The sequence below is a fragment of the Theropithecus gelada genome, chromosome 3 (assembly GCF_003255815.1).
Source record: "Theropithecus gelada isolate Dixy chromosome 3, Tgel_1.0, whole genome shotgun sequence".
Classification (NCBI taxonomy): domain Eukaryota; kingdom Metazoa; phylum Chordata; class Mammalia; order Primates; family Cercopithecidae; genus Theropithecus; species Theropithecus gelada.
Window position 1 is genome coordinate 158,955,713 of NC_037670.1, and position 71,733 is coordinate 159,027,445.

Sequence of the window (71,733 nt, forward strand, 5' to 3'; positions counted from 1 at the left end):
CTCTAATTTTCTCTAGGAAATTAAGCTCAACTTATTTATAAAAACGTGCTTACACTGACTAAAGCTTGTTAGACTCTGAAATTCAATGATAATAGTTATGATGCTGATGGCAACGTATACTAGTGATGAGTAACCAACCATCCCTGATGTTGTATCAATAATTCAATGTCAATAGCATCAGTTGTTTTCTATTTCTATATATACCCAAGAACTTACTGTCACCGTCACAGCTATAGTTTTGATGACACTATAAATTCCAACTTATTTTTTATTTGAAATATTGATTGTCTATCCTAGGTCCAGCACTTTTTCAGGTGGGAAAATTCAAAAGAAAATGACAGGAAGAGGAAAATACCCTTTGGATGGGACATATTTAATATCATCTCCCCATATACTCTACCTTGGGATGGAGACGTCTCTGTAATTGGAATAACAGAACCTCTTCCCCCACTCTCTACCATTTCACCTTCTCTACCAATTCACTCTCAAGATTTCAGTTCAGGTTCCAAGCTTTGAAATGGAAATGTCCTGAGGGAGGTAGCTGTTGGGTCTGGGTCATCAGGGACTCATGGATCATTTAGCTCCAAATGAATACGTTTTCAATGGGCTTAATTATAAAGAAGGGAGCAGAGAACCCCCCTCATGGGGACTGGGTCTGGGCTTGGGAGACCTGAAACAGCAAGGTGGGTAGTGGAGCAAGGAAGGATTGGGGGAAGCTATAGGTTGAGGCAGGTCCTGTGAATATAGTGAGTGTGTGTGCGTGTCTGTGTGTGTGTGTGTGTGTATATATATATATATATGAATGAGATGGAGCCTCACTCTGTCACCCAGGCTGGAGTGAAGTGGTGCGATGTTAGCTCACTGCAACCTCCACCTCTGGGGTTCAAGTGATTCTCCTGCCTCAGTCTCCCAAGTAGCTGGGATTACAGGTATGTGTCACCATGCCCAGCTAATTTTTTAGTAGAGACAGGGTTTCCCCATGTTGGCCAGGTCGAGTGGGTGGTGATGCACCCGCCTCCGCATCCCAAAGTGCTGGGATTACAGGCGTGAGCCACAGTGCCTGGCCATGAGTTTATATCATAATTGCTTCTTAGCACAGAGGAAACAAGAGAGTGCGCAGTATGCATGAACAAGGATGCAGAAAGGAAGGCAGGTGCTAGAGCGAGAGCAACAGAGAGACAGAGGAGCTAGAGAATGCACTTATTTTAGAGATACCTCCAGGGCTAGATCTAGGGCAGGCCCTGGTATCAGTTCCTCCCCTTCTCCTCCTGCTTGTGGGTCCCTAAGGAAATTCACAAGAAATTCACATGTGAATTTCTTCCTGTCCTATGCTCTGTTTTCTTTCACCTGTGAAAAAGGGAGAGGGAAAGTAAGGTAGAGAATAAACGCAGGGCCAAGGGTAATGAGGGAAAAAAAGAAAGCCTGGGGAGGCATCAGCAGGCCTTGGCCTCTGTTATCTGTTTCCTGAGAGCACAGAACGTCTCATTCCCATGGGTGCTCATTCCGTTCTCTGTGGCCTTTATAAAGGCCGTGCAGTTTTTCAGGTCAGTGCAGTAGATTCCTACATCATTATCACAAGCTCCCACAGTGACGGCTGTTCTTCCCGAAGGGCATCTCACCTGGCCCTGGGCCCAGAGCCACCTTCAAAGACCCATCTGTGGGGCCTGGGAAGCCTTCTCTTCTCTCTCTCCTTTTTTTTTTTTTTTTTTTTTTTGAGACGGAGTCTTGCTCTGTCACTCAGGCTGGAGTGCAGTGGCGTGATCTCCGCTCACTGCAAGCTCCACCTCCTGGGTTCACGCCATTCTCCTGCCTCAGCCTCCAGAGTAGCTGGGACTACAGGTGCCTGCCACCTCACCCAGCTAATTTTTTGTACTTTTAGTAGAGACGGGGTTTCACCATGTTAGCCAGGATGGTCTCGATCTCCTGACCTCGTGATCTGTCCATCTCGGCCTCCCAAAGTGCTGGGATTACAGGCATGAGCCACCGGTCCGGCTGCCTTCTCTTCTCTTACCAAAGCAACTCTGAGACTACTACTCAAAATGTCTTATTCTGCAGAAAGACAAATATCCTCAGATATGTGTCCCTCAAATATCCCTCAAATATTCTGCAGAAAGACAACTATCCCTCAGAGGCTTTGAGCACCAAGGAAGAGCATGGCTTCTCAGCCTTGGAACATGAGTGCACAGCTTCTCAGCTGACCTCAGTGTGTATTTGTCACAGGCGACACATAAGACTTTCTTTCAGAGCCAGGACGTAGGCACACAGCTTCTCGGTCAGCCTCTCAAGTTTCTCAAACCCTGATTGTGGGTGTGGGGACTTTGTGCAAGCCAGGGGTATGTTCATGGAGCAGGTAGTGTTGAAGGCCTGTTTTTCAGACCCTGGACATCTGCACATAGCTGCTCCACTGGCCTAGGGGCATGTCAGGTGCTTGGTGGGTTGAGGACCTGTTCTCCTTGGGGGAGAACACACAGTCATTTGGCTGGCACAAGAGCAGGTTGTTCCTGGGTGAGATTGCTAGATTATTCTTCCAGCTGTATTGCAGATAGCATGGGTTTGTTTCACTGTTGTGCAGGACAAGAGTCATAGCCCATCCTGGGACCAGCCTCTGTGCAGCTGGGTGCCATGTGGGCTTGGTGGAATGAAGATAGAGCCCTAGTGCTAGAGAGGCACAATGACTATGACCCCAGAGCAGCGCACACTCCAGCAGTAGCTCTGTTCTCAGGATGGTGCCATGCTGCAGCAGTGTGGCTCAGTGAGGTAAGGGGGAGTGCACACCTTATGCTCCTTGCCTGGAGTGACACAGCTGAGTGAATTCTCAGCAGCTCTCCAAACTGGACTCAGGGCTTATGAGGATGTGGGATTCTTCCACAGTAAGGATTGGATGTGTTTGCAGTGGCAAGGGGTGACAGGGATTCTACTGTTTACCTTTTTCCACTAAGAGGTAGTCCTCTTATCTCAGGGCTGGTCTGATCCAGGTGGGTGAGATGGGGCTGCAGAGGCCAGGTGCCTCCATCCTGTCCTCCTGGGCCTCCAACCACCTCAGAAGCATCTCCACTCCCCTGCTTCACTCCATCGCTCTCCTTTTGGCACTCCAGTCAAATTTCAGCTGTCTATTTATTGCCTCGGTCCTTTCTTGTAGGGAAGATAAGGGTCAGGTGTCTCCAGTCAGCCATCTTGCTAATGTCACTCTTCTATTCAATCAAAGTTGTATATGAAACAGGAGCCTTCAGAAATAAAACCTCCAAAACCTAGGGAAAACTGTTTTTTTGCTTAGGTTTGATGAAGAACAAACAGCTGTTTAGAAATGTGATTGCACAAAAGGATGTGCTCTAATGGCAGTATACTAAGAGCGGGTAAGAAGCCCAGCAAAGCCAGTCTGTTCAGATTCTTCTTGGTCACTCTGTTGAGCATTCCTTCCTCCTGGCCATATGGCAGGACCCCTACGGAATGAGTCTTATGGCCTACTATCTGATAAGGCAGATCAGCTCCTACACAGAAAGGCGGGAGAAAGGTTAGAGTAATATTTTTAGGTTTTATGACTCACCTTGGGGAGAGGAAATTCTGGTTTCTATGACTCACTTCAGGGGAGAATGAGAGGCAAGAGACAGGAGGGTAGGAGAAGATCAGAGAGAACTTGTTTCTGAGCCTGCTTTCAGCCCTTCCAATTTTCTTTTGTTCAAAGTGCTAAACTTGAGATATGGCTTTCTGAGCCCCAACAATCTTTTTGCGGCACGTCACCCCAATGTTCCCTTGCTCAGCTGTCATGTGAAGACAAATATAGCAGGGTGGTTAAAAACACACTATGTGGTCCCTAATCACCTGAAGAAGAAATCTCAGGTCTGCGCAGCTAAGACCACACAAAGTGCTTCCCCTTTGTGAAGGCTGAAATCAGCAGGAACCTTCCCCTGTGAGGAGCGAGGCTGGCACAGGGAACAGGGTAGGTTTCCAGGCAGCATGTGTGGGTAGGGATGGGGTGCTGACATCGCTGCTTCTCAAACATCAACATGAACAGGTATCACAAGGGAATCTTGTGAAAATGTAGAGTCTGACTCAGAGGGTCTGGGGTAGGGTCTGAAATTCTGCTTTTCTGCCAAGTTCCTAGGTGATGCCAATGGTGCCAGTCCTCTAAACATACTTTGAGAAGCCAAAGAGGGACATGGAATGGGAAATGATGAGGAGTCAAAGACTAAGTTTTCCTGCACTGGGAGATTGGCTTGGTCCACCTCTGCACCTGGGCTTGAGTTCCAGATTGTGTTCTAAATGGATTTTAATTTTTGATGCCCATGTAGACTTTGTTAAACCTTATTCCCTTTCTCCAGAAAGCATGATCTCAGGGCAAGTTTTGGGACTTTCCTGGAAAGCCCAGGACATAGGTATGTGCTACCCTCTGCTGGTTGTAGTCTGACATGCACACAATCCACCGTAGCTCTGGATTTGATATTGAATGGGGTTTCCCCATCACACCTGAAATTGTTAAGGCAGTTCTAGGCCAGGAAAGGGATTAGATTCACTCCTTTAATCTTGTAGGTTTGCTCTGTAACAAATCTTTATTTTGTTTTTTTGTCGTTGTTGTTTTGTTTTTTTTGTTTTGTTTTGTTTTGAGATGGAGTATCGCTCTGTTGTCCAGGCTGGAGGGCAGTGGCGAGATCTTGGCTCACTGCAACCTCTGCCTCCGGAATTCAAGCAATTTTCCCTGCCTCAGCCTCCTGAGTAGCTGGGATTATAGGCACCTGCCACCACGCCCAGCTAATTTTTGTATTTTTAGTAAAGATGAGGTTTCACCATGTTGGCCAGGCTGGTCTCGAACTCCTGACCTTGAGTGATCCACCCGCTTCGCCCTCCCAAAAGTGCTGGGGTTACAGGCGTGAGCCGCCATGCCCGGCCTTGCAACAAACCTTAAGATATACACCTTTTCTGAGTTTCACCACAGTGGTGAGAACTTGCTTCTATTGTGAGCAATGGGTCTAGGGTGAATTGATCTAACGCAAAGGTCTAACACATCTTCAAACGATGTGTTAGATCTGTTAGGGCACTCGCAATCATCTAGTACTGGGTGTTTCAGAAATACTTTGAAGGTTTTTTTCGCCAAAGAGAAAAGAAATAATATGTATGCTGAAAAAGCATTTCACATTATTCTGGTATGCCACCCCTTTTCTCTGCTGAGAACCACCACAGTATCATTTTACAGATGAAGAAACTGAGGCTCCAAGCGGCTAATCAATAGGTCACATTGATAGCAGAAAAGCTGGCACTAGGACCTAAGTCCTGGCACATGCTGCCTCCCTGGGATTCCCAGGTCACTTCCAATGCTGCCTCGCTCTGTGTGAGATGGTGATGACACTCCTTCAAGACCAGAATGGGTGACTCTCCAGAGCTTTACAACGCTCTCCTGCCCAGTAAGTCAACTTGGCAAAAGTAGCTTCTCTGGTCAGAAGGAGAAGAAAGAGGTGACAGCAGGGAAGACTACACCAATTATTTTTAATAGAAGTTCTGTAGGAATAGACCCAATCGTGGCTCTTTCCAGGCCTAGTTTGACAAGGATGATGCCGGTATATATATACATATATATATATACAGCTCCCGAGAGACCCTAGAACTGGGAATTTAAGCCCAGTTCTTCTAAAAGAAGATCACTATGGAAGATAGGGATAAATGAGATGGTGGGTAGTGCCACCTCCATCCCCTTAGTAAATAATAAAACAATATCCTTCCAGTTTCCATCTTAAAACAGAGAGGGACTCCAGTTGTGACCTTAATACAGCAGGTTTCTTTACATAACCTAGTTAGTAGAGATTCATCAGCAGACCACTAGGGGGAGTGTGGTCTGATTATGGGGAAAAGCGCCAAGAAGAAAGCAAAAAACAACATGGCTACAAGTAGCCACCAGGAAAAGAGGGTGGAGAGTGATAAATAGATAGATAGGGGGAAAAATCTAAGTGGACAATTCTGCCTGTCTGTTCTTTACTGCCTGCCCTCCTCTGAAACAATTTTATATCTTCTTCAACTCCTTCAAGTTCAGCTGAGGATTTCTTTGCATATCTCAAGATGTCAGACCCATCGTGAAAATAGACAAGTGCCACCTACTCCTCCAACTGTCAATTCCACCACTTCCTTCCATCCTCTGCTGTTCTATACACAAAAGAAGTTTTCCTCCGGTTACAGAAGGAGGCATGACCGTGGTCCTACCCAGGACTTTCTAAGGGATGGGGGAACAAGAATAGGTTCGGTGCATCTATTCTCAGATGCTCATGGAGTCTAAGCTGGTGCCTCTTATACCCTGCTGGTCATATAGACATATTCTTGCCATATAATCAGCCCCAGGGCCAGACTTCTCGGGGGAGGGGCGGCGGGTCTTGTCCATGCCAGGTGCAAGTCATGCATCTCATCCGGGAGTTACATTTCTGATTTCAGTTAGACAGTTCAGGTGATTTCCAGGCCTGCCAGAAAGAACCCTAACAGTACAATCCACCCTAGACCCATGGTCAGCCTTTTTACAACAAAACAGTTACTCTTAGTTTGACAGCAATGTCAAACTCTGCCTCTCTCCTCCACTTTATAAGGACCCATCTGATTACATTGGGCCCACCTCAATAATCTGGGATAATCCCCTCATCTCAAAGTCAGCAGATTGGCAGGCTTAATTCCATCTGCAACCTTAATTCTCCTTTGCCATGTAACCTAATATGTTCACAGGTTCTGGGGATTAGGGCATGAACATCTTTGTGGCGGTGGCATTATTTTGTCTACCACACCCTGTGTTATTTCTCATAAGAGTATAAACTTCACTTTGAGAGGCCAAGGTGGGTGGATCATGAGGTCAGGAGATCTAGACCATCCTAGCTAACATGGTGAAACCCTGTCTCTACTAAAAATACAAAAAATTAGCCAGACGTCGTGGCAGGAGTCTGTAGTCCCAGCTACTTGGGAGGCTGAGGCAGGAGAATGTTGTGAACCCGGGAGGCGGAGCTTGCAGTGAGCCGAGATCATGTCACTGCACTCCAGTCTGGGCGACAGAGCGAGACTCTGTCTCAAAAAAAAAAAAAAAAAAAAAAAAAAAGTGTAAACTTGAGGCTATATCTCTGTTATGTCTGGAGTACACAGGATTCAAAATGTTTGGAGTACAAGTCAAACTCCTTTCCTCTGGGTATATGGCTTTAACAAATATTGCTTCCCACGGAAAGAGGCTCTACAACAGGGCCCATCTATTCCCCATGGGAAACACTCTAATCCTTTTCCAAATTTGTCAAATCACCATGAGTCACACTATAAAAAGAATGGTTTGCACTGAGTTATGGTGCTTAAGCCATGGAAGAACATGTTGGTAGGTTGCTTTCTCTAATTAAACATTTTCATTGACTGGGTGGCTTATAAGTCTTCCACAAGTATGTAACTTGAAATTCTGCTGTGAGATGCCCTAGTCATTGTGTTGGGGATACATCAAACTCCGTTTGAATTAAGACATCTAATAATCCAGATGTGTTGGCATGCAGGCTCATTCCCATTTCTGGATTTGGGCATGTCATCTTAATAGCTGCTATAATTGTCAGTCCTGTACTGTCATGCCAGGTAACTTGCCATCTTTGTCCTTCATCCTGAAATAGGATGCTTCTAGTTTCTCTATTTATATTAGAAGGTCTTTTTCTTCAACAGTCTTTCCTTATTAAAAATGAATTCTGCCTGGTCAACGATTTCTAGCCCAGTTCACAATCCTCCTAAAGCTCTCTTTCTTTGGGTGGGCTGATGCTGTTTGAGCCACCAGACACATTGTTGCCATTGATTACTCATTGCTTTAGTGCAATTTGGAAATAAAGTGGAGATCCAAAAATGTTGAATTCTTCAGGGTGAGGACGTATAAGTAGTAGTGACCCTAGGTGAATTTTGGTTTGTATATATTGTAATGCTTCTCAGAACCATGCATGTCTAATTGCTGGCTTTTCATTCTCAGGAATGCAGGATCACCAAGTTGTATATCATTACTGTCTCTGTCAGTGATCCAAGTATTTTAATTGTGCCTTCACCTCTTCATGGATTTTCTTTTTCTACTCACAACAGCTTTTTTAAAAACATAATTTTATAACAGATGGAGCATTCAATGGATAATTTATATCCTAATACCTTTCTTAAACCTTCACTAATCACAATTAATGGTCATGCAATGTTCATTCAAAAGATTATTGATCAGTGTTCTCTGAATTTGACAGGGGAAATATTCTGCTGCTTTCTAACACAAGTCCTTAGTAGGCTCATTAGTTTGACCTTGAAGCAGCTCACGTCTTGGTTTTTTAAAAAAGGAGGAGTTCTCAGCAGGCAGAGTTCTCCCTCTCAAAAGGAATCTGGATCAAAACTTATGAGAAAATATTATTCTCTTGCTCTAGCCTCTGCAAGGCACCAAATTGCAGGTAGATACCACAATCATTTGTTGACTTTTTTCTCTCAATGACAATCTTACCTTTCTTTCATTTATCATTAATTTTCATCTAAACATTTTCCCACAAATGAAGTCCCTGTCTTCAGCCACTGGACAATTCCTATTGTTGGTAGCAGTGTGGGACATGCCAGGGCTTCCCTTTACATTCATTTGCAATCACTGAGGGTCAGACTAAATAAGTACGGAGACAGAGGGCCATCTTGTCCACTAAGCAACAAAACAATTGCAATAGCCCCACTTTAGTGAGGTGTAGGAAAAGAATAATCCTTTTTGGTAATTCACACAAGAATAATTGTATCAATCCCTAGGGAATTCTTGCAATTAGGTTCTATTTTATAGGTATAGTGTCTTGTTTTGGAGTATTACATGCCTGTGGGACCCTTTGCTGTATGAATAGCTCTGGTTCAGGGACTAGCAGGTTTGACATTCAACAAAGGAATTGTGGTGAAGAAAGGAAGAGTTGGCTTCAAGTTTCTGTATTGTCTCCTATTTCCTAATCCACCACAAAAGTGTAGCAATTTATCTAATGGAAACTCGCCTTTAAATATTCTCATGTCAACTTGCAAAACATATCGCTGAAGATTGTAGACCAGCTTTCCAATCCTTTTGAAAGCAGATGCTTTAGTTGTTCATTCGAACTTTCTATAAACCTATTGACTTGATAGTGATAAGAAATACAATAAATTCATTGAATGTGATGCTTCTTGGGCCCTTGTTGTACTGTGTGGGTAGTGAAATGTTTGCTTTAATTTGATGAAATATAACTAGGTGGGCAAAACTGATGTAGAATGCTTTTTTGTTGTTGTTAGTGTTCTTTTTTAAAATTGTAGGTCCTAAGGGAAAAGAGGCTACTTGCTGGTAAATAAAATGTATCCCTCCTGTGGTTTGCCTGATAGCATGTTCCTGTATGTATCATTTCCCTTTCAAGATGGAACTTCTTTGAGCTTTGCACTCCTGTTGGAGTGCTTTGCTTTTCTTCTCTTCTCTCTTCTCTCTTCTTCCTTTCCTTTCCTTTCATTTCCTTTCTCCTTTCCTTTCTTCTTTCCTTTTTCCTTTCCTTTCCTTTGCCCCAAGTCAGACTCTTGCACTGTTACCTTGGCTGGAGTGTAATGGCATGATCTCAGCTCACTGCAACCTTTCCACCTCTCACCTTCAAGTGATTCTCCTGCTTCAGCCTCCCATGTAGTTGGGATTACAGGTGCCCGCCACCATGTCCGGATAATTTTTTGAATTTTAGTAGAGACGGGGTTTCACTACGTTGGTCAGGCTGGTCTCAAACTCCTGACCCCGTGATCTGCCCGCCTCAGCCTCCCAAAGTGCTGGGATAACAGGCGTGAGCTACCGCGCCTGGCCAGATTGCTTTTCTGACATCACCCATGGCATGATGGGTATTTCCAGTCTTTATGTTCTTCAGTTATTTGGGTTATCTCAATGCCCAATAACAAACAAGTAACTGTTTTCCAGGAGTACAGTAGAGAGCAGCATTTGGTAATGCTCTAGTCCCCCAGTTCAAAGTTGGTGAGTAGCAGTCATGGACTTCTCCTGGAGAGTTCACACAGCTTGAATATGGGGAGCCAATAGTCATATCATTTTAGCATGATGATTGTGTGTTCCCAGTGGAACCACTGCCTCCTGCAGTCATAAGAAGGCTGTTGTTTGGGTTCCCAATCAAATACATCCTTTTCCTCGGTGATTTGATGTATTGGGACCAGCAGTGTTCATAACTCAGGGATATGATTTCTCCAAAAGTCAAATAGACCCTCTGGGCACTAAGCCTCTTAGTTAGTCTGAGGGTTAGTAATTTGTTTTTGGTGGTCTGTGGTATGTTATGGGTTATTCCAGCACATATTATCTCCCCAAAACTTCCGCAGTCTGTGCATGGCCCCTCGATTTTAGCAATCATCTCCAATTAGAGATACGCTTTATAAGCTTAATTACTTTTTTCTTAGCTTGATCTTCAGTTTCAGAAATAATCATGTCATCAATATAATCTATAATTAGTATATTGTCCAATTGTATTAGATTTGGAACTCACCTTAACAGTTAGTGAAAATACATGGGAGAGGCTGGGCATGGTGGCTCATACCTGTAATCTCAGCACTTTGGGAGGCTAAGGTAGGTTGATCACGTGAGGTCAGGAGTTCGAGACCAGCCGAACCAATGTAGTGAAACCCCGTCTCTACTAAAAATACAAAAAATTTAGCCAGGTGTGGTGGCATGTGCCTGTAGTCCCAGCTACTAGGGAGGCTGAGACAGGAGAACAGCTTGAACCCAGGAGGCAGAGGTTGCACTGAGTCGAGATCATGCCACTGCATTCCAGCTTGGGTGACAGAGCGAGACTCTGTCTCAAAAAAAAAGAAAAAAGGAAAGAAAGAAAAGAAAGAAAGAAAGAAAGAGAAAGAAAGAAAGAAAGAAAGAAAGAAAGAAAGAAAGAAAGAAAGAAAGAAAGAAAGAAAGAAAAAGAAAGAGAGAAAGAAAATACATGGGAGAGTTGAAATATTTTTGAGGTAGTACAGTAAACACATGAGGGTGATCATTCTACATCAGAGAAAATTGTTGGCTCACCTTGGTGACTGATATGGAGAGAGGCGAATTAGCCAGATTAATTACAGATCAATTACCAGTTGTCTTTACTTTGTTGTATCAGTAGAAGAGTCTGGACCAGGTAGGGCATTGGTAAGGCTGTTGGGGACACAGTTTTGCTTTTCCTCTACTCTATTGTGCAGTGAACTGCCATGCCATGAACAGGTCAGCCTTTCTTACTGAGCACACCAGGCTATTGTACATGGTGTTTGTGTACACTAACACATGTGCATCTAGTATTTCCCTAGTTAGGGCTGTCGTCTCTTATTGTTTGTTGATATTGTTTCAGATTTACTATTTGAGTTGGCTTAGGCAACTCTCAAGGCTCCCAGTTTCCATGTCCAGTTAATACTGAACAAAACCAAATCTACAAGTTATTTTTTTAATCTTACCCAGTAGGGGGAGGAATTTCCTTTTAGAGATTATATCCATACCAGTTATATTTTCCGATAACAGAAATACCAGTATTCCATGCATTTTATCATATATTCTGATATTAATCAGAGTTTAATTTGCATTCTTTCCACAGTCACATCCCCATGTCTCCCTAAATGAATTCTATTACCCCAAACAGCTCTTTACCAGGGCTAGACAGTAATATACAGTGTGCCCTTGCATCAAATAGAAGTAAAAGAAGTTGAACAATAAGAACACAAAGACACAGAGAGGGGAACATCACACACTGGGACCTGTCGGGGGTTGGGGGGTAGGGGAGGTGTGGTATTAGGAGAAATACCTAATGTAGATGATGGGTTGATGGACGCAACAAACCATCATGGCACATGCATACCTATGTAACAAACCTGCACGTTCTGCACATGTATCCCAGAACTCAGAGTATATATATTGTTTTAATTTAAATTAATTTAGCACTAACTGTTTTGATTTCATTTAATGTAACTTAATTTGGGAGAGCTAAGTAATTAAACATGAGGCCAAAGTACATAAGAAAGTGGCAGTCTTTTATTGCAAATATGCATACACTCTCGGACGAGGTTCTCTGGTCGTCAGGTGTGGGGGGCCAGGGAAGTCGCACCGGCGCTCTCGGGTGATGTTCTCCGGTCCACAAATGCGGGGGCCGAAGAAGTCACGCTGGCTCCTGCCAGTGGCAGACTTTTATGCATTGGTACTGGAAGGGGGAGGGCAGTGGGCAGGATAAGGGCGTGATAGGGGCGTCTCCATAGGCGTGGCCGGGTAAGTTTTGATCTCTTCGGATTGACATCACCTGGAGCATGCTCGGTTGATCTGCATCTTCCCGCGCGCGGGAAAGTTGGTGAGGAAGAACCCGGAAGCAACATGGATTATGCCTTCTTGTTCACCTTCCTCCATCTTGTCCTTTCTCCTTCACCCAAACATATATATGTGTGTGTGTGTGTGTGTGTGTGTGTGTGTGTAAACAAGTAAAAGAAGAGTTTCTTCTCCATCCCAGGCCACTTTCACATTTGTAAAAGGCCTTGGGTTCCACAGCTAGATGGGATTCAAACACTAAGCAAGGCTCTCATGATCCAAACTGGCAAGGCTTACAAATCTACAGGTGACTATAGGAAAAGAAAACAATAGAGAAACAGTCTAGAAGTGAGACTGTTTGTAATAGTCAAAGGCTGTCTCCAGCAAGGGGTCTGGAGGAGCTGGTTTGGGCTCCAAGTTTTCTTCCTTTCTCCAAGGGTTGTACCAGGACATTCTTGAATCAGAACCACAAATATATGTACAGAATCCATTGGAACTAAAGAGTCAAAAATGGAATCTAATCTTTCTGCCTACATCAGAATTTTCTTGTTACATAACTAGAAAGAAGGACAGAGCCCTGTAAGAGTTTATACTGAGATGCACATCACCAATTTCAATGTTATCAACAACAAAACTGACACAAACTGCAACTTCTCAGACCCAAAGTCACAAAGAAACACCACTAATCATTACGGTTCACAGCGTATGCCAGGGAGATGCCTTTATTATTTTAATAAAATGTATCAGGCTAATTCAGCCCTGATGAAGTTAACTCTTACAGCACTTACAGATATAAATTAATGTTTAAAAAAATCTCCATTTATGTTACATAGAGATAAAGTTCCAGTGGAATTTTATATTAGATGTTTAATGGTTTATCAAAAATTTAAGTATTTATGCTTAAAAATTACTTTTGTATAAATACTAATTTTAATAACTTGATTCAGAAGAAAATATTTCTAACCCCTAGAACCTTATGATCACAGGAAATAAAGCATAAACATTTTAATGATTGTAAGTCATTGTGGGATAAATTTTCAGAGGCTTTCATGTGTATGAATATTGTTATAGTCTCCCATTTAAATGGCAGTTTGGCTGGATAGAAAATTCTGAGTTTAAAGTTCTTTTTCATGGCCGGGCGCGGTGGCTCAAGCCTGTAATCCCAGCACTTTGGGAGGCCGAGACGGGCGGATCACGAGGTCAGGAGATCGAGACCATCCTGGCTAACACGGTGAAACCCCGTCTCTACTAAAAAAATACAAAAAACTAGCCAGGCGAAGTGGCGGGCGCCTGTGGTCCCAGCTACTCGGGAGGCTGAGGCAGGAGAATGGCGTGAACCCGGGAGGCGGAGCTTGCAGTGAGCTGAGATCCGGCCACTGCACTCCAGCCTGGGCGACAGAGCCAGACTCCGTCTCAAAAAAAAATAAATAAAAAATAAAAAAATAAAAAAATAAAGTTCTTTTTCTTCACGACTTAAGAAAAATATTTCTCCATTGCTTTTTGCATTCAGTATTCTGACAGGGGTAAGAAGCAGACTGCTCTGAAAATAACCTGATTTGTATATTTGAATTTGAAACTATGCATATTTGGCTTTGGAACATAATTCTAAAACAAAACATTTGAAAAGGAACCCCTGGAATTTAAAACCAAAATAGAATTGTCAAAAAAATACACCTTAGGCTCCTGAAATCACTAGGCTAAAGGGAAATGCCAAGCTGGGAACTGCTAAGACAAACCTGCCTCCCATTCTATTCAAAGTCACCCCTCTGGGCCCGGTGTGGTGGCTCACATCTGTAATCCTGGCACTATGGGAGGCCAAGGCAGGTGGATTACCTGAGGTCAGGAGTTCGAGACCAGCCTGACCAACATGGCGAAACCCCATTTCTACTAAATACAAAACATTAGCCAGGCGTGGTGGCACATGCCTGTAATCCCAGCAACTTGGGAGGTTGAGGCAGGAGAATCACTTGAACCCGGGAGGCAGAGGTTGCAGTAAGCTGAGATCGCAACATTGCACTCCAGCTTGGGCAACAAGAGCGAAACTTCATTTCAAATAAACAAAGCCACCCCTCTGCTCACTGAGATAAATGCATATGTGATTTCCTCTTTTGGAGAGGCTAATCAGAAACTCAAAATAATGCAGCCATTTGTCTCTTATCTACCTATGATCTGGAAGCCCCCTCCCTTTCTGGATGGAACCAGTGTTCATCTTACATACGTTAATTGATGCCTCATGTCTCCCTAAAATGTATAAAACCAGGCTGTGCTCTGACTATCTTGGGCACAGGTCATCATGACCTTCTGAGGCTGTGTCGTGGGTATGTGTCCTCAACCTCGGCAAAATAAACTTTCTAAATTAACTGAGACCTGTCTCAAATTTTCAGGGTTCACAGAATAAATAAGCCTAAAGACTCTTAAACTGTTTTCAATACTTTAAAATTGTTTTCAGTAATTATAGTGTGTAGGTTGTGTTGTGTTTTTAGCACTATTGCATGTACATTGTGAAATCAAGCAAATTAGCAATTATGTTTGTATCTTTGGGAAGTGAGATAGTCAGTGTGAGAGAATGAAGAAACATAAGACAGGTGAGATTAAGCCTTGCAGTTCTTAACTTGAATCAGAAATGTCCATTTGAAGTCATGATGTTTTTTTTTGAGATGGAGTTTCACTCTTGTTGCCCAGGCTGGAGTGCAATGGTGCAATTTCGGCTTACTGCAACCTCCACCTCCCGAGTTCAAGTGATTCTCCTGCCTCAGCCTACCGAGTAACTGGGATTACAGGCGTGCACCACCACACCTGGCTAATTGTTTCTTGTATTACTAAACATACATGGTAGGTTTTTAAAAAGTTATTTCCTACCTCTTTCTACTGAAAAGGCCTGGAAGCAAGATTCAATTCAATTGCAAAGAATGGTTCTGGTTCCCAAATTGTGGTTTCTAAATATCAGTTTCCACTAAAAGGAACCAAGTCTCTTTGGATAAATGTAGGTCTGGAACAGGAAAGCAATGAAGTTACCAAAGACTATAAAGAGTACATGAAAACAATGCAAAAGCCAATTTGAAGTGCTCTTAGTGGCAAAGAGGATAATTTGAGCATCAATAAGAACAGCAATAGATTATAACATTCAATATATTTAAATTCATGAATTCAAAGAACACTAAATGACAACTAATTGGTCATCTTGGAAGGTGCTTGGAAACCTCATTTTAAAAACTAAAATAAAAGAATGAATCAATCATTATTCAGTATTCCTATACAAACTATACCTCAGGGTAGCCAAATAAATTTCTCCTTAAAGAAGTATGCCAGCTAATACATGAAGAAAGAATGGTGGAATTAGTATTTCGCTGTTTTGTAATGTAATGAAATAATGGATTTAAGGAATGATCATCAATGACTACTATAAATAATACAAATAAATAAATACAAACAAAGAGGCAGCCAATCATTCCACCAGAACAGAAGAACACAGCATATAGGAAGTAGTCAAAAAACGAAACAAAACAAAAATTGGATCTGAATTTTATCAAGCCTCTAGGTCTTATTAAGTGTTGCCAAGACATTCGGGGGATAGAGTGACATGATAAATACATTTCTGGGAATGAAATAATCAGCAGAATCCAGAGGGTGGGAAACTAGAGAGAGAAAGTGATTTTTTTTTTTTTTTTTTTTTCAGACAGTGTCTTACTCTGTTATCCAGGCTCCCGGGCTCAAGCAATCATCTGGCCTCAGCCTCCTGAGTGGCTGAGACTACAGGCATGTGCCACTATGCCTGGCTAATTGTTTATTGTATTTTTTATAGAGACAGGGTCTCACTATGTTACTCCTGGCCTCAAGTAGTCCTCCTGCCTCAGACTCCCAAAGAGCTGAGATTACAGGTGGTGTGAGCCACCACACCCAGCTATGATACGATTTTTAAAACAAATAGAGCACAAGGAGAGAAAGTGAGGACCTTGCATATTTTCAAAATATTTCATAATAAAAAGATTTTTGAAAAATAAAAAACAAAACTTTGGTGCTCTCAAATAAAGACAAAAAATGTTAACATACAGGTGGATTCAGATTTTGTGATCCTGACGTTGTACAATTAGGGTTTTCTTTTAAAGAAAAATAATACAAAATTAAGAATTCAATGTTAGTTACAAAGTCTAAGATGGTACTCAGGCAAGTGAGGGAGACTGAAGGTCAAGTTTTGTTAGTTTCATGGTAAATTCACCTCCGTGATCACAGCTTTGCCGCTCCTGACCCTCTGGTACCTGCATACCACTCTAGCTTTAACTCTGCTGGGCATCCCGTAAGTCTACTCTCTGATCGTCCCCACACTGGCTTCCTCCCGTTCTTCCAATGTATCTTAGTCTCTTCCACCCCTTGGTTCACACTGTTCTGCCCAGAAACTTCTCTTTACTCCCACAATTCTTGGAATTGTTCTTTTCCTCCCTGTTTCAGATATATTCGTTGCTGTTTCCTCTGTTTCTTAGAGAAATGGATGTGAGAATGAAAAGTGGCACTACTCCTCATTCATTTTCCTTCTACAAAATAATTGTCTCTCAATTTGTATATATTTCTTTTTAACAAAGTAAAACTTCTTATGCACATAGATTCATCGGATTGAAAAAAGGAGAGTTTCTTAAAGGTAGAAAACCAGGAATACATTGGTAAATTCATGAAGCTAGAAAGTAGCTAATCAAAACTCTTATGACAACTTCTGGGGTTGATTAAGAATAGCCATAATTCTTTGTAACAAATCCCCTCAAGAGGTGGAATCTATGTCCATACTCCTTGGCCCTGTTCTGGCCTTGAGACTTACTTTGATCAATAGAAGGTGACAGAAGTGACTCTGCACACATTCCAAGAGTAGGCCTCCTACGATGCTGCTACCTATGAACAAGTCCAAGTTAGCCTCATGGAAAACGAAAAACATGTGAAGAGGGGTCCCTGCCTTCCTGACATCCCGGTCCACCCCAGTGAAGCCCACAGAGGTGAGGAAATCCAGCTGATACCATGTGGTTCTGAGACCAGCTTATCAGCTGATTCCTGCCCAAACTGCCAGCCCACAAAATCAAGAGCAAATAAATGGTTGCTGTTATAACTAGTTGGTTTGTTACACAGAAACAGATAATCAATATGCCTTCTTAACCTCAATTATCTAAAAAAGATCTCCTTCCTCACTGATTCATAGCTAAGTGGTTCTCCAAGGAATATTATTATGAATAATACAAATTTCCTTTTTTTGTGCATCACGTGAAAATGGTCAGAATCAAAATGGAGTCACTAATATTAAAAAACAAACAAAAGACTCTAACAAATACAGCTGGGAAGGCCATGAAAGGAGGGTTCTAATGTTGTACACCTGAAAGCCAAAACTACCAAGACTGCAAAAACCACAACCTTGAACAAAGCCCACTGCAACTGAACACAAAACATACTCTGCAAGGACCTCTGAACAACTGCCTGTGCAACCTCAGACTAACACTTTCATGACCGATCTTTGTAGCCAAGGCTATTTATTTCAAAGCAATTAGATAATCCTCATTTTTTCCTTGAAAAATTTTTGTCTTCCTTTATTTCCCCAAATATACACATACTTTCCTCTGGCATGCGTATTCCCACTGCAGTGCTCTATTCCCAGAGAAATATTTTTCTTTTAGAGACCTCTCTCTGTTATTTAGCTTGACGGTCACTAAGGATTTACTATTTCAACAATACTAGCCCTGCATGTCATCCAGTATCCACTGGGAAAATAAGGTGCCCCATGTGCACATCCAGGAGACTTTGTGGCCACCAGATGATGAGGCATGCATGTATTTATGTATCTATTTCTGGGACAGAGTCTCTCTCTGTGGCCCAGGCTGGAGTGCAGTGGCACGATCTTGGCTCACTGCAATCTCTCCCTCCCAGATTCAAGCGATTCTCAGGCCTCCCAAGCAGCTGGGACTACAGTTATGTGCCAGCATGCCTGGCTAACTTTTGGATTTTTAGCAGAGACAGGGTTTCACCATGTTGGCCAGGCTGGTCTCAAACCCTGGAGCTCTAGTGATCCACCTTCCTCGGCCTCCCAAAGTGCTGAGATTACAGGTGTGAGCCACCATGCCCGGCCCATGCATGTATTATTAATGTCGAAGTAGATAATTTAACAAACATCAATGAAGTGTAAGATCTTTCACTCATAGGTGCAAAATGTCATGCCAATGACCCTCTATGAGCTGTCATAAGCCACAGCCTAGAGGTTCAAGTCCATTTCAATTTTCAAGCCAACCCACCTCATACACAAGAACGCAAAGAAGACAGAAAAACCCACTACCCGCAAGCCGAAGCTGATGCTGTGACGTGGCCCTGGCCTGTCACAGCGTGTTACAGCATCGCCCAGGCCTGTATCATGTTCCCTAGATTGCTGACTACCAACTAGTTACAGCTGACTCTAATCAGCCCAGGATTTGACCATCTCTGCATTGAACCTGGAATTGCTACTTTTAAAATGGAAACACTGCTTCTTACCTCTCCTCCCTAGACTCCATTTCACAGAGGAAAGCATCACCGGGAAAGAAAGTCGCTGTTTCTTCTTCCTTCTTTGCTTTTGTCTCTTTCTTTTCTCTCTCTCTTCTCTCTTTTACGTTCTTTCTCTTTTTTTGAGATAGGGTCTCACTCTCTCGCCCAGGCTGGAGTGCAGTGGCACAATCTCGGCTCACTGCAACCTCCGCCTCCCAGGTTCAAACAATTCTCCTGTCTCAGTCTCCCAAGTAGCTGGGATGACAGACATGTGCCACCGTGCCTGACTGATTTTTGTAGTTTTAGTAGAGAGGGTTTCACTGTAGTGACCAGTCTTCTTTCCCTCCCTCCCCCAACTCTTCTTTCCTTCCTTTCTCTCTCCCTGCCTACTTTCCAACTTTTGGGGGTGTTGAATTTGTTGAGTCATGGTGAACAAGCAGAAACTCCAATGATACTGTTACTGAACAGAGAACTTTGCACAATGTTGCGGTGATTAATAATTCATTCATACAATCCTTAATCTCACAAAAACCTGGAATGGATTTCCTGTTTGCTTATGGCAGGAAAGCTACTGTGGCCAGGCTCCAACTCCTTCCACTGTAGATAACACCAGCCTTCATAAGCAGCACGTAGCCCGGCCAGTAGCTCACGCCTGTAATCCCAGCACTTTGGAAGGCCGAGGTGGGCAGATCACCTGAGGTCAGGGGTTTGAGACCAGCCTGTCTCTACTAACAATATAAAAATTACCTAGAAGTCGCAGTGGGCGCCTGTAATCCCAGCTACTCGGGAGGCTGACGCAGGAGAATTGCTTGAACCCAGGAGACGGAGGCTGCAGTGAGCCGAGATCGCACCACTGCACTCTACCCTCGGCGACACAGCAAGACTGTCTCAAAAACAACAACAAAAAGCAGGACGTGAGACTTCTACCTGCTCACTCAGAATCATTTCTGCACCAACCATGGCCACCTTTGTGGAGCTCAGTACCAAAGCCAAGATGCCCATTGTGGGCCTGGGCACTTGGAAGGTAAATATGCAAATCTTTGCACAGCCTTCTTCCCTGGAGGGGCCTTTGGGTGTTTTCTCTTTCTGCATTCAGCCAGGAAAGCCTGGAGGTCGGGCAGGGGTTTGGAGAGGTGAGATTCAGTCCTGGAGCCGAGACTCAGCTTGCTTTCTTTTCTCAGAGCTCATTCAGGCTGCAAAGCTCCAAGGCTGGCTTTCCCAGCAGTGCTGAGAGCTTCTCTAGCAAGTATCAAAGTTCAAGCAGCTGTTGGACCTAAAATTGTTTTCCAGGGCAGTTTCTCTCTCTGGCTCTAGGAGACAATTGGGCTCAACATTTCCCCAGAGTCTTGGCTGTGGCTTTGTTGTGGGCCGGGTGGTTGCAGAGATGATGCAGACCCCCAAGTCCTTGGCATCCCTTTGCAGCTCAGGGTGTGGGACTTGGGCTAGCAGAATCCATATGACCTGGGAGCTTGTTAGAAATGCAGAACTGGCCGGGTGTGGTGGCTCATGCCTGTAATCCCAGCACTTTGGGAGACCCAGACAGGAGGATTGCTTGAGCCCAGGAGTTGGAGACCAGTCTGGGCAGCATGGTAAGACCCCATTTCTACAAAAAATAAATAAATTAGCTGGGCATGGTGGGACACACCTGTAGTCCCAGCCACTTGGGAGGCTGAGGTGGAGATTGAGTGTTGAGCCTGAGAGGTCAAGGCTGCAGTGAGCAGTGATTGTGCCACTGTCCTCCAGTTTCGGCAACAGAGTGAGATCCAAGAAAGAAAGAGAGAAAGAGAGAGAGAGAAAACGCAGAGTCTCAGGCTCCACACCAGGCTACTGATGGGCGTCTGCACTTTTACAAGATCCCCAGGTGGTTCCTGTACACACTGAAATCTGCAACGTGCTGGGGCTGCCGAGAGCCTGGGCTGAGAGTCCTGAGCTACACTTGGCTGTGTTAATGTCAGCTGGCAAAACGGCGTAAGGCACATCCAGGACTCAGTGAGGCAGGTTCCTGAGCCTCTCTTAGGCTAAGTTTGAAGTTGTTCCATCACCACCTCACTCTGCCTTCTTTGCCATTTCCATCCATGATGGCACTACCCTAACTAGCGACCAGAAGCAGTCTTTGGAATTCCTCTTCTCTCCTATCCCTCATGGCTAATGCCTGTGCTGAGTCTTCTGCCTCTGGCTCTTTCCTTCTGTGCACCCTGATGTTTCCCCTCTCTTGTGCCGAGCTGGAGGGTAGGACACTCTGTTGCCACACTGGGTCATTCTCAGGATACATTCTAGGTGTATCTGGACGAACAGATCACTTCCAGCTTGATTCATGCACAGCGTCTCTTGTTCAATAGCAAGATTTGCCCAAAATCAGAGCTTCAATCCTATATAAATGGAACACAAAATCACTTCCAGAACTCTAGGGAATCTGCTCACCCTGGGTAAGTTTACCAGACAGTTTCACAATTTTGGAATTGAATGTAAGAATTACGAAACAAGCCATCTTCAACACGTGGAGACGATAGACTAAAGGATTATGAACTTGGCAGTGGAGGTGAAGGATGGTGTAGTGTAGCGGTGGGGGACACAGGGGTGTTTCTGGATGCCTGGCAGCAGCCTGTTTCTTGTTCAGGTGGTAGGGCAGCTGTGCATCTATATATTGTGTTCTTTTCAATGTTTGTTATCTCACAGTAGAAGATGTTTTAAAGACTATTTTGTGAGAGATCTAGTTTTAAGTGCTTTTTGCCCCCATCATGGCTTGGTTAGGTTAGAACAAATATGTGATAATTCTATTTCCTTTCTTTTCTTTCCTTCCCTTCTTTCTCTCCCTCTCTCTTGTTCTCCCTCCCTCCCTCTTTCTTCTTATAGGAATGGAAAACAAACTCTATTCCTATAAGGTTTTCTATTTCTCCTTTCTTTCTGAAAGGATCCTTGTATAATGAATGGCCTCTACTGAGACTTACTGTGTGTCAGGTGATGTGCTTAACTTAACATTCATTGCAGCGTGTCATCACCACAAAGGCCTCATGAGGCTGGTGCTATGTTTTTTTTTTTTTTTTTCCATTTTGCAGACAAGGTTTAGAGAGATGGAATCAACTACTTAGACCTACACACCCAGTAAGTGTTGGAATCCGGATTGATGCTGTAATGACCATTATCCAGATCCTTATCACCATTTGGGGATATTGTCTGAAAATTCCTCTGGGTTTTTTATAGTCAAGCTTTCATCTGGGTCTTCAGGAAGTTGCAGTGGAGCCATCTGCACTCCCCGACACACCTGAAGACATTTCAGGACTAACCTGGTTGAAAGGGAACTGACTTTAACTAGGACAGGACATAGGACATAATCATAATAAAGTGTGTATCCTCCCGGATATCCTCCCGGATATCGCCTGGCAAAGGAGACCCCAGTGAGGCCTTGGTTTGGAGAAACTGGGCCATGTGGGGCAGCTTGTTGAAGGTGGTCTGGGGACAAGACAACATGTTGGTTGCTGAATGTGGTATATTTCCAGCTACTGGGGAGGTGGGAGGATTGCTTGAACCTGGGAGTGTGAGGCCAGCCTGGGCAACATGGCAACTCCCCATCGCTTAAAAAAAAAAAAACATGTGTGATGGGCTTTTCTTTTGCTTTTCAGTCTCCTCTCGGCAAAGTGAAAGAAGCGGTGAAGGTGGCCATTGATGCAGGATATCGCCACATTGACTGTGCCTATGCCTATGAGAATGAACATGAGGTGGGGGAAGCCATCCAAGAGAAGATCCAAGAGCAGGCTGTGAAGCGGGAGGACCTGTTCATCGTCAGCAAGGTGTACATGGCGCATTGGGTGGGAGGCCTTCACTTGAAGGCAGGCAGAAGTATCTGGGTCGGGTCGGCAGCGAGATCTCTGTCAGCCTTTTCTATATGTAGCCCTTTTCATCCCTGCCTTGATAACATCCGTGGATACAATTCTATCCATACTCCAAGCCGCTATTGATCATTGAACATGTCGTTGCTGCGCCACCTGCCTGCGGGTTGGTTTTCCCACAGTGGGCTTGTCTCCATGGAGCCCTGCACTGCCCTGGGCCTCCGTGTTCCCCATCAGAGGGATCCACCATCTGCCCAGAGGCAGTCAGAGGCCAAGGGTACAGGCAGGGCTTGATGTGTGGTCTCCCTGTCAGCACTGTGGACATGCGACTATGTCCCTGAGGCTGTCAGCCAGAGGGCATTTTGGAAACAGTAGGAGCATTTTTCTATTGTCACATATGATTTTCTTCATTAAATCTATCGAAAGGTGAGGTACACAATGTTTTAAAAAAGAAGGGGGTGTTGGGTGTGAGGGGGTTGAGAATCACTGGATTTACATTATACACAACTTGCGAGAAAACACTAGTTCTAGGTACTTGGATATTGCATACATCTGGTGGGACATATAGACCCCACTGTGTAGCAGCCAAGTGTGGATAAAGCCCTTATAAAGTTATCATTTGGGGCCTGACAGGCTTGATAAGGGACCTATCAGATAGGTCAGATAAAGGACCATCTTTCTCGAAGGCCTAAGAATGCTTGACATTTAAAAGTTACACACAAGTCCTACTCTCAGAGAGCCCACAGTTGAGGAAGAGACTGAGACAGGTAAACATTTCAAATCTGTGGCCACATTTACTTAAATGATCTGAGAGACATATAGAGTACTAGGAGAGTTGAAAAAGTAAATTGGTTTTAACACTTAAGACATGTCATTGACGTGCTGAGCCCTGGTGATCTTCCACACTGTGTCGTAGATCTTAATCAGCTTTGTTATAAATGGCCTGTGCCAGGTTAGATCAGGGTGCAAATCAAAAGGCAAAGACAATGGGTATAATGTGGCCCTTCCTTTTCTCAGTATTAACAGCTCACTGTTGCACTCTTTGCAGTTGGGGCCCACTTTCTTTGAGAGACCGCTTGTGAGGAAAGCCTTTGAGAAGACCCTCAAGGACCTGAAGCTGAGCTATCTGGACGTCTATCTTATTCACTGGCCACAGGGATTCAAGGTTTGAGTGACTCCCTTTCTCAGCCTCTAGTTTCTGAGCAGGTGTCAGAAAATACTAGCTGCACTAGGGCTGGGGGGTGGTATGGACTGGAGCAAGAGACCTTGTAGTTCATAATTGGGAGTGTCAGGTGGTCAGGAAGAGACCTTGGAGCAGAAAGACGCTGGCATGGAAGGGAGGCTGAGGCCATGTGTGCTGCTGAGGTGGCCACATGCCTGCGTTTTCTTGCAGTTATGTCTGAGAGAAGCCATGATTTCTGGCAGCCCAGACAAGTTGCAACTGCCCTATCACCTTTGTCTTGATTTCGTGCCCCACAGTTGCCCTCCCAGGAAATCCCTTGGATTACACTTTCATAACTATATTCCAGGGCCTAATTATCTTATTAAGCAAAGCACACCCCGGGAGTGGCATCTTGGAGAAAAGCCCAAGTGCGGTGATGTTGGAAGGAAGCCAATAGTCATCGCGGCTCCCATTGCCTGGGGCTCTGCTCTAGCTGCTCCTGAGGGGTGGGAGAGACAAATTTCCAGCTCTCTCCCCTCCTGACCAGCGGGAGTGCTGATGGCCTGCCATCCCTCATTCCATGTCTCTTCTAGAAGCTGCAAGGATGGAAGCTGGCCAATATCTTCCCCAGAAAACCACACCCTGGAGATCTAATCCTTATCCAGTGATACTGAAATGAAAGTTTGCCTTTGGGTGTACACAGGATCTAGGTGTATGAGGTGAATGTCTATGGTGATAAAGGTGGCTTCTGGAATGTACTAACTGCAGATCTTAACGTCAATCCAGTGGTTTCTAAAATATATGGATTAATATGCTATAGTAGATATAGAGATTTTATTTAAACTCACATACTTGTAGCATGTACTGCAGAGTCTGAAAAACTGGTGTGCACATGTGGTATTTAGCAAGAGTCAGGACCCTGAAACCTTGTTTAACAGAACCAAGTGCCGTGATGCAGATTCCAGTAAACTTTTCATTCTGTATTTACAGTCTGGGGATAACATTTTTCCCAAAGATGATAAAGGTAATATCATCGGTGGAAAAGCAACGTTCTTGGATGCCTGGGAGGTAGGTTCCAGCTTCCTCTACGTGTGCTGGGAGAGAAATCTTCAGTTATCCATGAGACTTCCCGTTGATATGAAAGAGGCCGTGTGCCTGATGCTTTCTAATTTCATCATTGTGATTCTCTAGCTCTTCTAATATCTTCCTCATCACCTTTGGCTTTTGGGTGCATCTGATACTATTTAGATTTCAAGTCTAGAACTGAGTCTTCCAATAAGACTGGAAATACAATGTACCCCACTTTGGGGAACACACATGCTGTTCACAAACCAGGGCGAGCCATTTGAAACAGGAGGTTTGGGCCTGGGTTTGCTCATAGCAGCTGAGTAACCTAGGGTCAGTTTTGTAACTCTTTTAGTGCTGAGTTTTCTTTTCTTAAAAAAGAAGTCTTATAACACATACTACTAATATATATTTTTGAGGGTACAATAAAGATTAAGATGGTTTACATGCCAGAAACATTAGTCACAGTAGCCATTTAATCATCTAAACCTATAAGACAGGGTTAACATCCACCTTTATAAATAATGACATTTGAAGCCTAGATTGATTGGTGACTTGCGCAGGTCATGTCACAATGTGTGTGGCAGAGCTGGGATTGGACCTAGACTCATCTGAGTCACAAGTCCAACCACCAAAGCCATCAGCGTGGTGCTTGGCAGGCAGTGAACACAAATCCAGAAATCAGGGAGCCTGAGTGCCCTGCTTCCCAGATCACATCATGACCTGTTTCACATCATTCACATTCAAAGTGAATTAGGGATCAGTGTTTTCTCTGATCGTTTTTTATTATACCAGTCTATCCTTTTGCAAATGCTAGTAGAGAACAAAGTGGAGGAATGAGTTATAAATGAACACTGGCATATGACTCCAAGAGTTAATGGTGTCATAGTGGCAGCTGTCTGTGTAGGGATGCATGTAGTTGCGAGTTTGTATTGTGTTTTACAAGGGAAAATATATTAAGCCTCACCTTTCTGAAATGCTTAGAATTGACAAGATTCAATTAAATGTAGCTTTTTCTGTGTATTGTTGGTCCAAAAACATTAATCCACAAACACAACATTCTTTTTTTAAAGACAGACTCTCACTTTGTCACCCAGGCTGGAGTGCAGTGGCTTCATCTTGGCTCACTGCAACATCCCTCTATCGAGTTAAAGCCATTCTCCTGCCTTAGCCTCCTGAGTAGCTGGGACTGCACGTGCATACAACCACGCTCGGCTAACTTTTGTATTTTTAGTAGTGACAGGGTTTCACCGTATTAGCCAGACTGGTCTCGAACTCCTGACCTCAGGGGATCCACCCATCTCGGCTTCCCAGAGTACTCGGATTACAGGTGTGAGCCACTGCACCTGGCAGTTTGCCTTACATTTGATCAGTTTTTTTGCCTTAGCTCCTATGATGATATTAAGTATGGCAAGTATGTAAGTGTAGCCTGCGTCTCACAGTGCTGTTTTCTGAATGAATACAGGAATGACTGTTAAATAAAACATTTGAAAGCCATGAAAAGATATCAGTGATCAAGGTCACAGGCTCTGATTTGAAACAAGCAGGCTTGAATATGAAAGCACTGGATGTTTCTGTAGACCCACAGCCAGTTCAGTAGAAACCTCATTGACCACCCTGAAGCAGACGGGAGGAAAAAGTATAAAGATGTCAAGTTCGAAGACAGGCAAACTAACCTGACCTATGATGTACAATAGCTTTTAAATTATCTAATTGCTCCATCGGCAGTTTGAGGGAACCTTAAGATTTCATAGCTTTTAAACTCTTCTCCTCAACTGAGTAACTTCCTCTACGCTAGTGGTCTCAATGTTGGCTGAGCATTAGAATCACCTGAGGAGTTTACAAATCCCAATGTCTAGGCTACAACTCAGATAAAATCTGTAACAAACTCCGGGGGGTGAAACCCAGCCACCGATATTACTTTTATTTTTGTTTGTTTTAATTTAGAGAGTCTTGTCCTATTGCCTAGGCTGCGGTACAGTGGCAAGATCATAGCACAGTGCAGCCTCGGACTCCTGGGCTCAAGCAATCCTCCCAAGTAGCTGGGATCAGAGGCACATGCGACCACATCCAGCTAATTAAAAAAAATTTTTCTGGTAGACACAGAGTCTTGCTATGTTGCCCAGGATGGTCTCGAACACCTGGCCTCAAGCAATCCTCCTGTCTCAGGCTCTGATAATGTGTATCAGAAAGATATATGTTATTAGTATGCATTATAAGACTTTAAGAAGAGAATATGAAGGTCTACAAGAGTTAAAAAACTTACCCTAGGTTGCTGAAACCCAGGCCCAAACCCCCTGTTCCAATCCTATCCCAAAGTGCTGAGATTACAGTCATGAGCCACTGCATCCACCGGTAGTTTTTAAACTTCTCTGGTGATTCCAAGTTGCAGCCAAAGTTGAGAAGGGCTGGATAAAGAGTTCCCTGAACAAGTCATGTTCATCCCTGCCTCTGAGCTTTGCTATTGCCTTCCTGTCTCATAGGCTCATGTTTTTCCCCTCTTTTCTCTCTCTCTCTGTTTTTGTTTGTTTGTTTGTTTTTTGTTTTTAGGCTCACTTTAAACTCTACCTGAAGGTCTGCCCTGACAGCTGCAGGCTGTGTGAATCTCTTCCTTCTCTGCCCTTTCTGACTCTGTCTATGCCACGGTCATGTTATCTGAGGTAACCTCGGGGTCATGGTTAATGGCTCCACAGAAGGGAACCCTAACAGTTTAATTGGACTATGAGAATCCCAGAAGAAGGAAGCACATTGTATACTTTTACATCCTGACAACTTCTGGAACATGCAATAGATGGCTAATAAATACATGTTGCATTGGAGGCTGCTGCTAACATATATGATATCTTTGGGCAAGTTTGGAAAATGCCCAATATAGGCTAAAAGTTATACAAAGATTCCCTTCCTTGGGGGTCCCTGTAGTTTCTGTACCGGGAAGCATGGCTGGATATGCAGACGGTGGGTCAGGTTTCAGCCCCACACAACCCCTTGCCCAGGTGCCCCTGCCAGGGCATAATCTATACGCATGACCTTCCTGCAAACCCAAGCACGGTTGATGTGGGAGAAAGTGACTCAGGACCCACAAGTGAGGCTTCTCCACATGCTGCAGCCTCTTCCTGACTAACACAGCTTGCCCAGGTTTGGGTGTACAATGCGCACACAGCAGTAGCTACCCACTGTCATTTGGATTCATTAAAAATAAAATCATCTCATAAGTTTGCAAATGTTCATTTTTTATTTTTTTATTTTTTGCATTACAAAACTTTCATATTTCCCCTGTGTACAGAAGTATAATTTTGAGTGTGTTTCTTTATGTGTAAGGTGAGGGTGGCAAGAATATAAAATCTTTACCTGTTACTCCTAGTTTTTCTTGGGCTGAGGAGGGGCAGTAGTACTGGAACATTCACTGATGGGCACCCAGGCCCTGGACTGAAATTTCCTGTGAATGCCTCGGCTAACCCTGTTGTTCTGGATCCTTTAGCAATCTCTGACCCAGGGAGGACTAAGGGAAGCCAGGGTCCCTGTAGTCCCTCTGGGGCTGCCCAAAAGGTCTTCCTTTCTATGACAGGCCATGGAGGAGCTGGTGGATGAGGGGCTGGTGAAAGCCCTTGGCATCTCCAATTTCAACCACTTCCAGATTGAGAAGCTCTTGAACAAACCTGGACTGAAATATAAACCAGTGACTAACCAGGTAAATTCTGTTTAGTATAAGGGTAAATAAAGGTCTTGCCCTATTACTTCTTAAACATTGGGAGGAATGTTCAATGCTATGTATGCCCCGAGTGTCACCTCAGGGGTCAGTGATCAGGACACTTGTGGGAGGTGTGAGGCTGATCTCATGGATTTTTTAGCAAGAATCTCAGTGGGTAGATGTTTGGTCTTTGCTTGGTGGTCTTTGGGTGTCTGTGTAGAACTCCCTATGACCAACTCAAAAAGCCAGCCAGCTTTCCCCGTGATGAGGATTGTTTGCTGTTGCAGGTTGAGTGTCACCCGTACCTCACGCAGGAGAAACTGATCCAGTATTGCCACTCCAAGGGCATCACCGTTACAGCCTACAGCCCGCTGGGCTCTCCGGATAGACCTTGGTGAGGCTTCCAAGCAGTGGATCCTTCTCTTGATAATCTTAAAAACATTATTTTATATTTGGTAAATATTGGTATGAGACCATAAGTCACTGGTAAGGTAATGCATTTGGTACAACCAAATGGGAAGACGGTGGTAAAAAATGGGAATTGAAAAGCCACAACAACAGCAACAACAAAAACATGGGCGACGTGTTTGACCCTCTGGGAATATTTCCAGTTCAGCCACCCAAGGATGAACCAGGCTTTGCAAAACGCTGAGGCTTCAGAGCCCGGGGGAAGGACCCAAGCTTCCAGGTCCTCCTGCCTGTCTCCCAGATGGAGAGGCTCTGATGATCAGTCTTGAGACCCTCATTGGTGTGGTGTCCATCTGTACATGGTAGCCATGGTGATTGTTCACATCAGCATCTTTCTGCCTCTAGGGCCAAGCCAGAGGACCCTTCCCTGCTGGAGGATCCCAAGATTAAGGAGATTGCTGCAAAGCACAAGAAAACCACAGCCCAGGTACCATATTTTTATTTTTCTTGTTATCCAACAAGTCTTTTTTCCAGTCTCATGTTTCATTTCTTGTGTTGTCCTCAACTAACTCTTTAAAGGGGAAGAACACAGGAGCTGAAGCCATCTAAAGTGTTTCCTTCGAAGTCTGTTGGAACCTCCAGGAAACACAAGAGCCGTCACTGAAACAAAGATAGCTTCTGCCTCACAGCTTCCTGTTAAGCCCTACAGCCAAGTCGCAAAGCATGGCTTTGAAGTCTAGGGATATAGGTGCAGATGCCACCTCCACCTCTGATCAGCCTTACGACCTAAACTGCTTTCTTTATTCCTAAAAAATGAAGATCACAGAGTTGTCCCTAAGGAGAAGGGAGAGAATGAAGCGAGGGGCTGACACAAATCTAATAGCTCAAAGGGCTCAGTCAGTATCAGCGATTGTACCTGAAGCCACAGTGAGCTGCAGAGATGTTTTATTCTTCCGTTCCATAAAAGGAGGGGTCCTTGTAGCTGAGTGGAAACATGATGTCCCCTTTCCGCACAGGTTCTGATCCGTTTCCATATCCAGAGGAATGTGATTGTGATCCCCAAGTCTGTGACACCAGCACGCATTGTTGAGAACATTCAGGTAAGATCCCGGCTGGTCGGCCCTGGTACTTCTCAGTGGGGTGGGGCAGAGGCAGACCCTCTCACCAGGATTCTCACCTCATTCCTCCACTGTCTTTGGCCCCCTCCGTTCCCACCACCCTATCATTTTCCAGTATAGGGTGCTAGGCTCAATATACCTGAGATGAATGACCCATGGGCTTAGGACATGCTGGGGACGGTGCCTGCTGAAGCCCTGTCAGGTGTGAGCACAGCTGTGCCTCACACCACTGAGAAGACCCTCAGTTGCCCCTGAGCAGCTAAGCCCTGGGCCACCACATGAGCAGACTGTCCTGGCCTCCCTGCTCATCTTCTGGCAGCAGAGGAGGTGTGAACTGTCCTTGGAGAACTGTCTTCTAGAAGGGCGCATCATGGAGCACAGGGCCTGTGCACACCTGGGGCTTAGTGCCTGTGAGCCTGGTCTCCCTCCCCTAGAACACTGAGCACTACAAATACTGTGGTCTTTGTGTAGGACCTAATTTAGAGAAAAATTTGCATCCCGTGGACATAATGGGAAAAACACCTGTGACCAGTTTGTGCTGCTAGAACTCCCTGCTAGAATGGCTGACAGTCTCCAGTCACAGCAGTAATGGCCTTACTGATGATGTACTGGAACTCCTATCTTTCCAGGTCTTTGACTTTAAATTGAGTGATGAGGAGATGGCAACCATCCTCACCTTCAACAGAAACTGGAGGGCCTGCACCGGGTTGCAGTAAGTTGCATGGAGTTAACTAGGAGCATTGCCAGGAGATTTTCTAAACTGGTAGAGAGTTAGCTGAAAGGACTAGAAGGCTGCTGGGACTACTTGTGTCTTCAAATACAATTTTGGGGCAGTTTTGTAAGTAAAAATTGGGGTGCCTGGGAATCACTGCGAGGGACACATCTCTAATTGCTGCTCATTGTCTGAACTTCTGGATGTAGAGCTAGAATTGTAACAGAAGGTGTGTTGTCAATAGGCAGAAGGTGAGCATTCATTTATTCCTACATTCAATAAATATCTAGTGGTCCTCTATGTGCCAGGCATTTTCTAGGTGCTTGGGTTATCATACTATGCAAAGCTGCTGCCTCCACATGCTTAGGGAGGGAGGGAAGAAGACAGAACAGAAATAAATCAACTCAAAATACATGTGACAGACAGTAACAAATGCTAGACAGAAAAATAAAGTAGGGCAAAGTGGATAGGAAGTGGTGGGTGGTAGTGGGACGGATCCTTTATACAGGGTGGGTCAAGGGAGGCTTTGCTGTGAAGGATATGCCATATGCATATTTGGGGAAAGAGCATTCTTGGAATTGATAACAGCAGGTGCCAAGGCCCTGAGGTGGGATTGTGTTTAGAGCATTCAAGGAAGAAGGCCAGGGAGGCTGGATTAAATAATCTCCAAATGCCTCTTAAAGGAGGTGGTGGTAACTCTACTTTAAATGTCAGATAAGTGGTTGAAAGAAAGTTTTCACTCTGGCTAGGTGGGAATCCTAAATCATCTCTTTACAATCAATACTTTCTGATTAATGTATCTAATGAAATATATCAAAGAGAGTTGTCTGGCATTTATTACTTCGAGGTCTGTAATTCAATGACAATTTGAATTTCTTCCAATGTTTCTATAGCCAAAATGATTTTTCAGCTTTTAAAAATGGTTTCAGTATCTCAAGCACAGCTTGCTTGTCGTGATATTCCATATCTATTCTGCCCACCTTTAGTATCACAGAAGCCTTTCCTCATCTTATAATGGCTTATTTTTATCAGTGTTTAACAAAGTAGCAGCTGCTTAGTGTAAAAAGGCAGGGTGAACATAAAATGGGACTCTCCCCCAAACTGAATGGCTGACCTTCCAATGAACATCATATCCAGTGGAGGCAATGGGTTGGTGGCTCAGGAGTAAGTGCACCTGGCCTCAGATCCAACACTAACCCTGGTTTCTTAGCTGTGTGACGTTGGGTAAATTTCCTAGTTTTTCTTAGTTGGTTTCTTTACCTATAAAGTAGGATGATAATACTCATCTCGGCTAACATCCATTGAACCTTCGCTGAGAATGTGCCAGGGTCCTGAGCCCTTTGCCAGTGCTATTATCTCATTTAATACTCATAACAAACCCCAAGCTGTCAATTCTGCCGTTGTTTCCTACCTCAGCATGTTGTGACAGTGGATTGGGACAAGACTTGTCAGTTGCCTCACCTGACACCAGGCTAACCATGAGTTGTCATTCTGAGTTGTTTCCCGTGCCCTGGTCACTGTCTGTCCTCCTTCCTAGCAAAGCCCTCGTATCAGTTTGAGGGAAGGTCAAGGTGTGAGCACCCTTCTTATATTCTTGCAGGGAGGAGGCTGAGAGAGCACAGATATGATAGAGTCCACCAAAGAAGAATGCCTTCTCAACCAGAGTTTTTGCTTTGATGGAACAGAGTTTCTCTCTTTTCTTGTTTCTGCAGATCCTCTCATTTGGAGGACTACCCCTACCATGCAGAATATTGAGGTTGAATCTCCTGGAGACATTACACAGGGAATTCTCTTTCTTCGCTGAAGTGTGACTATCTCCACTCACGTCCTATTTTAGCCAAGCTTATCTGAGATCACAGTGAACTTCATCCTGCTGTAGACCAGAATCGAGGTGCTGTTTTAGACATGTATTTCTGTATGTGCAACTAGGATCAGAATATCACAGAAAAACATGGCTTGAATAAGCAGATGACAATTTTTTCCACTTCTCTGATCTGAACAAATGTTTGTTAAGCACAAGAAATTCTGCCAACACTGAGGATGTAAAGATCAATAATAAAAAATAATGATGGTAACCAAGATGGATTGAGAGTGGACTATGTTCCCATACCATGTGAAGTGTTTTCCTGTGGGGGAAGTCACTGAATCCTCAAAATAACCCCACTGAGGTAGGTCCTCTTAACATCTTAGGAGGGAGAGAGGAGGAACTTGTCAAGGCCACTCCGGTAGTAAGTGACTGAACCAAGTTTGAAAGGCAGGCAGGCTCTGGGAGAGCTCACAGCGATCGATGGTCATCCTCTTCCTCCTGAGTCTTTTCCTGCCACCTTTCCTCCTTGCCTGTCTCCACTCATTCCCTGTCTTGCTCTCCCACCTTGTCTTCAATACACCATCATGCCAAAGAGTCAATGGCACAGCCTGCAAACTCCACAAAGATGCTACTGTTCACTGAGAGAGATGTGGCATTTCCTTGGAAACTATGGTGGAAATACAATACAGATGCTTACTATTGTCATTAATCTGGAACATTTCTGTTTGTCCTATAATAATCGCTTCTTATGAAATATTCCAACTATATAGAAATGCACAGAAAATAAAGTAATGAGCCTCTGGTCACCCACATTATAATGTTAACAAGGGTTAGCCGGGTGTAGTGGTGTGCACCTTAGTCCCAGCTACTAGAGAGGCTGAAGTGGGAGGGTCGCTTGAACCCGGGAGGTGGAGTTTGCAGTGAGCCAGACTTGTACCACTGCACACCAGCCTGGGTGACAGAGAGAGACTCTGTCTCAAAACAAAAAAGCAAAACCAAATGCTAACATTTTGCCATATTGTCTCCAAACCTTTAAAAAAAAAATTAAAGAAATTAGGGGTTACCAATATGGTCGAGGACCACTTTGTGCACGTCCCGATCCCCATTCCCCTGACTCTCGCTCCAGAGGCAAATGCCTATCCCAAATTGGTGAGTCCCCTCACCCTCTGACTGGGGCTGAGAGGTACACCTACATTCCCAGGCTTCTTTGCTATGTTATAACTTCCCCTGGGTTTGCTCAGTGAGAGGTACTGTTAGGAGCTTGAAGGGCTGGAGAAGGGAAGAGCCAGGCATTTCTCTCTCCCTCTCTCCCTGTCTCTTGACCTTGAGTGGCATCTCCAGTAGAAGGTACAATCCTCTGTGGGCCCAGCTTTTTCCAGGCAGCCTCCACCATGATTCTATCTCCTACCAGACAATGCTTCTGGGTTGAGGGAGCAGCACTCTTTGTCTTTCTTCCTTAGGTGCGAGGATCTCTTCCTGCTGCTACTAAACCGAGTTGCCTCATCTTCTCCTTTCGATAGCCCAGATATTCCATCACGTATAAACAATCACCTATTATAACCAATTATTTGAATCAACCATCCAATGTGTAAAAATCTTAGCACAGTTTCTTTTCTCCTGGCCAGACCTTTGCCTGCTACACTTCCCATCTATGTTTTTGTATTTTTAGAAAATATGTTCACATGCATACCCAATGTCATAGACTAGGTGCTTTTTAAACGAATATAAAATGTATACAATTGATACACAGGAAGCAATTTCAATGCAGAGTGCAGTGATATCTCCTTAGTGCGCATTTGGTGAAAATTTTCTTCTTCATGTGACTGTGATTATAACTTGCTTGATAAAAAGCTTAGGTTATAGGAGAAAATGATTGGGTTTCTTTTATGTGGCTTTTTGTTTGTTTGTTTCACTTGAATTTAATCAAACAGAGGTAAATTTAAAAAGCTAATGTGAAGAAATGCTGTGTTGTAAAAAGCACCTCTTAGTTATTCTGTAGAATAACTTTGTCTTTGTCTTTGTAGAGAACGAGTCTTGCTCTGTTGCCCAGGCTGGAGTGGAGTACAGTGGCATGATTATAGCTCACTACAATCTTCAATTCCTGGGCTCAAATGATTCTCCTGCCTCAGCGCCATGAGTAGCTCGGAGTACAGGCACAGGCCACGACCTCCTGCTAATTAATTTTTGTAGAGACATCATCTTGTGATGTTGCTATATTGCCCAGGCTGGTCTTGAACTCCTGGCCTCAAGTGATCCTCCCGCCTCTGTCTTCCAGAGTGATGGGATCACAGGCAAGTGCCACCTCATCAGCCAGTGATCTGATTATATTTTCAGTATTTATATCTCGAGTAATGAGAACCTTGCAGGTCTCATGGTCCTCAATGTCACAACTGTAACAAATACAAGGCATCCATCCTAAAATTTGTTCACTATTTTGTCCCAGTTGGTCAGAAATAAAGCCACCATCCTCAACAACTAAACCAAAGCTGCCATTATGGGGAGAGAATCTAAGGTATACACTACAGATGTGTGTTAAATAACTCTTATGATAATGTAGGGAATTTGCCTTATGAAGAGAAAGGAAGGGGAGTAACCACAGAGAGGAAGATGGTTAAGGTCGGTGTGGAAAAGGAAGGGAGCTTGTCGTGGGAAGTAGGGAGGCAATGAGTGAGGCTCTTATGTTTCAAGTATTCTCTCCACTCATTGTCTAAGAGAGGGCTAGAAAGATGGGTAGCATCTACCATGGAGATTGTGGAATCACTGTGACTGTCCTGCCGGGCCCAGGTAGTCCAGAGGGCTAGACTTCCCTTGTTGTATTGAAGTGAGATCTGGCAAATGCTGGCCTGATGATGCCAAACTATAACTGGGACCTAAAGGAATTTGGATCACCAGCCAGACCCCTTAATGCCTGACTTCATAGGGCTGCTCCAGTCACTTCAACAACCTTGCAACAACTCTGCATTTTACATGATTAAAAATTTGGACCCAGCTGGGACTGGTGGTTCACACCTGTAATCCCAGTAGTTTCGGAGGTTGAGGCAGGAGGATCACTTGAGGCCAGGAATTTGAGACTAGCCTGGGCAACATAATGAGACTGTTGCTATATGAAATATTATTAAACAAAATTTGGACCCTACTTATTGGATTATTGTGAGATTTAACTGTACATTATAGTTAAAAATGTACAGACCAAAGAGGCTTCTGTAGAAAATACTTTTCACTAAAATTTGAAAGAACCCTGAGGAGTGAAGATTGTTGGAAATAAGTGTTTTTTTGTTTTTTGTGTGTTTTGCTTTAATGAGCGTGCATGACTATAGCAATGTAAACTCTGAACAGACAATTATGCAAAAATATGCCAGCGGTGGTGTATCACGCCTGTAATCCCAGCACTTTGGGAGGTTGAAGAGGGTGGTTCATTTGAGGTCAGGAGTTTGAGACCAGTCTGGCCATCATGGCAAAACCCGGTCTCTAATAAAACTACAAAACTTATCTAGGCATGGTGGCACACCCCTGTAATCTCACTCAGGAGGCTGAGGCAGGAGAATTGCTTGAACCCAGGAGGCGGAGGCTGCAGGGAGCCGAGATTGTGCCACTGCACTCCTGCCTGGGTGACAGAGTGAAATTCCATCTCAAAACAAAAACAAACAAACAAACAATAGGAAGTAAACAGACCTGGACAAAACCATAGGCAATTTTCTTAGAATCAATAGAGCTTATTCATATCAATAAGAGAAATCTAAGGTGCCCAAAAGAAAGTTGGTGCATAAAAGTTGACCATTAAATGACATGAAAAATTGTACAGACTAGTAATAAAAACGCAAATTAAAATAAGCCTTTTTCACTATCAAACCAACAAAACTTAGAAATACAAGGCAAATCTATCTAGAAAGATATGAATATTTGTGTAACAGAGTTTTTTTCTATGATGTTTGGCAACAAGTTTATTATTGTTATACTTTTACATAATTTTCAAAATTTCCACAATAAGAAATGAACTTTTACATTCTAGAAAGGCATTAAGGATTTAAAAAATAACAGATTTACCTCAATTAGTTATTTTATACATCCACTGGGAAAACCAAATGAAAAAGACACTTTTATTTCAAATTATTCTCATTTAACAAGTCTTTCCATTTTTGAAAATACGTATTCTGAATGTACAATGCAGAGGAATTTAATTACATTTAATTTTAAATTCTATCGAATTCATTTGTTTTTCCTCATTTGTTGTCAGCGTTTTCCCAGAAACGTCATGAAAGTTTTGCACCCTTAAAATCTTAGAGTGTTGCCTTCCAGCACTTTTGTTGGTTCAAAAATGTCAACCCCTAGATAAGTTAGGGAGAGTTGGTGGGGACCAAGAGGACCTTGACCGTTACTAAAAAATTACACAGGAGAGGTACTTGTGCCTCAGGGTTTTGCCCTTTCTATTCTCACTGCCCGAGATGCTGTGCCCTCAGGTATTAGAATAATTCTGACTTGTATTTTTAATTTCCTTGCAGATTTATCATCTTCTCAGAGAGGCCCTTCTTCATCATCCTATTTAAAATTAACCCATCTCCTCTGATATTTCCTCTTGGCCTTCTGTGTTTTCTGCTTCTCCATAGCATTTGTTTATCCATGTGTTATATATTTTATATATTTGCTGTTTGCTTGCTTACCCTGTTTCTACCCACTAGAATGTAAGCTCTATGAGAGAAGGGATTTCCGCATTTTGTTAATTATTATATTCCCCTGCCTCAATAATATCTGGTGAATAAATGGATAGATGGAATGTGTGGAACAATGGATAGATGAATGGATGGATGGATGGATGGAAATAGGGAAGGAAGGATGGAAGGATGAATGGAATGAAGGGTGGGTGGAGGATACATGGATGAGGGTTGGATGAATGATGGATTGATGGATGGATGGATGGATGGATGGATGGATGGATATGTGGGATATGATGAGGTTTCTCTTCAAATAATGTGATCAATCTTTTATTCCCTAATTCATAGTAACCCCTACACCTTTTTTCCTTTTTCCCTTTTTGCCTTTGTTAGATGCACAGGCATGCCACAGTACCAGGCGTTATCAGTAGTAGCTCACATTCCCTTCCCTATTTGGAAGGAGGACTAACTTTTGAGTTCTTTACAGACACTCCTTCCCCTTTATTCTCTGCTTTTTTCTTTACATGCTCACTTTATCTTAAAAAATCAAATGTTTAGTCAACCAGGATGAGTTTAGATTGTACAACCTGACGCTGGCCAATGGAGGAAGGGTACAGGGGGAGAACTTGAGTCAGGAATAAAGGCTCTCATGCCCTTTTGTTCTTGTGTGCTCTCATGGGGACTGGCCAAGGAGGCACCCCTCGGCGCAGAAGTAAAATTGCTTTGCTAAGAATCCTTTGTTCAAGTGTTCAATTTTCTTAAGGTTTTGAGCATTACTCCTAACAGTTCTGGCTCCCACCTTTGGGGCTCGAATATTCTCCTTTGGGAGGGAGGCCTACAGTCACCCCACCCAAAGGGGATGCATCCTACTGTCTAGTTACCATGCCCCTAGCATGAGGGAGATCACGGCCCACCTGTTGTAAGGAATAAATCTGGATTCTCAGCAACGTGGGGAAGAGAGCCTTGCAAGACCGCGGCAATAAGAGGAGCAGGTAATTCTTGTGCACGGAATAAGGTAGGAGACTTCGAGAAGGTGACAAAGTATTTTCTAGGTGGTCGGGATAAGTTGGAGGCTGAGAGTGTATTATGGGAGGAGACCACCCCTCATATTGTCTTATGCCCAATTTCTGCCTCCAAAGAAAGAAGTAAAAACTAAAAGGCAGAAATGAAATCCACAGGCAGACAGCCCAATGCCGCACCCTGGACCTGGTAGTTAAAGATCAACCCCTGACCTAATTGGTTCTGTTATCTATAGATTACAGACATTGTATAGAAATGCACTGTGAAAATCCCTATTTTGTTTTGTTCCGATCTAATGACTGGTGCACACAGCCCCCAGTCACGTACCCGCTGCTTGCTCAATCAATCAGGACCCTCTCACATGCACCCCCTTAGAGTTGTGAGCCCTTAAAAGGGACAGGAATTGCTTACCCGGGGAGCTCGGCTCTTGAGACAGAAGTCTTGCTGATACCTCTCTGACGGAACAAACCCCTTCCTCCTTTATTTCGGTGTCTGAGGAGTTTTGTTGGCAGCTCGTCCTGCTACATTTGGAATGAGACTAAGTATGGTGGTTGTGTGGAGTGAGTGAGTCTTGTCTGTGGCCTCATGCTGCCATCTATCAACTAGAGGCAGGAACAGACAGAGCAAAGAGGAAGGGGGAGGGTAGAAAATCCAAACAGGTGGGGTTGGAGCCTTTCCCCAAAGCCTCAGTAAGCCTCCAGGAAGGGGGAGGGTAGAAATCTCTAACAGGAGGGGTTGGGCCCCCTCCCATAATCCCTAAGACGGAGAACCTTTCAAGTAAGACGGGAAAACTAGAGAGTCTAGAGAGGATGAAATTCCTTCTGATAGCCCCTTGGGGCTTCTGCTAAAGTCTTGAAAAGATAATAAGAGAACCAAGTAAAAACAAAAACAGTAGATGATAAAATATTGTTGTTTCATTTTAGTTCGAGAATCCACCCTTAAGCCTTCACTTTTCTGGCCAAAATTCAAGTCTAAAGAAGAGCAGATTTGTCATCTCCAAATCGAACATGTTAATGACAAGAGCCCTGTCTCTCAGGAAAAATCGATTCCGCCCTCTGCTGGCGGCAGGGACCAGTTCTCCTCTACCCTTCAGACTCTAGAGGGAGAAAGTCAAAAGCCAATGTTTCTAAAAGGGAAAGAGTTCCCATGCCTAGACAACCCACACCTACTAACCCATGGGATCCTGTAAATCATCTTCCTTCCTTCAGCGCCCCCAATCCCGCCCCTGCGGTTCCTGTGTCAGGTCCCTCTGGCTGCGGTTTCAGGTTACTCCACAGCCTTTTCAGGCCATGCTCCAGACTGTGCTGTCCCTCCAACTGTGGTTTTAGGTTACTCCCTAGGGGGTTCAGGCCACGCCTCACCAAGTTACAATTGTATTAAATCAAAAAGCAAGGAGGTAGATCACTAACGTGAAAATTTTAAAATTTGAGGCTATCTTACTGGAAAAAGAGATGATTTAATATTAACTACTAATAATGCAGTTCATCCAGCAGGCTTTTTAACGGGGGATCCAAACTTAAAACGAGAGCATGCATGTTTCAATCTAATTAATTACCATACCAAAGTTCAAGCAGACTTAGGAAAAACTCCCTTCAAGACAGGAGGGCACTGATTCATAGGTGGATCCTCCCAGGTGATTAAAAAAAACCATAATAGGTATTCAGTGATTAATGGAAAGACGCTTGCAAAGTAAAACCAGGAAAGTGGCCTGATAATTGGTCTGCCCAAGGGTGTGAACTGTTTGCACTCAGCCAAGCTTTAGGACATTTACAAAACCAAGAAAACACTCTCTGTACTGACTCTAAGTATGCCTTTGGGGTGGCACACACATTTGGAAAAACTGGGATGGAGAGGGGTCTTATCAATAGTAGAGGCCAAGATTTAGTTCAAATAGAACTGATGCTCGTGTCCTCAACAATCTCCAGCTGCCAGAAGTGACAGCTATTGTACATGTCCCAGGGGACCAAAAGGACTTGCCTTTCACAAGTCAAGGAAATAATCCTGCAGATCAAATAGCAAAACAAGTTGCCATTTCTTCCATTTAACTCCATGCCTTCCTTCTCCTACTGCAACCCCCGTTTTCTCTTCCATTGAAAAAAAGAAGTTGATAAGAATAGGAGCTAAACAAAATGCAGAAAGGAAATGGATATTACCAGACCAAAGGGGAATGTTGTCAAAACCTCTCATGAGGGAAATCTGTCTCAATTATGTCAAGGCACCCATTGGGGACCCCAAGCAATGTGCGATGCAGTTCTCCGGGTTTATGGGTGTATAGGAATTTACACCCAGAACAAACAAGGTATAAATAGTTGCTTAATATGTAAAAAAACTAATAAGCAGGTTCTAAGTAAATGGCCCTTTGGAAGAAGATATCCGGGGCTGAGACCATTTCAAAGTGTTCAGATTGATTACACTGAAATGCCTCCAATTGGTCGGTGTACTTATTAGTAATAATAGACCACTGTACCCACTGGGTAGAGGCAATCCCCTTCTCACGTGCAACTGCCAGCAATGTAGTTAAAGCATTAAGTGATAACATCGCACCCAGATTTGGACTAATAGAAAATATTGATTCAGATAATGGAACCCATTTCACTGTGCATGTCACTAAGAAGTGAGCCCAGGCACTAGAAATGCATTGGGAATACCATACCCCTTGGCATCCATCTTCCTCAGGAAGCCTAGAGTGGATGAATCAGACTCTAAAAAACCACTGAAGTTAGCTTTAGAAACTCGATTGCCATGGATTGAATGTCTTTCTGTTGCTTGTTAAGAATCCGGACTGCCCCTCGGAGAGATATTGGCCTGTCACCTTATGAAATGTTCTGTGGAATTCCCTACTTACACTCCACTGCTGACAGCGCTACGTTTGAAACAAAGGATCAGTTCCTCAAAAATTATATGCTTGTTCTATCCTCTACCTTCTCTTCCATTAAGACTGAAGGTCTCCTAGCACAGGCGTCACCCCTGGAGTTTCCAGAACATCAGCATCGGCCTGGAGACCACGTTCTCATCCAAGGTAGAAGGAAAGGAAGCTCGAACCAGCCTGGGAAGGACCCTATCTAGTGCTCCTAACTACTGAGACGCAGTCCGGACAGCAGAAAGAGGAAGGACTCATCACACCTGAGTCAAGAAGGTGCCACCACCTCCACAGTCATGAACTGTCTCTCCAGGTCCAACCCCCACCAAATTAACTCTAAAAAGAGCTTAATAATCACTTGTTTATTCTCTCTATTTTTTTTCAACAGAAGGTCATCTTGTCATCAGTATAACTCAGGCTAGTCATTTTTTAACCCTTCTGTTCGATGCCTATTCAGTCATCCGTGTGGAGAGGAGCAGGCTCAAAGGAAGCTATCCCATGTTGATAAGTGTCCATGTCCATACCACAAAACATCAAGCAAGTATAAGTATGGAGATCTAAAAGTCCCTGTGGTGACTGGGCAGATGTTTGGTGGACTACTAAGTACAAAGGGTGGACAGCCGAGCCCCCTGCTTCAAATAAGTTATGAGGACTGAAACAAAAAACTCCGATTAGTCTGTGGTCCCACCCCACCAAATTGTAAGCCATTACACTGTAACTCCTTGTGGCTGATTATAAATAATCCCCAGACCATGACCGACAGCCATGTATATTCGAACAGTATGGGTTAGGAACAGATGTTGAAGGACAGATCCATTTCTTAGAGAGATGGATGTGAGAATGAAATATGATACTACTCATTCATTTTTCTTCTACAAACTAATTTTCTCTCAATTTTTTATGTATTTATTTTTAACAAAGTAAAGCATCTTATGGACATATATTCATCAGATTTGAAAAATGAGAGTTTCTTAACGGTGCAAAACCAGGAACAGATTCGTAAGTTCATGAAGCTAGAAAGGAGCTAATCAAAGTTCTTATGAAACCTGGGGTTGATTTAGAATAGCCAACATTCAGCCAGGCGAGGTGGCTCACACCTGTAATCCCCGCACTTTGAGAGGCCAAGGCAGGCAGATCGCAAGGTCAGCAGATTGAGACCATCCTGGCCAACATGGTGAAACCCCGTCTCTAATAAAATACAATAATTAGCGGAGTGTGGTGGTATGCACCTGTAGTCCTAGCTACTCGGGAGCCTGAGGCAGGAGAATCACTTGAACCCGGGAGGCAGAGGTTGTAGTGAGCCAAGATTGTGCAACAGCACTCCAGCCTGGGTGACAGAGACTCTACCTTTAAAAAAAAAATTAGCCAAAATTCCCTGTAACCAATCGCCTCAAGAGGTGGAATCTATTCCCTTACTCCTTGGCCCTTTTCTGGCCTTGAGACTTGCTTTGATCAATAGAAGGTGACAGAAGTGACACTGTTCACATTCCGAGAGTAGGCCTCCTACAATGCCACTACCTGTGAACAAGTCCAAGTTACCCTCATGGAAAACGAAAAACATGTGAAGAGGGGTCCCTGCCTTCCCTGTCATCCCGGTCCACCCCACTGAAGCCCACAGAGGTGAGGAAACCCAGCTGACACCACGTGGTTCTGAGACTGGCTTATCAGCTGCTTCCTGCCCAAACTGCCAGCTCACAAAATCACCAGCAAATAAATGGTTGCTGTTATAACCAGTTGGTTTGTTACACGAAAACAGCTAATCGATATACCTTCTTAACCTCAATTATATAAAAAAGATCTCCCTCCTCACCGATTCATAGTTAAGTGGTTCTCCAAGGAATATTATTATGAATAATACAAATTTCTTTTTTCTGTGCATCATGTAAAAATGGTCAGAATCAAACTGGAGTCACTAATGTTAAAAAACAAACAACAAATACAGCTCCGAAGGCCATGAAAGGAGGGTTCTAATGGTCGTACAACTGAAAACCAAAATTACCACGAAAGACTGCAAAAACCGCAACCTTGAACAAAGGCCATTGCAACTGAACACAAAACATACTCCACAAGGACCTGTGCCAACAACTGCCTCTCAAACCTCAAACTAACACTTTCATGATTGATCTTTGTAGCCAAAGCTAATTATTTCAAAGCAATTAGATAATCCTGATTTTTTTCTTGAAAACTTTTGTCTTCCTTTATTTCCCCAAATATATACATAGTTTACTGCCGCATGCGTATTCCCATTGCAGTGCTCTACTCCCAGAGAAATATTTTTCTTTTAGGGACCTCTCTCTGTTATTTAGCTTGACGGTCACTAAGCATTTACTATTTCAACAATACTAGCCCTGCATGTCATCCAGTATCCACTGGGAAAATAAGGAGCCCCATGTGCAGATCCAGGAGACTTTGTGGCCACCAGATGATGAGGCATGCGTGTATTTACGTATCTATTTCTGGGACGGAGTCTCTCTCTGTCGCCCAGCCTGGAGTGCAGTGGCACGATCTTGGCTCACCGCAATCTTCCCCTCCCAGATTCAAGTGATTCTCAGGTCCCCCAAGCAGATGGGACCACAGCTATGTGCCAGCATGCCTGGCTAATTTTTGGATTTTAGCAGAGACAGGGTTTCACCATGTTGGCCAGGCTGGTTTCAAACCCTGGAGCTCAAGTGATCCACCTTCCTCAGCCTCCCAAAGTGCTGGGATTACAGGCGTGAGCCACCATGCCCGGCCCATGCATGTATTATTAATGTTGAAGTAGATAATTTCAAAAACATCAACGAAGTGTAAGATCTTTCACTCATAGGTGCAAAATATCATGCCAATTGCCCTCTATGAGCTGTCATAAGCCATAGCCTAGAGGTTCAAGTCCATTTCAATTTTCAGCCAAACCCAACTCATAAACAAGAACGCAAAGAAGACAGAAAAACCCACTACCCGCAAGCCGAAGCTGACGCTGTGATGTGGCCCTGGCCTGTCACGGCATGTTACAGCATGGCCCAGGCCTGTATCATGTTCCCTAGATTGCTGACTACCAACTAGTTACAGCTGACTCTAATCAGCCCAGGATTTGACCATCTCTGCATTGAACCTGGAATTGCTACTTTTAAAATGGAAACACTGTTTCTCACCTCTCCTCCCTAGACTCCATTTCACAGAGGAAAGCATCACAGGGAGAGAAAGCCGCTGTTTTTTCTTCCTTCTTTGCTTTGCTTTGTCTCTTTCTTTTCTCTGTCTCTCTCTCTTCTCTCTCTTTTTCGTTCTTTCTCTTTTTTTGAGATAGGGTCTCACTCTCTCGCCCAGGCTGGAGTGCAGTGGCACGATCGGCTCACTGCAACCTCCGCCTCCCAGGTTCAAGCAATTCTCCTGTTTCAGCCTCCCAAGTAGCTGGGATTACAGACATGTGCCACCGTGCCTGGCTAATTTTTGTAGTTTTAGTAGAGAGGGTTTTACTGTGTTGGCCAGGCTTCTTTCCCTCCCTCCCCCAACTCTTCTTTCCTTCCTTTCTCTCTCCCTGCCTACTTTCCAACTTTTGGGGGTGTTGAATTTGTTGAGTCATGGCGAACAAGCAGAAACTCCAATGATACTGTTACCGAACAGAGAACTCTACACAAAGTTGACGTGATTAATAATTCATTCACATAATCCTCATTCTCACGAAAGCCTGGAATGGATTTCCTGTTTGCTTATGGCAGGAAAGCTACTGTGGCCAGGCTCCAACTCCTCCCACTGTAGATAACACCAGCCTTCATAAGCAGCACGTAGCCGGGGTGGTAGCTCACGCCTGTAATCCCAGCACTTTGGAAGGCCGAGGTGGGCAGATCACCTGAGGTCAGGGGTTTGAGACCAGCCTGTCTCTACTAACAATATAAAAATTACCTAGAAGTCGCAGTGGGCGCCTGTAATCCCAGCTACTCGGGAGGCTGACGCAGGAGAATTGCTTGAACCCAGGAGACGGAGGCTGCAGTGAGCCGAGATCGCACCACTGCACTCTACCCTCGGCGACACAGCAAGACTGTCTCAAAAACAACAACAAAAAGCAGGACGTGAGACTTCTACCTGCTCACTCAGAATCATTTCTGCACCAACCATGGCCACCTTTGTGGAGCTCAGTACCAAAGCCAAGATGCCCATTGTGGGCCTGGGCACTTGGAAGGTAAATATGCAAATCTTTGCACAGCCTTCTTCCCTGGAGGGGCCTTTGGGTGTTTTCTCTTTCTGCATTCAGCCAGGAAAGCCTGGAGGTCGGGCAGGGGTTTGGAGAGGTGAGATTCAGTCCTGGAGCCGAGACTCAGCTTGCTTTCTTTTCTCAGAGCTCATTCAGGCTGCAAAGCTCCAAGGCTGGCTTTCCCAGCAGTGCTGAGAGCTTCTCTAGCAAGTATCAAAGTTCAAGCAGCTGTTGGACCTAAAATTGTTTTCCAGGGCAGTTTCTCTCTCTGGCTCTAGGAGACAATTGGGCTCAACATTTCCCCAGAGTCTTGGCTGTGGCTTTGTTGTGGGCCGGGTGGTTGCAGAGATGATGCAGACCCCCAAGTCCTTGGCATCCCTTTGCAGCTCAGGGTGTGGGACTTGGGCTAGCAGAATCCATATGACCTGGGAGCTTGTTAGAAATGCAGAACTGGCCGGGTGTGGTGGCTCATGCCTGTAATCCCAGCACTTTGGGAGACCCAGACAGGAGGATTGCTTGAGCCCAGGAGTTGGAGACCAGTCTGGGCAGCATGGTAAGACCCCATTTCTACAAAAAATAAATAAATTAGCTGGGCATGGTGGGACACACCTGTAGTCCCAGCCACTTGGGAGGCTGAGGTGGAGATTGAGTGTTGAGCCTGAGAGGTCAAGGCTGCAGTGAGCAGTGATTGTGCCACTGTCCTCCAGTTTCGGCAACAGAGTGAGATCCAAGAAAGAAAGAGAGAAAGAGAGAGAGAGAAAACGCAGAGTCTCAGGCTCCACACCAGGCTACTGATGGGCGTCTGCACTTTTACAAGATCCCCAGGTGGTTCCTGTACACACTGAAATCTGCAACGTGCTGGGGCTGCCGAGAGCCTGGGCTGAGAGTCCTGAGCTACACTTGGCTGTGTTAATGTCAGCTGGCAAAACGGCGTAAGGCACATCCAGGACTCAGTGAGGCAGGTTCCTGAGCCTCTCTTAGGCTAAGTTTGAAGTTGTTCCATCACCACCTCACTCTGCCTTCTTTGCCATTTCCATCCATGATGGCACTACCCTAACTAGCGACCAGAAGCAGTCTTTGGAATTCCTCTTCTCTCCTATCCCTCATGGCTAATGCCTGTGCTGAGTCTTCTGCCTCTGGCTCTTTCCTTCTGTGCACCCTGATGTTTCCCCTCTCTTGTGCCGAGCTGGAGGGTAGGACACTCTGTTGCCACACTGGGTCATTCTCAGGATACATTCTAGGTGTATCTGGACGAACAGATCACTTCCAGCTTGATTCATGCACAGCGTCTCTTGTTCAATAGCAAGATTTGCCCAAAATCAGAGCTTCAATCCTATATAAATGGAACACAAAATCACTTCCAGAACTCTAGGGAATCTGCTCACCCTGGGTAAGTTTACCAGACAGTTTCACAATTTTGGAATTGAATGTAAGAATTACGAAACAAGCCATCTTCAACACGTGGAGACGATAGACTAAAGGATTATGAACTTGGCAGTGGAGGTGAAGGATGGTGTAGTGTAGCGGTGGGGGACACAGGGGTGTTTCTGGATGCCTGGCAGCAGCCTGTTTCTTGTTCAGGTGGTAGGGCAGCTGTGCATCTATATATTGTGTTCTTTTCAATGTTTGTTATCTCACAGTAGAAGATGTTTTAAAGACTATTTTGTGAGAGATCTAGTTTTAAGTGCTTTTTGCCCCCATCATGGCTTGGTTAGGTTAGAACAAATATGTGATAATTCTATTTCCTTTCTTTTCTTTCCTTCCCTTCTTTCTCTCCCTCTCTCTTGTTCTCCCTCCCTCCCTCTTTCTTCTTATAGGAATGGAAAACAAACTCTATTCCTATAAGGTTTTCTATTTCTCCTTTCTTTCTGAAAGGATCCTTGTATAATGAATGGCCTCTACTGAGACTTACTGTGTGTCAGGTGATGTGCTTAACTTAACATTCATTGCAGCGTGTCATCACCACAAAGGCCTCATGAGGCTGGTGCTATGTTTTTTTTTTTTTTTTTCCATTTTGCAGACAAGGTTTAGAGAGATGGAATCAACTACTTAGACCTACACACCCAGTAAGTGTTGGAATCCGGATTGATGCTGTAATGACCATTATCCAGATCCTTATCACCATTTGGGGATATTGTCTGAAAATTCCTCTGGGTTTTTTATAGTCAAGCTTTCATCTGGGTCTTCAGGAAGTTGCAGTGGAGCCATCTGCACTCCCCGACACACCTGAAGACATTTCAGGACTAACCTGGTTGAAAGGGAACTGACTTTAACTAGGACAGGACATAGGACATAATCATAATAAAGTGTGTATCCTCCCGGATATCCTCCCGGATATCGCCTGGCAAAGGAGACCCCAGTGAGGCCTTGGTTTGGAGAAACTGGGCCATGTGGGGCAGCTTGTTGAAGGTGGTCTGGGGACAAGACAACATGTTGGTTGCTGAATGTGGTATATTTCCAGCTACTGGGGAGGTGGGAGGATTGCTTGAACCTGGGAGTGTGAGGCCAGCCTGGGCAACATGGCAACTCCCCATCGCTTAAAAAAAAAAAAACATGTGTGATGGGCTTTTCTTTTGCTTTTCAGTCTCCTCTCGGCAAAGTGAAAGAAGCGGTGAAGGTGGCCATTGATGCAGGATATCGCCACATTGACTGTGCCTATGCCTATGAGAATGAACATGAGGTGGGGGAAGCCATCCAAGAGAAGATCCAAGAGCAGGCTGTGAAGCGGGAGGACCTGTTCATCGTCAGCAAGGTGTACATGGCGCATTGGGTGGGAGGCCTTCACTTGAAGGCAGGCAGAAGTATCTGGGTCGGGTCGGCAGCGAGATCTCTGTCAGCCTTTTCTATATGTAGCCCTTTTCATCCCTGCCTTGATAACATCCGTGGATACAATTCTATCCATACTCCAAGCCGCTATTGATCATTGAACATGTCGTTGCTGCGCCACCTGCCTGCGGGTTGGTTTTCCCACAGTGGGCTTGTCTCCATGGAGCCCTGCACTGCCCTGGGCCTCCGTGTTCCCCATCAGAGGGATCCACCATCTGCCCAGAGGCAGTCAGAGGCCAAGGGTACAGGCAGGGCTTGATGTGTGGTCTCCCTGTCAGCACTGTGGACATGCGACTATGTCCCTGAGGCTGTCAGCCAGAGGGCATTTTGGAAACAGTAGGAGCATTTTTCTATTGTCACATATGATTTTCTTCATTAAATCTATCGAAAGGTGAGGTACACAATGTTTTAAAAAAGAAGGGGGTGTTGGGTGTGAGGGGGTTGAGAATCACTGGATTTACATTATACACAACTTGCGAGAAAACACTAGTTCTAGGTACTTGGATATTGCATACATCTGGTGGGACATATAGACCCCACTGTGTAGCAGCCAAGTGTGGATAAAGCCCTTATAAAGTTATCATTTGGGGCCTGACAGGCTTGATAAGGGACCTATCAGATAGGTCAGATAAAGGACCATCTTTCTCGAAGGCCTAAGAATGCTTGACATTTAAAAGTTACACACAAGTCCTACTCTCAGAGAGCCCACAGTTGAGGAAGAGACTGAGACAGGTAAACATTTCAAATCTGTGGCCACATTTACTTAAATGATCTGAGAGACATATAGAGTACTAGGAGAGTTGAAAAAGTAAATTGGTTTTAACACTTAAGACATGTCATTGACGTGCTGAGCCCTGGTGATCTTCCACACTGTGTCGTAGATCTTAATCAGCTTTGTTATAAATGGCCTGTGCCAGGTTAGATCAGGGTGCAAATCAAAAGGCAAAGACAATGGGTATAATGTGGCCCTTCCTTTTCTCAGTATTAACAGCTCACTGTTGCACTCTTTGCAGTTGGGGCCCACTTTCTTTGAGAGACCGCTTGTGAGGAAAGCCTTTGAGAAGACCCTCAAGGACCTGAAGCTGAGCTATCTGGACGTCTATCTTATTCACTGGCCACAGGGATTCAAGGTTTGAGTGACTCCCTTTCTCAGCCTCTAGTTTCTGAGCAGGTGTCAGAAAATACTAGCTGCACTAGGGCTGGGGGGTGGTATGGACTGGAGCAAGAGACCTTGTAGTTCATAATTGGGAGTGTCAGGTGGTCAGGAAGAGACCTTGGAGCAGAAAGACGCTGGCATGGAAGGGAGGCTGAGGCCATGTGTGCTGCTGAGGTGGCCACATGCCTGCGTTTTCTTGCAGTTATGTCTGAGAGAAGCCATGATTTCTGGCAGCCCAGACAAGTTGCAACTGCCCTATCACCTTTGTCTTGATTTCGTGCCCCACAGTTGCCCTCCCAGGAAATCCCTTGGATTACACTTTCATAACTATATTCCAGGGCCTAATTATCTTATTAAGCAAAGCACACCCCGGGAGTGGCATCTTGGAGAAAAGCCCAAGTGCGGTGATGTTGGAAGGAAGCCAATAGTCATCGCGGCTCCCATTGCCTGGGGCTCTGCTCTAGCTGCTCCTGAGGGGTGGGAGAGACAAATTTCCAGCTCTCTCCCCTCCTGACCAGCGGGAGTGCTGATGGCCTGCCATCCCTCATTCCATGTCTCTTCTAGAAGCTGCAAGGATGGAAGCTGGCCAATATCTTCCCCAGAAAACCACACCCTGGAGATCTAATCCTTATCCAGTGATACTGAAATGAAAGTTTGCCTTTGGGTGTACACAGGATCTAGGTGTATGAGGTGAATGTCTATGGTGATAAAGGTGGCTTCTGGAATGTACTAACTGCAGATCTTAACGTCAATCCAGTGGTTTCTAAAATATATGGATTAATATGCTATAGTAGATATAGAGATTTTATTTAAACTCACATACTTGTAGCATGTACTGCAGAGTCTGAAAAACTGGTGTGCACATGTGGTATTTAGCAAGAGTCAGGACCCTGAAACCTTGTTTAACAGAACCAAGTGCCGTGATGCAGATTCCAGTAAACTTTTCATTCTGTATTTACAGTCTGGGGATAACATTTTTCCCAAAGATGATAAAGGTAATATCATCGGTGGAAAAGCAACGTTCTTGGATGCCTGGGAGGTAGGTTCCAGCTTCCTCTACGTGTGCTGGGAGAGAAATCTTCAGTTATCCATGAGACTTCCCGTTGATATGAAAGAGGCCGTGTGCCTGATGCTTTCTAATTTCATCATTGTGATTCTCTAGCTCTTCTAATATCTTCCTCATCACCTTTGGCTTTTGGGTGCATCTGATACTATTTAGATTTCAAGTCTAGAACTGAGTCTTCCAATAAGACTGGAAATACAATGTACCCCACTTTGGGGAACACACATGCTGTTCACAAACCAGGGCGAGCCATTTGAAACAGGAGGTTTGGGCCTGGGTTTGCTCATAGCAGCTGAGTAACCTAGGGTCAGTTTTGTAACTCTTTTAGTGCTGAGTTTTCTTTTCTTAAAAAAGAAGTCTTATAACACATACTACTAATATATATTTTTGAGGGTACAATAAAGATTAAGATGGTTTACATGCCAGAAACATTAGTCACAGTAGCCATTTAATCATCTAAACCTATAAGACAGGGTTAACATCCACCTTTATAAATAATGACATTTGAAGCCTAGATTGATTGGTGACTTGCGCAGGTCATGTCACAATGTGTGTGGCAGAGCTGGGATTGGACCTAGACTCATCTGAGTCACAAGTCCAACCACCAAAGCCATCAGCGTGGTGCTTGGCAGGCAGTGAACACAAATCCAGAAATCAGGGAGCCTGAGTGCCCTGCTTCCCAGATCACATCATGACCTGTTTCACATCATTCACATTCAAAGTGAATTAGGGATCAGTGTTTTCTCTGATCGTTTTTTATTATACCAGTCTATCCTTTTGCAAATGCTAGTAGAGAACAAAGTGGAGGAATGAGTTATAAATGAACACTGGCATATGACTCCAAGAGTTAATGGTGTCATAGTGGCAGCTGTCTGTGTAGGGATGCATGTAGTTGCGAGTTTGTATTGTGTTTTACAAGGGAAAATATATTAAGCCTCACCTTTCTGAAATGCTTAGAATTGACAAGATTCAATTAAATGTAGCTTTTTCTGTGTATTGTTGGTCCAAAAACATTAATCCACAAACACAACATTCTTTTTTTAAAGACAGACTCTCACTTTGTCACCCAGGCTGGAGTGCAGTGGCTTCATCTTGGCTCACTGCAACATCCCTCTATCGAGTTAAAGCCATTCTCCTGCCTTAGCCTCCTGAGTAGCTGGGACTGCACGTGCATACAACCACGCTCGGCTAACTTTTGTATTTTTAGTAGTGACAGGGTTTCACCGTATTAGCCAGACTGGTCTCGAACTCCTGACCTCAGGGGATCCACCCATCTCGGCTTCCCAGAGTACTCGGATTACAGGTGTGAGCCACTGCACCTGGCAGTTTGCCTTACATTTGATCAGTTTTTTTGCCTTAGCTCCTATGATGATATTAAGTATGGCAAGTATGTAAGTGTAGCCTGCGTCTCACAGTGCTGTTTTCTGAATGAATACAGGAATGACTGTTAAATAAAACATTTGAAAGCCATGAAAAGATATCAGTGATCAAGGTCACAGGCTCTGATTTGAAACAAGCAGGCTTGAATATGAAAGCACTGGATGTTTCTGTAGACCCACAGCCAGTTCAGTAGAAACCTCATTGACCACCCTGAAGCAGACGGGAGGAAAAAGTATAAAGATGTCAAGTTCGAAGACAGGCAAACTAACCTGACCTATGATGTACAATAGCTTTTAAATTATCTAATTGCTCCATCGGCAGTTTGAGGGAACCTTAAGATTTCATAGCTTTTAAACTCTTCTCCTCAACTGAGTAACTTCCTCTACGCTAGTGGTCTCAATGTTGGCTGAGCATTAGAATCACCTGAGGAGTTTACAAATCCCAATGTCTAGGCTACAACTCAGATAAAATCTGTAACAAACTCCGGGGGGTGAAACCCAGCCACCGATATTACTTTTATTTTTGTTTGTTTTAATTTAGAGAGTCTTGTCCTATTGCCTAGGCTGCGGTACAGTGGCAAGATCATAGCACAGTGCAGCCTCGGACTCCTGGGCTCAAGCAATCCTCCCAAGTAGCTGGGATCAGAGGCACATGCGACCACATCCAGCTAATTAAAAAAAATTTTTCTGGTAGACACAGAGTCTTGCTATGTTGCCCAGGATGGTCTCGAACACCTGGCCTCAAGCAATCCTCCTGTCTCAGGCTCTGATAATGTGTATCAGAAAGATATATGTTATTAGTATGCATTATAAGACTTTAAGAAGAGAATATGAAGGTCTACAAGAGTTAAAAAACTTACCCTAGGTTGCTGAAACCCAGGCCCAAACCCCCTGTTCCAATCCTATCCCAAAGTGCTGAGATTACAGTCATGAGCCACTGCATCCACCGGTAGTTTTTAAACTTCTCTGGTGATTCCAAGTTGCAGCCAAAGTTGAGAAGGGCTGGATAAAGAGTTCCCTGAACAAGTCATGTTCATCCCTGCCTCTGAGCTTTGCTATTGCCTTCCTGTCTCATAGGCTCATGTTTTTCCCCTCTTTTCTCTCTCTCTCTGTTTTTGTTTGTTTGTTTGTTTTTTGTTTTTAGGCTCACTTTAAACTCTACCTGAAGGTCTGCCCTGACAGCTGCAGGCTGTGTGAATCTCTTCCTTCTCTGCCCTTTCTGACTCTGTCTATGCCACGGTCATGTTATCTGAGGTAACCTCGGGGTCATGGTTAATGGCTCCACAGAAGGGAACCCTAACAGTTTAATTGGACTATGAGAATCCCAGAAGAAGGAAGCACATTGTATACTTTTACATCCTGACAACTTCTGGAACATGCAATAGATGGCTAATAAATACATGTTGCATTGGAGGCTGCTGCTAACATATATGATATCTTTGGGCAAGTTTGGAAAATGCCCAATATAGGCTAAAAGTTATACAAAGATTCCCTTCCTTGGGGGTCCCTGTAGTTTCTGTACCGGGAAGCATGGCTGGATATGCAGACGGTGGGTCAGGTTTCAGCCCCACACAACCCCTTGCCCAGGTGCCCCTGCCAGGGCATAATCTATACGCATGACCTTCCTGCAAACCCAAGCACGGTTGATGTGGGAGAAAGTGACTCAGGACCCACAAGTGAGGCTTCTCCACATGCTGCAGCCTCTTCCTGACTAACACAGCTTGCCCAGGTTTGGGTGTACAATGCACACACAGCAGTAGCTACCCACTGTCATTTGGATTCATTAAAAATAAAATCATCTCATAAGTTTGCAAATGTTCATTTTTTATTTTTTTATTTTTTGCATTACAAAACTTTCATATTTCCCCTGTGTACAGAAGTATAATTTTGAGTGTGTTTCTTTATGTGTAAGGTGAGGGTGGCAAGAATATAAAATCTTTACCTGTTACTCCTAGTTTTTCTTGGGCTGAGGAGGGGCAGTAGTACTGGAACATTCACTGATGGGCACCCAGGCCCTGGACTGAAATTTCCTGTGAATGCCTCGGCTAACCCTGTTGTTCTGGATCCTTTAGCAATCTCTGACCCAGGGAGGACTAAGGGAAGCCAGGGTCCCTGTAGTCCCTCTGGGGCTGCCCAAAAGGTCTTCCTTTCTATGACAGGCCATGGAGGAGCTGGTGGATGAGGGGCTGGTGAAAGCCCTTGGCATCTCCAATTTCAACCACTTCCAGATTGAGAAGCTCTTGAACAAACCTGGACTGAAATATAAACCAGTGACTAACCAGGTAAATTCTGTTTAGTATAAGGGTAAATAAAGGTCTTGCCCTATTACTTCTTAAACATTGGGAGGAATGTTCAATGCTATCTATGCCCCGAGTGTCACCTCAGGGGTCAGTGATCAGGACACTTGTGGGAGGTGTGAGGCTGATCTCATGGATTTTTTAGCAAGAATCTCAGTGGGTAGATGTTTGGTCTTTGCTTGGTGGTCTTTGGGTGTCTGTGTAGAACTCCCTATGACCAACTCAAAAAGCCAGCCAGCTTTCCCCGTGATGAGGATTGTTTGCTGTTGCAGGTTGAGTGTCACCCGTACCTCACGCAGGAGAAACTGATCCAGTATTGCCACTCCAAGGGCATCACCGTTACAGCCTACAGCCCGCTGGGCTCTCCGGATAGACCTTGGTGAGGCTTCCAAGCAGTGGATCCTTCTCTTGATAATCTTAAAAACATTATTTTATATTTGGTAAATATTGGTATGAGACCATAAGTCACTGGTAAGGTAATGCATTTGGTACAACCAAATGGGAAGACGGTGGTAAAAAATGGGAATTGAAAAGCCACAACAACAGCAACAACAAAAACATGGGCGACGTGTTTGACCCTCTGGGAATATTTCCAGTTCAGCCACCCAAGGATGAACCAGGCTTTGCAAAACGCTGAGGCTTCAGAGCCCGGGGGAAGGACCCAAGCTTCCAGGTCCTCCTGCCTGTCTCCCAGATGGAGAGGCTCTGATGATCAGTCTTGAGACCCTCATTGGTGTGGTGTCCATCTGTACATGGTAGCCATGGTGATTGTTCACATCAGCATCTTTCTGCCTCTAGGGCCAAGCCAGAGGACCCTTCCCTGCTGGAGGATCCCAAGATTAAGGAGATTGCTGCAAAGCACAAGAAAACCACAGCCCAGGTACCATATTTTTATTTTTCTTGTTATCCAACAAGTCTTTTTTCCAGTCTCATGTTTCATTTCTTGTGTTGTCCTCAACTAACTCTTTAAAGGGGAAGAACACAGGAGCTGAAGCCATCTAAAGTGTTTCCTTCGAAGTCTGTTGGAACCTCCAGGAAACACAAGAGCCGTCACTGAAACAAAGATAGCTTCTGCCTCACAGCTTCCTGTTAAGCCCTACAGCCAAGTCGCAAAGCATGGCTTTGAAGTCTAGGGATATAGGTGCAGATGCCACCTCCACCTCTGATCAGCCTTACGACCTAAACTGCTTTCTTTATTCCTAAAAAATGAAGATCACAGAGTTGTCCCTAAGGAGAAGGGAGAGAATGAAGCGAGGGGCTGACACAAATCTAATAGCTCAAAGGGCTCAGTCAGTATCAGCGATTGTACCTGAAGCCACAGTGAGCTGCAGAGATGTTTTATTCTTCCGTTCCATAAAAGGAGGGGTCCTTGTAGCTGAGTGGAAACATGATGTCCCCTTTCCGCACAGGTTCTGATCCGTTTCCATATCCAGAGGAATGTGATTGTGATCCCCAAGTCTGTGACACCAGCACGCATTGTTGAGAACATTCAGGTAAGATCCCGGCTGGTCGGCCCTGGTACTTCTCAGTGGGGTGGGGCAGAGGCAGACCCTCTCACCAGGATTCTCACCTCATTCCTCCACTGTCTTTGGCCCCCTCCGTTCCCACCACCCTATCATTTTCCAGTATAGGGTGCTAGGCTCAATATACCTGAGATGAATGACCCATGGGCTTAGGACATGCTGGGGACGGTGCCTGCTGAAGCCCTGTCAGGTGTGAGCACAGCTGTGCCTCACACCACTGAGAAGACCCTCAGTTGCCCCTGAGCAGCTAAGCCCTGGGCCACCACATGAGCAGACTGTCCTGGCCTCCCTGCTCATCTTCTGGCAGCAGAGGAGGTGTGAACTGTCCTTGGAGAACTGTCTTCTAGAAGGGCGCATCATGGAGCACAGGGCCTGTGCACACCTGGGGCTTAGTGCCTGTGAGCCTGGTCTCCCTCCCCTAGAACACTGAGCACTACAAATACTGTGGTCTTTGTGTAGGACCTAATTTAGAGAAAAATTTGCATCCCGTGGACATAATGGGAAAAACACCTGTGACCAGTTTGTGCTGCTAGAACTCCCTGCTAGAATGGCTGACAGTCTCCAGTCACAGCAGTAATGGCCTTACTGATGATGTACTGGAACTCCTATCTTTCCAGGTCTTTGACTTTAAATTGAGTGATGAGGAGATGGCAACCATCCTCACCTTCAACAGAAACTGGAGGGCCTGCACCGGGTTGCAGTAAGTTGCATGGAGTTAACTAGGAGCATTGCCAGGAGATTTTCTAAACTGGTAGAGAGTTAGCTGAAAGGACTAGAAGGCTGCTGGGACTACTTGTGTCTTCAAATACAATTTTGGGGCAGTTTTGTAAGTAAAAATTGGGGTGCCTGGGAATCACTGCGAGGGACACATCTCTAATTGCTGCTCATTGTCTGAACTTCTGGATGTAGAGCTAGAATTGTAACAGAAGGTGTGTTGTCAATAGGCAGAAGGTGAGCATTCATTTATTCCTACATTCAATAAATATCTAGTGGTCCTCTATGTGCCAGGCATTTTCTAGGTGCTTGGGTTATCATACTATGCAAAGCTGCTGCCTCCACATGCTTAGGGAGGGAGGGAAGAAGACAGAACAGAAATAAATCAACTCAAAATACATGTGACAGACAGTAACAAATGCTAGACAGAAAAATAAAGTAGGGCAAAGTGGATAGGAAGTGGTGGGTGGTAGTGGGACGGATCCTTTATACAGGGTGGGTCAAGGGAGGCTTTGCTGTGAAGGATATGCCATATGCATATTTGGGGAAAGAGCATTCTTGGAATTGATAACAGCAGGTGCCAAGGCCCTGAGGTGGGATTGTGTTTAGAGCATTCAAGGAAGAAGGCCAGGGAGGCTGGATTAAATAATCTCCAAATGCCTCTTAAAGGAGGTGGTGGTAACTCTACTTTAAATGTCAGATAAGTGGTTGAAAGAAAGTTTTCACTCTGGCTAGGTGGGAATCCTAAATCATCTCTTTACAATCAATACTTTCTGATTAATGTATCTAATGAAATATATCAAAGAGAGTTGTCTGGCATTTATTACTTCGAGGTCTGTAATTCAATGACAATTTGAATTTCTTCCAATGTTTCTATAGCCAAAATGATTTTTCAGCTTTTAAAAATGGTTTCAGTATCTCAAGCACAGCTTGCTTGTCGTGATATTCCATATCTATTCTGCCCACCTTTAGTATCACAGAAGCCTTTCCTCATCTTATAATGGCTTATTTTTATCAGTGTTTAACAAAGTAGCAGCTGCTTAGTGTAAAAAGGCAGGGTGAACATAAAATGGGACTCTCCCCCAAACTGAATGGCTGACCTTCCAATGAACATCATATCCAGTGGAGGCAATGGGTTGGTGGCTCAGGAGTAAGTGCACCTGGCCTCAGATCCAACACTAACCCTGGTTTCTTAGCTGTGTGACGTTGGGTAAATTTCCTAGTTTTTCTTAGTTGGTTTCTTTACCTATAAAGTAGGATGATAATACTCATCTCGGCTAACATCCATTGAACCTTCGCTGAGAATGTGCCAGGGTCCTGAGCCCTTTGCCAGTGCTATTATCTCATTTAATACTCATAACAAACCCCAAGCTGTCAATTCTGCCGTTGTTTCCTACCTCAGCATGTTGTGACAGTGGATTGGGACAAGACTTGTCAGTTGCCTCACCTGACACCAGGCTAACCATGAGTTGTCATTCTGAGTTGTTTCCCGTGCCCTGGTCACTGTCTGTCCTCCTTCCTAGCAAAGCCCTCGTATCAGTTTGAGGGAAGGTCAAGGTGTGAGCACCCTTCTTATATTCTTGCAGGGAGGAGGCTGAGAGAGCACAGATATGATAGAGTCCACCAAAGAAGAATGCCTTCTCAACCAGAGTTTTTGCTTTGATGGAACAGAGTTTCTCTCTTTTCTTGTTTCTGCAGATCCTCTCATTTGGAGGACTACCCCTACCATGCAGAATATTGAGGTTGAATCTCCTGGAGACATTACACAGGGAATTCTCTTTCTTCGCTGAAGTGTGACTATCTCCACTCACGTCCTATTTTAGCCAAGCTTATCTGAGATCACAGTGAACTTCATCCTGCTGTAGACCAGAATCGAGGTGCTGTTTTAGACATGTATTTCTGTATGTGCAACTAGGATCAGAATATCACAGAAAAACATGGCTTGAATAAGCAGATGACAATTTTTTCCACTTCTCTGATCTGAACAAATATTTGTTAAGCACAAGAAATTCTGCCAACACTGAGGATGTAAAGATCAATAATAAAAAATAATGATGGTAACCAAGATGGATTGAGAGTGGACTATGTTCCCATACCATGTGAAGTGTTTTCCTGTGGGGGAAGTCACTGAATCCTCAAAATAACCCCACTGAGGTAGGTCCTCTTAACATCTTAGGAGGGAGAGAGGAGGAACTTGTCAAGGCCACTCCGGTAGTAAGTGACTGAACCAAGTTTGAAAGGCAGGCAGGCTCTGGGAGAGCTCACAGCGATCGATGGTCATCCTCTTCCTCCTGAGTCTTTTCCTGCCACCTTTCCTCCTTGCCTGTCTCCACTCATTCCCTGTCTTGCTCTCCCACCTTGTCTTCAATACACCATCATGCCAAAGAGTCAATGGCACAGCCTGCAAACTCCACAAAGATGCTACTGTTCACTGAGAGAGATGTGGCATTTCCTTGGAAACTATGGTGGAAATACAATACAGATGCTTACTGTTGCCATTAATCTGGAACATTTCTGTTTGTCCTATAATAATCGCTTCTTATGAAATATTCCAACTATATAGAAATGTACAGAAAATAAAGTAATGAGCCTCTGGTCACCCACATTATAATGTTAACAGGTGTTAGCCGGGTGTAGTGGTGTGCACCTTAGTCCCAGCTACTAGAGAGGCTGAAGCGGGAGGGTCGCTTGAATCGAGGAGGTGGAGGTTGGAGTGAGCCAGACTTGTACCACTGCACTCCAGCCTGGGTGACAGAGAGAGACTCTGTCTCAAAACAAAAAACAAAAACAAATGCTAACATTTTACATTGTCTCCAAACCTTTAAAAAAAATTAAAGAAATTAGGAGTTACCAATATAGTCAAGGACCACTTTGTGCACATTCCCCTGACTACCTCTCCAGAGGCAAATGCCTATCCTAAATTGGTGAGTCCCCTCACCCTCTGATTGGGGCTGGGGGGTACACCTACATTCCCAGGCTTCCTTGCTATGTTATAACTTCCCCTGGGTTTGCTCAGTGAGAGGTACTGTTAGGAGCTTGAAGGGCTGGACAAGGGAAGAGTCAGGCATTTCTCTCTCCCTCTCTCCCTGTCTCTTGACCTTGAGTGGCATCTCCAGTAGAAAGCACATTCCTCTGTGGGCCCAGCTTTTTCCAGGTAGCCTCCACCATGATTCTATCTCCTACCAGCCAAAGCTTCTGGGTTGAGGGAGCAGCACCCTTTCTTTGTCCTTCTTCCTTAGGAGCGAGGATCTCTTCCTGCTGCTTCTAAACTGAGTTGCCTCATCTCCTTTCCATAGCCCAGCTATTCCATCACGTGTAACTGATCACCTATTATAACCAATTATTTGAATCAAACATCCAATATTTAAAAATCTTAGCACAGTTTCTTTTCTCCTGGCTAGACCTTTCCCTGGTATACTTCCCATCCACATTTTTGTATTTTTAGTATATATGTTCACATCCATACACAATGTCATAGACGGGGTACTTTTAAAATGTATATGGAGGCACGCCCATGATGGCTGAATAGGAACAGCTCCAGCCTCCAGCTCCCAGCGTGAGTGACACAGAATACGGGTGATTCTGCACTTTCTTTTTTTTTTTTTTTTTTTTTTTTTTTGAGACGGAGTCTCGCTCTGTTGCCCAGGCTGGAGTGCAGTGGCGCGATCTCGGCTCACTGCAAGCTCCGCCTTCTGGGCTTACGCCATTCTCCTGCCTCAGCCCCCCGAGTAGCTGGGACCACAGGCGCCCGCCACCTCGCCCGGCTAGTTTTTTGTATTTTTTAGTAGAGACAGGGTTTCACCGTGTTCGTCAGGATGGTCTCGATCTCCTGACCTCGTGATCCACCCATCTCGGCCTCCCAAAGTGCTGGGATTACAGGCTTACGCCACTGCGCCCGGCCGATTCTGCACTTTCAACTGAGGTACTGGGTTCATGTCACTGGGTCGGGTCTGACAGTAGGTTCTGGTCTGTGGGTGCAGCCCGAACAGCAACAGCTGAATCAGGGTGAGGCATTGCCTCACCTGTGAATTGCAAATGGGAAGTGAATTCCTTTTCCTAGCCAAAGGAAAATGAGACACAAAACACCTGGAAAATCGGAGAACTCCCACCCTAATACTGCGCTTTACCAAGGGTCTTAGCAAACGGCACACTAGGAGATTATATCCCATACCTGGCCCAGAGCGTACCACTCACATGGAACCTCCCTCGTTGCTAGCACAGCAGTCAGATCTAACTGCAGGACGGCAGCAAGGCTTGGGGAAGGGCACCCGCCATTGCTGAGGCTTAAGCAGGTAAACAAAGCCACCAGGAAGCTCGAATTGGGTGGAGTCCACCACAGCTCAAGGAGGCCGGCCTGCTTCTGTAGACTCCTCCTCTGGGGACAGGTCATAGCTAAACAAAAAGCAGCAGAAACCTCGGCAGAGGTAAATGCCCCTGTCTGATAACTTTGAAGAGAGCAATGGATCTCCCAGCATGGAGGTTGAGATCTGAGAAGACAGACAGCCTGCTCAAGTGGGTCCCTGATCCCTGAGTAGCCTAACTGGGAGACATTCCCCACTAGGTGCAGACCAACACCTCACACCTCACACGGTGGGCTATACCCTGGAGATGAAACTTCCAGAGCAAGAATCCGACAGCAACACTCACTGTTCAGCAATATTCTACCCTCTGCAGCCTCCGCTGCTGATACCCAGGCAAACAGGGTCTGGAGTGGACCCCAAGCAAACTCCAACAGACCTACAGCTGAGGGTCCTGACTGTTAGAAGGAAAACTAATAAACAGAAAGGACACCCACACCAAAACCCCATCAGTATGTCACCATCATCAAAGACCAAAGGCAGATAAAACCACAAAGATGGGGGGAAAAGCAGTGCAGAAAAGCGGGAATTTCAAAAAATCAGAGTGCATCTCCCCCTCCAAAGGAATGCAGTTCATCGCCAGCAACGGAACAAAGCTGGAAGGAGAATGACTTTGATGAGTTGAGAGAAGAAGGCTTCAGTCAATCAAACTTCTCAGAGCTAAATGAGGAACTATATAACCAGTGCAAAGAAACTAAAAACCTTGAAAAAAGATTTGACGAATGGCTAACTAGAATAACCAATGTAGAGAAGTCCTTAAAAGAACTGATAGAGATGAAATCCATAACACGAGAACTACGTGACAAATACACAAACTTCAGTAACTGACTCGATCATCTGGAAGAAAGAGTATCAGCGATTGAAGATCAAATGAATGAAATGAAGTGAGAAGAGAAGTGTAGAGAAAAAAGAGTAAAAAGAAATGAACAAAGCCTCCAACCAATATGGGATTATATGAAAAGACCAAATCTACATCTGATTGGTGTGCCTGAAAGTGACGGGGAAAATGGAACCAAGTTGGAAAACACTCTGCAGGATATCATCCAGGAGAACTTCCCCAACCTAGTAAGGCAGGCCAACATTTGAATTCAGGAAATACAGAGAATGCCACAAAGATACTCCTCGAGAAGAGCAACTCTAAGACACATAATTGTCAGATTCACCAAAGTTGAAATGAAGGAATAAATGTTAAGGGCAGCCAGAAAGAAAGGTCGGGTTACACACAAAGGGAAGCCCATCAGACTAACAGCTGATCTCTCGGCAGAAACTCTCCAAGCCAGAAGAGAGTGGGGGCCAATATTCAACACTCTTAAAGAAAAGAATTTTCAACCCAGAATTTCATATCCAGCCAAACTAAGTTTCATAAGTGAAGGAGAAATAAAATCCTTTACAGACAAGCAAATGCTTAGAGATTCTGTCACCCCCAGGCCTGCCCTACAAGAGATCCTGAAGGAAGCACTAAACATGGAAAGGAATAACCAGCCATTGCAAAAACATGTCAAAATATAAACTCCATCAATGCTAGGAAGAAACTGCATCAACTAGCGAGCAAAATAATCAGCTAATATCATAATGACAGGATCAAGTTCACAGATAACAATATTAATCTTAAATGTAAATGGACTAAATGGTCCAATTAAAAGACACAGACTGGCAAATTGGATAAAGAGTCAAGACCCATCAGTTTGCTGTATTCAGGAGACCCATCTCACATGGAGAGACACAAATAGGTTCAAAATAAAGGGAGGGAGGAAGATCTACCAAGCAAATGGAAAACAAACAAAAACAAAAAGCAGGGGTTGCAATCCTAGTCTGTGATAAAACAGACTTTGAACCATCGAAGATCAAAAGAGACAAGAAGGCCATTACATAATGGTAAAGGGATCAATTCATCAGGAAGAGCTAACTATCCTAAATATATATGCACCCAATACAGGAGCACCCAGATTCATAAAGCAAGTCCTTAGAGACTTACAAAGAGACTTAGACTCTCATACAGTAGTAATGGGAGACTTCAACACCCCACTGTCAACATTAGACAGATCAACGAGACAGAAAGTTAACAAGGATATCCAGGATTGAACTCAACTCTGCACCAAGCGGACCTAACAGCCATCTATAGAACTCTCCACCCCAAATCAACAGAATATACATTCTTCTCGGCACCACATCCCACTTATTCCAAACTTGACCACACAGTTGGAAGTAAAGCACTCCTCAGCAAATGAAAAACAGCAGAAATTACAACAAACTGTCTCTCAGACCGCAGTGAAATCAAACTAGAACTCAGGACTAAGAAACTCAATTGAAACTGCTCAACTACATGGAAACTCAACAACCTGCTCCTGAATGACTACTGGGTACATAACGAAATGAAGGCAGAAATAAAGATGTTCTTTGAAACCAATGAGAACAAAGATACAACATACCAGAATCTCTGGGACACATTTAAAGCAGTGTGTAGAGGGAAATTTATAGCACTAAATGCCCACAAGAGAAAACAGGAAAGATCTAAAATTGACACCCTAGCATCACAATTAAAAGAACTAGAGAAGCAAGAGCAAACAGATTCAAAAGCTAGCAGAAGGCAAGAAATAACTAAGATCAGAGCAGAACTGAAGGAGATAGAGACACAAAAAATCCTCCAAAAAATCAATGAATCCAGGAGCTGGTTTTTTGAAAAGATCAACAAAATTGATGGACTGCTAACAAGACTAATAAAGAAGAAAAGAAAGAAGAATCAAATAGATGCAATAAAAAATGATAAACGGGATATCACCACCGACCCCACAGAAATATAAACTACCATCAGAGAATACTATAAACATCTCTTTGCAAATAAACTAGAAAACCTAGAAGAAATGGATAATTTCCTGGACACTTACACTCTCCCAAGACTAAACCAAGAAGAAGTTGAATCCCTGAATACACCAACAGCAGGCTCTGAAATTGAGGCAATAATAGCCTACCATCCAAAAAAAGTCCAGGACCAGACGGTTTCACAGCCAATTCTACCAGAGGTACAAGGAGGAGGTGATATCATTCCTTCTGAAACTATTCCAATCAATAGAAAAAGAGGGAATCCTCCCTAACTCATTTTACAAGGCCAACATCATCCTGATACCAAAGCATGACAGAGATACAACAAAAAAAGGGAATTTTGGACCAATATCCCTGATGAACATCGATGCAAAACTCCTCAATAAAATACTGGCAAACCGAATCCAACAGCACATCAGAAAGCTTATCCACCATGTTCAAGTGGGCTTCATGCCTGGGATGCAAGGCTGGTTCAACATATGCAAATGAATAAATGTAATCCAGCATATAAACAGAACCAAAGACAAAAACCACATGATTATCTCAATAGATGCAGAAAAGGTGTTTGACAAAATTCAACAGCCCTTCATGCTAAAAACTCTCAATAAATTTGGTATTGATGGAACGTATCTGAAAATAATAAGAGCTATTTATGACAAACCCACAGCCAATATCATGCTGAATGGGCAAAAACTGGAAGCATTCCCTTTGAAAACTGGCACAAGACAGGGATGCCCTCTCTCACCACTCCTATTCAACATAGTGTTGGAAGTTCTGGCCAGGGCAATCAGGCAAGAGAAAGAAATCAAGGGTATTCAGTTAGGAAAAGAAGAAGTCAAATTGTCCCTGTTTGCATATGACATGATTGTATATTTAGAAAACCCCACTGTCTCAGCCCAAAATCTCCTTAAGCTGATAAGCAACTTCAACAAAGTCTCAGGATACAAAATCAATGTGCAAAAATCACAAGCATTCTTATACATCAGTAACAGACAAACAGAGGGCCAAATCACGAATGAACTCCCATTCACAATAGCTTCAAAGAGAATAAAATATCTAGGAATCCAACTTACAAGGGATGTAAAGGACTTCTTCAAGGAGAACTACAAACCACTGTTCAGTGAAATCAAAGAGGACACAAACAAATGGAAGAACATACCATGCTCATGGATAGGAAGAATGAACATTGTGAAAATGGCCATACTGCCCAAGGTAATTTATAGATTCAATGCCACCCCCATTAAGCTACCAATGACTTTCTTCACAGAACTGGAAAAAACTGCTTTAAAGTTCATATGGAACCAAAAAAGATCCCACATTGGCAAGACAATCCTAAGCCAAAAGAACAAAGCTGGAAGCATCAGGCTACCTGACTTCAAACTATACTACAAGGATACAGTAACCAAAACAGCATGGTACTGGTACCAAAACAGAGATATAGACCAATGGAGCAGAACAGAGCCCTCAGAAATAATACCACAGATCCACAGCCATCTGATCTTTGACAAATCTGACAAAAACAAGAAATGGGGAAAGGATTCCCTATTTAATAAATCGTGCAGGGAAAATTGGCTAGCGATAAGTAGAAAGCTGAAACTGGATCTTTTCCTTACTCCTTATATGAAAATTAATTCAAGATGGATTAGAGACTTAAATGTTAGACCTAAAACCATAAAAACCCTAGAAGAATACCTAGGTAATACCATTCAGGACATAGGCATGGGCAAGGACTTCTTGTCTTAAACACCAAAAGCAATGGCAACAAAAGCCAAAATTGACAAATGGGATCTAATTAAACTAAAGAACTTCTGCACAGCAAAAGAAACTACCATCAGAATGAACAGACAACCTACAGAATGGGAGAAAATTTTTGCAATCTACTCATCTGACAAAGGACTAATATCCAGAACCTTTAAAGACCTCAATCAAATTTACAAAAAAAAAAAAAAAAACAACCCTATCCAAAAGTGGGCAAAGGAAATGAACAGACACTTCTCAAAAGAAGATATTCATACAGCCAACAGACACATGAAAAAATGCTCATCATCACTGGCCATGAGAGAAATGCAAATCAAAACCACAATGAGATACCATCTCACAACAGTTAGAATGGCAATCATTAAAAAATCAGGAAACAACAGGTGCTGGAGAGGATGTGGAGAAATAGGAACACTTTTACACTGTTGGTAGGACTGTAAACTAGTTCAACCATTATGGAAAACAGTGTGGCAATTCCTCAAGGATCTAGAACTAGAAATACCATTTGACCCAGCCATCCCATTACTGGGTATAAACCCAAAGGATTATAAGTCATGCTGTTCTAAAGACACATGCACATGTATATTTATTGCAGCACTGTTGACAATAGCAAAGACTTGGAACCAATCCAAATGTCCATCAGTGACAGACTGGATTAAGAAAATGTGGCACATATACACCATGGAATACTATGCAGCCATAAAAAAGGATGAGTTCGTGTCCTTTGTAGGGACAAGCATGCAGCTGGAAACCATCATTCTCTGCAAACTATCGCAAAGAACAGAAAACCAAATACCGCATGTTCTCACTCATAGGTGGGAACTGAAGAATGAGATCACTTGGACACCGGAAGGGGAACATCACACACCGGGTCCTATTGTGGGGAGGGGGGAAGGGGTAGGGATAGCATTAGGAGATATACTTAATGTAAATGATGAGTTAATGGGTGCAGCACACCAATATGGCACATGTATACATATGTAACAAACCTGCACGTTGTGCACATGTACTCTAGAACTTAAAGTACAATTTTTGAAAAGTATATAAAATGTATACAATTGATACACAGGAAGCAATTTCACCCCAGAGCCCAGTGATATCTCCTTAGTGAGCATTTGGTGAAAATTTTCTTCTTCATGTGACTGTGATTATGACTTGCTTGATAAAACATTTAGGTTATAGGAGAAAATGATTGGGTTTCTATTATGTGGCATTTTTTTGTTCGTTTGTTTCACTTGAATTTAACCAAACAGAGGTAAATTTGAAAAGCTAATGTGGAGAAATGTGGTGTTTTAAAAAGCAACTTCTTAGTTATTCTGTTCTCTGTCTTTGTAGAGGACGACTCTTGCTCTGTTGCCCAGGCTGGAGTGGAGTGCCGTGGCATGATTATAGCTCACTGCAATCTTCAATTCCTGGGCTCAAATGATTCTCCTGCGCCAGCGCCATGAGTAGCTCAGAGTACAGGCACAGGCCACAACCTCCTGCTAATTAATTTTAGTAGAGACATCATCTTGTGATGTGGCTATGTTGCCCAGGCTGATCTTGAACTCCTGGCCTCAAGTGATCCTCCCGCCTCTGTCTTCCAAAATGATGGGATCACAGGCAAGCGCCACCTCACCAGCAAGTTATCTAATTATATTTTCAGTATTTATATCTCGAGTAATGAGAACCTTGCAGGTCTCATGGTCCTCAATGTCACAACTGTAACAAATACAAGGCATCCATCGTAAAATTTGTTCACTATTTTGTCCCAGTTGGTCAGAAATAAAGCCACCATAATGGGGAGAGAATCTAAGGTATACACTACAGATGTGTGTTAAATAACTCTTATGATAATGTAGGGAATTTGCCGTATGAAGAGAAAGGAAGGGGAGTAACCACAGAGAGGAAGATGGTAAGTAAGATCAGTGTGGAAAAGGAAGGGAGCTTGTCGTGGGAAGTAGGGAGCCGAGGAGTGAGGCTCTTATGTTTCAAGTATTCTCTCCACTCATTGTCTAAGAGAGGGCTAGAAAGATGGGTAGCATCTACCATGGAGATTGTGGAATCACTGTGACTGTCCTGCCGGGCCCAGGTAGTCCAGAGGGCTAGACTTCCCCTGTTACATTGAAGTGAGATCTGGCAAATGCTGACCAGACGATGTCAAACTATAACTGGGACCTAAAGGGATTTGGATCTCCAGCCAGACCCTGTAAAGCCTGACTGTCCAGGGCTGCTCCAGTCATTTCAACAACCTTGCAACAATGCTGCATTTTACATGATTAAAAATTTGGACCCAGCTGGGACTGGTGGTTCACACCTGTAATCCCAGCACTTTGGGAGGCTGAGGCAGGAGGATCGTTTGAGGCCAGGAATTCGAGACTAGCCTGGGCAACATAATGAGACTGTTGCTATATGAAATATTATTAAACAAAATGTGGAGCCTACTTATTGCATTATTGTGAGATTTAACTGTACATTATAGTTAAAAATGTACAGACCAAAGAGGCTTCTGTAGAAAATACTTTTCACTAAAATTTGAAAGAACCCTGAGGAGTGAAGATTGTTGAAAATAAGGTTTTTTTTTGTTTTTTGTGTTTTTTGCTTTAATGAGCATTCATGACTATAGCAATGCAAACTCTGAACAGACAATTAAGCAAAAATATGCCAGCAGTGGTGGATCACGCCTGTAATCCCAGCACTTTGGGAGGTTGAGGAGGGTGGATCATTTGAGGTCCGGAGTTGGAGACCAGCCTGGCCATCATGGCAAAACCCGGTCTCTAATAAAACTACAAAACTTATCTAGGAATGGTGGCACATCCCTGTAATCTCACTCAGGAGGCTGAGGCAGGAGAATTGCTTGAACCCAGGAGGCGGAGGCTGCAGGGAGCCGAGATTGCGCCACTGCATCCTGCCTGGGTGACAGAGTGAAATTCCATCTCAAAACAAAAACAAACAAACAAACAATAGGAAGTAAACAGACCTGGACAAAACCATAGGCAATTTTCTTAGAATCAATAGAGCTTATTCATATCAATAAGAGAAATCTAAGATGCCCAAAAGAAAGTTGGTACATAAAACTTGACCATTCAATGACATGAAAAATTCTACAGACTAGTAATAAAAATGCAAATTAAAAGAAGCCCTTTTCACTATCAAACAAAACTTAGAAATAAAAGGCAAATCTATCTAGAAAGATATGAATATTTGTGTAACAGAGTTTTTTCTATGTTGTTTGGCAACAAGTTTATTATTGTTATACTTTTACATAATTTTCAAAATTTCCACAATAAGAAATGAACTTCTACATTCTAGAAAGGCATTAAGGATTTAAAAAATAACAGATTCACCTCAATTAGTTATTTTATACATCCACTGGGAAAACCAAATGAAAAAGACACTTTTATTTCAAATTATTCTCATTTAACAAGTCTTTCCATTTTTGAAAATACGTATTCTGAATGTACAACGCAGAGGAATTTGATTACATTTAATTTTAAATTCTATCGAATTCATTTGTTTTTCCTCATTTGTTGTCAGCGTTTTCCCAGAAACGTCATGAAAGTTTTGCACCCTTAAAATCTTAGAGTGTTGCCTTCCAGCACTTTTGTTGGTTCAAAAATGTCAACCCCTAGATAAGTTAGGGAGAGTTGGTGGGGACCAAGAGGACCTTGACCGTTACTAAAAAATTACACAGGAGAGGTACTTGTGCCTCAGGGTTTTGCCCTTTCTATTCTCACTGCCCGAGATGCTGTGCCCTCAGGTATTAGAATAATTCTCTGACTTGTATTTTTAATTTCCTTGTTGATTTATCGTCTTCTCAGAGAGGCTCTTCTTCATCATCCTATTTAAAATTAACCCATCTCCTCTGATATTTCCTCTTGGCCTTCTGTGTTTTCTTCTTCTCCATAGCATTTCTTTATCCATGTGTTATATATTTTACATATTTGCTGTTTGCTTGCTTACCCTGTTTCTACCCACTAGAATGTAAGCTCTATGAGAGAAGGGATTTCCGCATTTTGTTAATTATTATATTCCCCTGCCTCAATGATATCTGGTGAATAAATGGATAGATGGAATGTGTGGAACAATGGATAGACGAATGGATGGATGGATGGAGGGAGGCATGGATGGATGGATGGAAATAGGGAAGGAAGGATGGAAGGATGAATGGAATGAAGGGTGGGTGGAGGATACATGGATGAGGGTTGGATGAATGATGGATTGATGGATGGATGGATGGATGGATGGATGTGTGGGATATGATGAGGTTTCTCTTCAAATAATGTGATCAATCTTTTATTCTCTAATTCATAGTAACCCCTCCACCGTTTTTCCTTTTTCTCCTTTTTCCCTTTTTGCCTTTGTTAGATGCACAGGCATGCCACAGTACCAGGCATTATCAGTAGTAGCTCACACTCCATTCCCTGTTTGGAAGGAGGACTAACTTTTGAGGTCTTTACAGACACTCCTTCCCCTTTATTCTCTGCTTTTTTCTTTACATGCTCACTTTATCTTAAAAAATCAAATGTTTAGTCAACCAGGATGAGTTTAGATTGTACAACCCGACGCTGGCCAATGGAGGAAGGGTACAGGGGCAGAACTTGCATCAGGAACAAAGGCTCTCATGCCCTTTTGTTCTTGTGTGCTCTCATGGGGACTGGCCAAGGAGGCACCCCTCGGCGCAGAAGTAAAATTGCTTTGCTAAGAATCCTTTGTTCAGTGTTCAATTTCCTTAAGGTTTTTAGCGTTACTCCTAATAGTTCTGGCGCCCAACTTTGGGGCTCGAATATTCTCCTTTGGGAGGGAGGCCTACAGTCACCCCACCCAAAGGGGATGCATCCTACTGTCTAGTTACCATGCCCCTAGCATGAGGGAGATCACGGCCCACCTGTTATAAGGAATAAATCTGGATTCTCAGCAAAGTGGTGAAGAGAGCCTTGCAAGACCGTGGCAATAAGAGGAGCAGGTAATTCTTGTGCACGGAATAAGGTAGGAGACTTCGAGAAGGTGACAAAGTATTTTCTAGGTGGTCGGGATAAATTGGAGGCTGAGAGTGTGTTAAGGGAGGAGACCACCCCTCATATTGTCTTATGCCCAATTTCTGCCTCCAAAGAAAGACGAAGTAAAAACTAAAAGGCAGAAATGAAATCCACAGGCAGACAGCCCGACACCGCACCCTGGACCTGGTAGTTAAAGATCAACCCCTGACCTAATTGGTTCTGTTATCTATAGATTACAGACATTGTATAGAAATGCACTGTGAAAATCCCTATTTTGTTTTGTTCCGATCTAATGACTGGTGCACACAGCCCCCAGTCACGTACCCCCTACTTGCTCAACCAATCAGGACCCTCTCACATGCACCCCCTTAGAGTTGTGAGCCCTTAAAAGGGACAGGAATTGCTTACTCCGGGAGCTCGGCTCTTGAGACAGAAGTTTTGCTGATACCTCTGACGGAACAAACCCCTTCCTTCTTTATTTCGGTGTCTGAGGAGTTTTGTTGGCAGCTCGTCCTGCTACATTTCGAATGAGACTAAGTATGGTGGTTGTGTGGAGTGAGTGAGTCTTGTCTGTGGCCTCATGCTGCCATCTATCAACTAGAGGCAGGAACAGACAGAGCAGACAAACAGGAAGGGGGAGGGTAGAAAATCCAAACAGGTGGGGTTGGAGCCTTTCCCCAAAGCCTCAGTAAGCCTCCAGGAAGGGGGAGGGTAGAAATCTCTAACAGGAGGGGTTGGGCCCCCTCCCATAATCTCTAAGACGGGGAACGTTTCAAGTAAAACGGGAGAACTAGAGAGTCTAGAGAGGATGAAATTCCTTCTGATAGCCCCTTGGGGCTTCTGCTAAAGTCTTGAAAAGATAATAAGAGAACCAAGTAAAAACAAAAACAGTAGATGATAAAATATTGTTGTTTTATTTTAGTTCGAGAATCCACCCTTAAGCCTTCACTTTTCTGGCCAAAATTTAAGTCTAAAGAAGAGCAGATTTGTCATCTCCAAATCGAACATGTTAATGACAAGAGCCCTGCCTCTCAGGAAAAATCGATTCCGCCCTCTGCTGGCGGCAGGGACCAGTTCTCCTTTACCCTTCAGACTCCGGAGGGAGAAAGTCAAAAGCCAATGTTTCTAAAAGGGAAAGAGTTCCCATGCCTAGACAACCCACACCTACTAACCCATGGGATCCTGTAAATCATCTTCCTTCCTTCAGCGCCCCCAATCCCGCCCCTGCGGTTCCTGTGTCAGGTCCCTCTGGCTGCGGTTTCAGGTTACTCCACAGCTTTTCAGGCCATGCTCCAGACTGTGCTGTCCCTCCAACTGCGGTTTTAGGTTACTCCCTAGGGGGTTCAGGCCACGCCCCACCAAGTTACAACTGTATTAAATCAAAAAGCAAGGAGGTAGATCACTAACGCGAAAATTTTAAAATTTGAGGCTATCTTACTGGAAAAAGAGATGATTTAATATTAACTACTAATAATGCAGTTCATCCAGCAGGCTTTTTAACGGGGGATCCAAACTTAAAACGAGAGCATGAACAATGAGATCACTTGGACTCGGGAAGGGGAACATCACACACCGGGGCCTATCATGGGGAGGGGGGCGGGGGGAGGGATTGCATTGGGAGTTATACCTGATGTAAATGACGAGTTGATGGG

The 71,733-nt window shown here is 44.0% G+C and overlaps 2 protein-coding genes across 2 annotated transcripts; both read left to right on the plus strand.

Moving 5' to 3' along the window:
• Positions 1–19,274: 19,274 nt before the first annotated feature.
• On the plus strand, positions 19,275–32,783 carry LOC112621830 (aldo-keto reductase family 1 member B10-like). The gene is made up of 10 exons (XM_025381262.1): positions 19,275–19,748; positions 22,345–22,512; positions 23,600–23,716; positions 24,704–24,781; positions 28,344–28,466; positions 28,754–28,860; positions 29,280–29,361; positions 29,891–29,974; positions 30,622–30,704; positions 32,417–32,783. Exons 1-10 carry the CDS (start codon positions 19,683–19,685, stop codon positions 32,457–32,459), a joined length of 951 nt encoding a protein of 316 aa, XP_025237047.1. The 5' UTR covers positions 19,275–19,682; the 3' UTR covers positions 32,460–32,783.
• A 12,029-nt stretch (positions 32,784–44,812) lies between these two features.
• Positions 44,813–58,220, plus strand: LOC112620015 (aldo-keto reductase family 1 member B10-like). Its single transcript, XM_025377998.1, has 10 exons — positions 44,813–45,196; positions 47,793–47,960; positions 49,048–49,164; positions 50,152–50,229; positions 53,792–53,914; positions 54,202–54,308; positions 54,728–54,809; positions 55,339–55,422; positions 56,070–56,152; positions 57,865–58,220. The coding sequence occupies exons 1-10, from the start codon at positions 45,131–45,133 to the stop codon at positions 57,905–57,907; spliced, it is 951 nt and encodes a 316-aa protein (XP_025233783.1). The 5' UTR covers positions 44,813–45,130; the 3' UTR covers positions 57,908–58,220.
• Positions 58,221–71,733: the final 13,513 nt, after the last annotated feature.

What these genes read in the sequence shown, in the direction of transcription:
- LOC112621830 (XM_025381262.1), top strand. Translation starts at nt 19,683, where the DNA reads ATGGCCACCTTTGTGGAGCTCAGTACCAAAGCCAAGATGCCCATTGTG. An exon ending in CGTTCTTGGATGCCTGGGAG is followed by an intron (nt 24,782 to 28,343) that starts GTAGGTTCCAGC and finishes TTTCTATGACAG; the next exon opens with GCCATGGAGGAGCTGGTGGA. An exon ending in AGGGCCTGCACCGGGTTGCA is followed by an intron (nt 30,705 to 32,416) that starts GTAAGTTGCATG and finishes TTGTTTCTGCAG; the next exon opens with ATCCTCTCATTTGGAGGACT.
- LOC112620015 (XM_025377998.1), top strand. Translation starts at nt 45,131, where the DNA reads ATGGCCACCTTTGTGGAGCTCAGTACCAAAGCCAAGATGCCCATTGTG. An exon ending in GCATTGTTGAGAACATTCAG is followed by an intron (nt 55,423 to 56,069) that starts GTAAGATCCCGG and finishes CTATCTTTCCAG; the next exon opens with GTCTTTGACTTTAAATTGAG. An exon ending in AGGGCCTGCACCGGGTTGCA is followed by an intron (nt 56,153 to 57,864) that starts GTAAGTTGCATG and finishes TTGTTTCTGCAG; the next exon opens with ATCCTCTCATTTGGAGGACT.